Below are 70,742 nucleotides of genomic sequence, written 5' to 3'. Positions count from 1 at the left end.
ATCTTAGAGAATAAAAGATAAGCTGCAACAGATATGCTCTTAAATATGCTATTTTCATTGCAGTTTGATCTTTCTGTTAGACTGGGCCTTTAGACCTCATTGGAAGTCTGATTGCCTCCCTGCCCAAACAATCTGAAATAGTTCTCCTGCCCTGACTGGGTATATACCATTATTACTCTGGACCTGCTTTCCACCCCTGGTAAAATGATCTTGCTTTCACAAAGGAGCTTCTGCATTCAACCCCTAGCTTCTGCAAAAACCACCCAGTTCACAAAATGAAGGCTGGGTGGCACTCTCATAGAGTCCCTGTTTAGCAGGGAAAGCCCCTATCTGCCAGATGACAACCCTTGGTAAGTTAGGACAGCACTGCTCTTACAGCATTTATGCAACATGTGAAAACCTCCATGTTCACAATGGCTTTTCTTGATTTTTGTTACCACAGTTGTTTACTACTGCCATTTTCTCCCAAAATAGTCTTACTGTTTAAATCAGTGTTTCTCAAACTGTGAGTTGGGATCCACTAGTTGGGTCGCAAGCTAATTTCAGGTGGGTCCCCATTCATTTCAATATTTTATTTTTAATATATTAGTCTTGAGGCTTCCATGATCTGTGACTGTATTTGGGGAAATGTTACAGACCTGTACTTTCAACAAGTTACAAGTTACTATGTACATACTTTGAACAATGATAGTAAATGGAACTTACTCCTGGGTAAGTGTGGATAGGATTTCAGCCTAGGATTGTTAAAAATGTTCCTGCTTGATGATGTCACTTCCAGTTATGACATCACTTTCAGTGGGTTTCTCATTCTCTGACAGATTCTCATTCTAAAAAGAGGGTCCCTGTGCTTAAATGTGTGGGAACCACTGGTTTAAATTATTCTTCATCTCTGTTTTAAAGATCTTAGTTCTTTTTAAGCCTTGCCGTTTTTATTGCCGATACTGTTGTGATCTGGTTCAAACCACTTGGAAGATTATCTTCAAAGAGAGGTGGCCTATCAACAAGTAGACCTTGGTTCTGAACCTTCTGAGCCTTCATGTCCAGCAGCAGTAAATGCTGACTGAGCAACAGCAAGGAAGACCTGCTGCCTTTCCATCTTGGGAAACAGATGGAAAACAGAATGCTGTTTCTTTCCATCTGGGAAACAGAATGCTGGACTTGACTCTCCCAAAGGTCTTCTTAGGTTTTTTCCCTGTTCCTAATTGTATCTGTTTAAAAGATTTTTATTCTGCTTTTCCAGCACTCAAAGCAGCATACAATAATAAAACAGCCAGGACTGTGTAGTGGTTCGAGAGTTGGACTTAAATCTGGAAGATCCAGTTTCCAGTTCCAGCTGAGCCATGAAGCTTTCTAGGTGGCCTTGGGCCAGTCACTCTCTCTTTCTCAGTCTCACCTACCTCACAGGGTTGTTGTGAGGGCAAAAGGAGGCGAGGAACTGTAAACACCTTGAGTGCTGTACACCTTGAGCTATGTACAAGTATGAGCTCCTAGAAGGAAGGGTGGGATAAAAATGTGAAAATGAATAAAGAAATAAAATAAAAACCCAGTATGACATACAATTAATGTACTTAATTGTACAGAGGATGAGGTCTCTTGTTATCAGGTGTGCTCCCTGGGGCATTTGGTGGGTCGCTGTGAGATACAGGAAGCTGGACTAGATGGGCCTATGCCCTGATCCAGCAGGGTTGTTCTTATGTTCTTAACTACAATTCCCAGGAAGCCTTGCAGGTCTCTTGTTATCTGGTGCGCTCCCTGGGGCATTTGGTGGGCCGCTGTGAGATACAGGAAGCTGGACTAGATGGGCCTATGGCCTGATCCAGTGGGGCTGTTCTTATGTTCTTACTTATCAATAAAACCAATTAAAACCATAACAAACCACTATCCCTATTTTTTTCCACTTTTTGCTTTTTTCCCCTAGGAATTCTTGGAAGTGTTGCAAGTAGTGTAGAGCTAAAAGTTAAGTTTGTCAGTAATGCTAACCTGAAAAATCATCCAGTGAGCAATTTGGGAACGGTTTGGGGTGGGATGGGGGCAACACTGGTTTGAGGAAAAGATTCACTGCCACAACTAGATCCATTCCCCACCCCACCCCCTGAGCCCTCCCAAATATTACATCATGCTACCCAGACTGGGGGTGCAGTGGGGGAATAGGAGAAAATGGCAGTCACAAGCTAGTGGCTGCACAAATCCATTCAAACAGCAGTGGTAGGTTCTTCCTGCAAATGTCACCCCTGCCCTGGCTACTCAGATAATAACCCAGAGGCAGTGTGGCATAGTGGCAAGAGTCCGGTGTCAGTGTGTGACTGGGGAAACTTGGGTTCAAATCATCCCCACTCTGGGATGCTTACTGGAGGAGTTTAGGCCAGTTGCCATCTCTCTTATGCCATTTGTCAGCATAGTCTATCTTACAAATGCTTGGAAAAAATGTGTATGGATGAGAAGACCAGAGAACACTTATGGATATGCAAGAAGGCACGCCACCGGGTAGATGGGACTCGTTAGCCTGGGAAGGCAGTTCATCTGAGAGAAGGAAAACTCTGATCCCAAACCTCCACTGCCTTGTGGCTACATCCAGTTATGGAAGAGGCTTCAGGAGTCAACCTCGAGGCAAAATCCGGAGCCGGAGTCCCTGAGGCAGTTCATGGCTGAACACAGTCATGTTCTGGCAACTCCTGCGACGCCGCTGGAACCAACCGTATTGGCTTCTGCCTTTCCATTGGACCATTTCAGCGACGTGGAGAGGGGGGATTTGCTGCATGGGTAACAGTCTATCCTCCATATCTACTTTACCCAGGCTTCGCGCACTGGAGAGGACACTGTTCCAGAACCACTATTCAGAGTGCGATACCATAGTCTTCCGAGACTGAAGGATGCCAACACACCCCACAAACAAGCGAAAAGAAAACCTTTTCACAAACCCACTAAGGTTTTCATGGTTGGATGAATTTAAATGTTGGGACTAGATCCTACAGTGTGTTTTAATCCATGGTTTAAAGACTCGAGCAACATTTTAAATTATGCTTTTAAAACCTTTTTAATCATTACCTCCTCCCCAAAAGGAATGGGCAATAAATGGGGTCCAGAACACAGACTCCATCTGCACCCATTTGTGGACGGACATGTTGGGAATGAATGGAACCCAAACCAAACCTATCAGTCCTGGTTGGGGTTCAGTCTTTTCCAAAAATGAACACATGGTGCTAGTCTTGAATGTGCTTGAACACAACCAGATTTAGCTCCATTTTGAGATGAAGCATTCTGCTGGCTATTGGCGCATTTAAAAACAAAACAAAATAAATCAGTACATTGTTCTGATTAGTTTAACAGCAAACAGGTGAAGACAAAGAGTCAGTAATGCTAGAGAAGGGGCCAAGCTGTGACCCCCCAACTTGAGGGACCCTAAAGTTTTTGTTTCCATCTTTGAAAATCTGGAGGGTATACTATTCATTCAACCCCAACCACATTCCCCTTGCTCACAAAATGGAGATCTCTAAACAACATAGCCAAGCAAACATACCCCCCAAGTGTGTGTGTGTGTGTGTGTGTGTGTGTGTGTGTGTGTGTGGTGATATGAATTGGTTCCTCGGCTCTTGTTTTTGGTTGTGAGTTGCGGTTTGCTGCAAGTTAATTTGCAAGGAACTGCTAAAAATTACCTTTTCGTGTCTCAGTCTCCGCTTTCCAGACCAGCAGATGTTGACAGCACACAGGAAACCAAAGTGAGTCACATGCATAGGGTTACATGTGGTCTCTGGTTCCTGTTGTCAGCTCTAGAGAGGACCATACCTGAGACAGGAAGGAACCATCATTAATCATAAAATTAATGGTCTCAAGAAAGACATGAAATAAATGAATAAAATGGGGGGGGGGCGATCCATTCATGTGGATTTACTAGAGCTGAAGCAAAAAAAAATGTGGGGGAGGAGAAGAGGGGGACAATTATCTCACTTTGTACTGTATCTGTTAAGACCAATATTATTTCAGATCTGTGTTAGGATTCCCAAGGTTAAGAACATAAGAACAGCCCCACTGGATCAGTCCATAGGCCCATCTAGTCCAGCTTCCTGTATCTCACAGCGGCCCACCAAATGCCCCAGGGAGCACACCAGATAACAAGGGACCTGCAAGGCCTCCTGGGAATTGTAGTTAAGAACATAAGAACAGCCTCACTGGATCAGGCCATAGACCCATCTAGTCCAGCTTCCTGTATCTCACAGCGGCCCACCAAATGCCCCAGGGAGCACACCAGATAACAAGAGACCTCATCCTGGTGCCCTCCCTTGCAGCTGGCATTCTGACATAGCCCATTTCTAAAATCAGGAGGTTGCGCATACACATCATGGCTTGTAGCCCGTAATGGATTTTTCCTCCAGACTATTGTTTTTAAGAGATCGTATAAAGTGATTGAATCTGGCAAGCTGGCATCTCTGATTGTCTGAACTCATTTAGAATGGCAAAATTGAATGGCACAGAATGGCAAAACTGTCACAATACAGTAGAACCTCCAAAGTTGACCACCTCTCTATAATGACCACCTCCTTAAGTTGACCTAATTTTCTAGTGCCTTGGATTTTTTCTAGACCTAATTTTCTCTAGCCTTTTTTTCCGTATGTTGACCACCTCCCTATATTGACCAATTCCTCCAGTCCCTTGGGTGGTCAACTTAAAGAGGTTCTATTGTAGTTGCAGTTTAATTTGTCGGAGGGAAGGAAAGCTGGTCCATTTGGCTGGGATTCACGCCGCATAAGTTTTCCTGTGGACAAGAATGGTTTTGTGGGGCTGGAGGAGGCCTCGGAAGAGGTGTTATAGGTAGGGTAGCTAGGGGCAGGGAGCTCACGTGACTAAGGATGCAGTATAGATGACATACAGAAAACTAAAGGAATGGTCATTAAGAGAGAAGAAAGCTTGAGGAATTGTGCTAAGTAGGGGATAATAAGACATGAGGAAAGCCTTGCAAGGTCAGGTCTAAGAGCTCTCCACTCCACCACCTTGTTTCCCATAGTGGCCAAGCAGATGCATCTTATGGAAGCCATAAGAACAGCCCTGCTGGATCAGGCCAAAGGCCCATCTAGTCCAGTTCCCTGTATCCCACAGTGGCTCACCAAATGCTTCCTGGAGCACACAAGATGCACACAAGATTCCTGGACACAACCTGCATCCTGGTGCCCTCTCCTGCATCTGGCAATTTGAGGTAGCATGCTTCTAAAATCAAGAGCTTCACACATCTACCATGACTTGTAAGCCATGATGGACTTTTCCTCCAGAAATTTGTGCAATCCCCTGTTCAAGGCATCTGGTGAGATGCCATCACTAAATGTGGCAAGGAGTTCCACAGACTAATTACACGCGGAGTAAAGCAACCATTGCACTCCCTTGCAACTGGCAATTTAAGGCAACTGCCACTGAACTGATGGGTAGCGCATAGCCGTTATGACTGGAAGCCGCTGATAGACCAGTTTGCCACAAATTTTGACAAAGGCCTTTCCAGGCCAACCAAGCTAATGGCCGTCACCACATCCTGTGGCAACGAATTCCACAGACTGATTATGTGTCGGATAAAGATGTGCCTCTTTTGGCCCTCCTGAAACTCCTGACACTGAGTTTCACCGAATGACTCAGACTGGTTCTGGCATCGTGAGAGGGAAGAGAAAAAGAGAATCATGTGAATTCTCTCCATCCATGTGAAGAAAGTCTGACAGCCCAATCCAACTTCCCAGCACCCATGTAGCCCCAAGGTATGGGAACAAACATTCCCGTACCTTGGGGTGGCCTCTGTGGTTTCATCACAGGATGAAGCACATGCCCTGTTGGCAAAGCTGTATCAGTACCGGAACACTGGTTAGGATTGAGACTCAGTCATGTCCCCTTCTAAACATCTTTTTTCCCCATGCTAAAATGCTCCATAGTAGTCTTTCCTAGTAAGGAAGGAGCTCCAGCCTTTGGTTGATTTTGGTTGTCCCCCTTTGCTCCTCTTCCAGCAGGGCCTCTTCATTTCAGCAACAATTTTGCTTTGTTTAAGGAAGAAGCCCTCGCAGTTCCAGTGCTAGTACACAAAACCTAGAGTAATGGAACCATCACAGGGGGTGCAGCCCCCCCATCCTTGGATACCTGAATCCGCAGATATTTGATCTGCACTTTTCCAGGGGGCTGGGGATAAGAATAGGCCCTCAGTTTGGGTGTACTTGTCGTAAGAGGAACTAAACAACCACTGGGTAGATGGGACTCGTCAGCCTGGGAAGGCAGCTCATCTGAGAGAAGGAAAACTCTGATCCCAAAACTCCACTGCCTTGTGGCTACATCCAGTTGTGGAAAAGGCTTCAGGAGTCAACCTCGAGGCAAAATCCGGAGCCGGAGTCGCTGAGGCAGTTCATGGCTGAACACAGTCACGTTCTGGCAACTCCTGCGACGCCGCTGGAACCAACCGTATTGGCCTCTGCCTTTCCACTGGACCATTTCAGTGACGTGGAGAGGGGGAATTTGCTGCATGGGAAACAGTCTATCCTCCATATCTACTTTACCCAGGCTTTGCGCAATGGAGAGGACACTCTGTTCCAGAACCACCATTCAGAGTGTGATACCCTAGTCTTCCGAGACTGAAGGATGCCAACCATATGATCTGCAGATACAGAGGCCCACCTGTATGTTTTGTGTGGGTATGTTATCCATTCAGTCATATCTGATTCTCGGCGACTTTAGAGGCGAGAGCTCTCCATGCTACTCTGTCAAGCATGGCTTCTTTCAACTGATGGACGTTTATCTTTGTACCTGTTTTGATGGTATCAAGCCAGCACATACTTTGCCTGCATTGTCCCACTGAGAATTCATAACATCATTGACTTCTCTAGTAAATTCGCACTAAAATTGAGTGTTGGGCGGGTTAGGACAGACAAAAGAAAATATTTCTTTACTCAGCGTGTGGTCGGTCTGTGGAACTCTTTGCCACAGGATGTGGTGATGGCGACTGGCCTGGACGCCTTTAAAAGGGGATTGGACAAGTTTCTGGAGGAAAAATCCATTACGGGTTACAAGCCATGATGTGTATGCGCAACCTCCTGATTTTAGAAATGGGTTATGTCAGAATGCCAGATGCAAGGGAGGGCACCAGGATGAGGTCTCTTGTTATCAGGTGTGCTCCCTGGGCCATTTGGTGTATCGCTGTGAGATACAGGAAGCTGGACTAGATGGGCCTATGGACTGATCCAGTGGGGCTGTTCTTATGTTCTCACGTTCACCCCTGCTAACTGGGTAAGAGGCACTTTTTCAAGTGGGTGCTCCTCTTTTTAGCAGGGGGAGAGTAACTGGCCCACCTCACCCCAGCACTGTCTGTTCTAGTGGCTGTCTGCTGGTATTCCTTGGCATCTTTTTAGATTGTGAGCCCTTTTGGGACAGGGAGCCATTTAGTTATTTGATTTTCTCTGTAAACCGCTTTGTGAACTTTTTGTTGAAAAGCGGTATATAAATACTGTTGTTGTTGTTGTTCTTATGTTCTTACATGATATGTTTTATGTATGTTGTGCTATTGATCTTAAAATAATTAAAAATTGCATTTCTGCAGTTGCATTTATTGCAGATGCATGTTTTTACATGTATTTTAAAAAACCTAATCTGTATAAAGGTCTTCAAAGGTCAGCACTGTGCCCCTCAAAGTCTGCGCCCTAGGCAGCTGCCTATTTGTCCTAAAGAGAGCACTGACCCTGGTCACACCTGCGCACATCTTTCCTCAGTTGTGGTGGGGACAGCACATTTTCAGCTAGGGAGCCACTGACAAGGGGAAAGAAAACAAACAAGAGAAGTACACTCTGCAAACCAGGACTTTTGTCATAGTGGAAGCCAAGCTAGTCCCTTTTCCTGCACTGCCAGTCAAACTCTGGCAGACTTCCTGACACTGCAGGAATCCCAGGGGGCCTTGTTCCCAGTGTGGGAGCTTTCCTCTGAGGGTTTGCCCCTCTGGGGGCAGGAAACTAACTGGTGTGCCCTTTTCATATGGTTCCCCACTCCAAATTTCACAGGGGGGGGGAGCTTACCCATGTTCTGCACCTCTGGTTTCCAACCAAGGAAATGGGGTTCCCCCTAACAGGGAACACTTTTTGATAGGGTGCATTTCCAAACCCTGACTTCTTGCAGGATGTTTCCCAAGAATTAAGTGACGCTGGGGTGTCTCTGCTGCAACCCACTGACCAAATCAATCTTGCTGGCATCCTTCAGTCTCAGAAGACTATGGTGTCACGCTCTGAATGGTGGTTCTGGAACAGAGTGTCCTCTCCAGTGCGCGAAGCCTGGGTAAAGTAGGTATGGAGGATAGGCTGTTACCCATGCAGCAAATCCCCCCTCTCCACGTCGCTGAAATGGTCCAATGGAAAGGCAGAGGCCAATACGGTTGGTTCCAGTGGCATCGCAGGAGTTGCCAGAACGTGACTGTGTTCAGCCATGAACTGCCTCAGGGACTCCGGCTCCGGATTTTGCCTCGAGGTTGACTCCTGAAGCCTTTTCCATAACTGGATGTAGCCAAGAGGCAGTGGAGGTTTGGGATCAGAGTTTTCCTTCTCTCAGATGAGCTGCCTTCCCAGGCTGACGAGTCCCATCTACCCGATGGCTGTTTAGTCGCCTCTTACGACAAGTACAGCCAAACTGAGGGCCTATTCTTAACCCCCAGCCCCCAGGGGAACTAAATCAATCACTGTGCACAATAAAGCAGTCATCACTCAAGGCATGCACTCAATACATTCCCTCCCCACTCCTGAACTTTAGAGTAGTGCAAGGGGGCTGGCTTCTCCAGAGGGACTGGGGGGGGGGATATGATGGAAAAAGCAGACATTCCACATGTTAAAATTTCACATGTCTGTTTTTGTTCACTGGAAAGACAAGTCCTGCAAACCCTGCCACAGCATGTTGCGTAAACATGTTTTATTAAAATAAAGTAGTAGTTTTGCAGCTGTGTCATCTGCCCATCAGCCTTTGTCTAGCCCTCTCAAACATGTGGAGGAGGCATGTTTGGTGAACCTTGAAAGACTTCCTCTAATAGCCACCTTTCCACCTCTTCACTGCTTTAATCTAGGACCAGTGGATTGGCACAGACTGCCACCTGAAGCATTCCACCATCACCACTGGCCACCTCACTCCTCCTTACGTCTGCTTCCTGCTGTTTCAACAGCCAGGCGATGTGACCAGCGGAGATGGTGGGCCAGAGGAGAAATGCTAGAGGAGATCATTAGGGCTGGAGGGACAGGCGAGACGATTAGCAGGTTGAGGGATGCAGTGATGGGATGGTATTGGTGACAGGCGATTGGCTCATTCTGCATCAGGGCATTATCTAGCGAGGGTATGAGGAAATTGAGTGCCACAGACAAGTTTCATAATATCCCCATTGGCACTGCTGCACTGGTGCTGGAAAGTTGGATAGGTTACTGTCCTGTGTTACAGTCATCAAATTTTAGATCCCACCACCCTAAAGGTAAAACTTGAGATTTTTTGGCCCACTGTACATCAGTGGCTTCACGAGGGTTTGTTACCTGGTGCAGGAGGCCAACACACAACCCCTATGATGGACTTTCTCCCATGCAGTGTGCAGGGCAATGCCCTGGGTAGTGTGTGTGGTGAGGTATCATTGCGCCACCTCGCTGGATTTTTGGCTATAACTTTTGAGATATTTCAGCATGGTTTGTTTCATTGCATTCTGCATAAAATTACACATCAATCGATATATAACATGACGGTATTATTCAAAAATACCAGGCTTTAAAAATTTTTGGCCAGTAGTGGTGTCACCCTCCCTGTGCACGTCACCCAGTGTGGCCCTCACCCCCCACACCCTTCTAGCGACACCACTGCTGTTCATCAATTTATACTTCTTGACATGGAACCACATTTTTCATTTGGGTGGCCATTTACCCAATTTGGAAAGGTTCTTTAGAAACCCTTCACAATCTGCTGGAGTTTTTACCATCCACAATAGTTTGTTGCCATCTGCAAGCTGGATCACCTCACTTTTTACTAACTCCAGATCATTTTGGAACAAAAAAGTATTAATCCCAAGAGAGGTGGGGGGGGAAGACCCTCTGTTATACCTCTGGGTTTGCTCTCAGTGGTTACCTCGAGACTGAGGCTAATTTCTAGAGACTCATGGCCAATCCTGGAGAACTGCTTAGGGCACACCTAAGCAGGTCCACTCAGAAGTAAGTCCTATTGTGTTCAGTGGGACTTACTCCCAGGAAAGTGAGGTTAGGATTGCAGCCTTACTTCCATTGATTCCCATGGGGGTCATTTCAATTCAATTTTGAAGTTCATTGACAAAATACTCTAGATTTCTTAAATCTACATGTGACTTGCACATAGGCAATCCGGAGGCACCACAATCCTAGATTTCCTTAAGTAAACCTGAGGCTGCTGTGATTCTTGGGACATTAAATGGGATTCTCTAATGAGCCCCTTTGTCTACTAGGGCAGGGCTTTTCAAACCCCAGCCTGAGGGTTGGACTGGGGGTTTAGTGAACGCCCTTCATTCCATGAGTGGAGCTTCCACCGCTGTGCCACGTATGTTCTCAGTAGATCTGGGATAACCAAGACACTCTGGTCAGTCATGTCTGTCCTGACATACTATTGCACAGCCTTCTAGGACACCGGGCCACAGACGTGATTGCCCAGAGCATCCCGTTACCCAGATCTACTGAGAATACATGTGGCACCGAGGCAGGATGATAAGCTGCGAACAGGGACCACTTTTTTGACAGTTGTGAGATTGGCAACTACTGCTCTAGGGCAATTCCTATTAACTTCTGAGGCAATGGGCAAGGCCCAGCAGTACACTTTCTCCTGTACATCCATCCCCAAGATCGCTGAAACTGGGCATTTTTTTCTTCTTCCCCCAGATGCCAATGTAGCTGGGATACTCCCAGTAGCAACATGTCCTCCACCACCATGTGGGGCATGCAAGAGTGGAAAAGGTGGGAGGAATAGATGAAAAAATGGGTTGTGGAAGGAGAGGGATGTCTGTAGTGTTGGAGGAGGGATGCTTGCACAAGCCCTGCTAACTGGGCAAAGAGGCACCTTTCAAAGCGGTGTCCTCTTATATTTAGCTGGGGGAGAGCAAATGTCCCTCTTCACCCCAGCATGCCATCTTTTCCAGTGGCTGGAATATCCACAGACACTGAACCCACAGCTGGAGGGCCTCGGAGGGTTCCTCCACATTTCAGAAGGCCTTTCAAATGCTTCTGAAAAGCACTTCCCGTTTGCTGGCACACAGCGCCCCAATTTCATTTTCCACAGAATTCATTAGAATTTTCCACAGAATTCATTAGGAGAGGAAACTGAACGCTTTCCACATGCGCTGCCTCCAGCGCATTCTCGGCATCACCTGGCAGGACAAAGTTCCAAACAACACAGTCCTGGAACGTGCTGAAATCCCTAGCATGTATGCACTACTGAAACAGAGACGCCTGCGTTGGCTCGGTCATGTCGTGAGAATGGATGATGGCCGGATCCCAAAGGATCTCCTCTATGGAGAACTCGTGCAAGGAAAGCGTTCTATAGGTAGACCACAGCTGCGATACAAGGACATCTGCAAGAGGGATCTGAAGGCCTTAGGAGTGGACCTCAACAAGTGGGAAACCCTGGCCTCTGAGCGACCTGCTTGGAGGCAGGCTGTGCAGCATGGCCTCTTTGAAGAGACACTTGGCCAACAGACTAAGGCAAAGAGGCAAAGAAGGAAGGCCCATAGCCAGGGAGACAGACCAGGGACAGACTACGTTTGCTCCCAGCGTGGAAGGGATTGTCACTCCCCAATCGGCTTTTCCAGCCACACTAGATGCTGTTCCAGAACCACCATTCAGAGCGCGATACCAGAGTCTTTCGAGCCTGAAGGTTGCCAACTATTTACTATAGAATTCATTAACTGTGGAGGGTCCTGGAATGGATCCCCTGTGGATAGTGAGGGTCCAGCATAGTTACTTATAATAATAACTTGAGGAAAGGAAAGGAAAGGTTTATGACTGGATTATTAATCATAATGGATAAAAGGATATGTGTGTGAATGTAATGAAAGCATAGAATTAAAATAATTTAAATTAAAAGATGGAGTTTAAGGATGCCTGTATCTAGTGTAAGAATAAAAGATCATTTCAGGGCAAGATGAAATTGCCCTGAAATGGCAGTCATAAATGGAGGGGGGGAGGAATCAGGCCAGACGCTAGGTTATCTCCCAACTGCCTTCATCTATGAGCCCTTCATCTGACAAAAAGAAACTTGAACAGTCAGGTTCTCAGGAAACGCTTTCGAAGTTTAAGGATCATCTTTACTCACAACAATTGTATCGATTGCTAAAAAAAGCCCCTCGGTTGACCGTTGACTCGAGAAACCAAGTCTGAGTCATTTTTGCTGGGGATTTCTCAAAATTCAGACACCTGGATGTTTCTCTAGCGGCTACCAGATGTCTTTGGAGAGACCAAAGGCCTCCAACCTGCTGTACTGGTGTTATGCGAAAGCAGAAATGTGACTATTTTGGTGGAATGAAGATTGGGTTTGCAGCTGTAACAGAAGTTGGGGTGTGGGCAAACACTGACTTATTCAAAAGTAGGTGCAGTTTCTGGTGAGAAAATGTTTGCAGCAGTAATAATTTTTTTTTTTTAATTTGAACAACAGTCATAACAAGTACAACATTCTATACTGATAAAAAGGGTTATATGATTTTGATAAATTGCCAGTATTGTATTGTATTGCCAGTGTGTATAGGATTGCAGTCTTCTTTTCCCTTCCTAGCTTTCTTCCATGGTGGAATTCAATCCAACCAAGATGGGAATTCCTGTTCACAACTTGACCAGGCCCAGTATAACCTTCAGACCTTCATTCTGGTTTTCCAGACTCTGTTCTGCCTTTCTATTGCAAAGCCCAAAATCAAACCACTTGCAAACAAATTCACTAAAACAGAAAATAAAATTAACAGAGTTAGAATCAGTAGCAAAATTTGAGAATAGATATTATGGTTTTCCATCAAAAGCTCAGAAGAAGCCAATGGGTTTGGACAAAAAAACTGGGGAGATCCAGGTTGCACACTTAGCCTAACCTACTTTATGGAATTACAGGTGGGATATAGGTATCCACTGATTTGACATCCACTGATTTGACTCACCGCTAATATTGGGGTCCACCTTTAAATGACTTGAAACAAGGGGAAAAGCACCAAAATCCCACTTCCTAACTTCATGCTGTTAAACTGCACCGGTTGCAAGCTTCTCAGTGTTAAAGATAAGTTTAAAGACCCACTTCCGAGTTTCTTGCTCCACCATTGTCACTCCAGAATGCACTGGTATAAATGCCATACTGCTGTGGTTCCCACACATTTAGCACCAGGACCCACTTTTAAGAATGAGAATCTGTCAGGCCCCACTGGAAGTGATGTCATGACTGGAAGTGACATCATCAAGCAGGAAAATTTTAACAATCCTAGGCTGCAATCCTACCCACACTTACCCAGGAGTAGTCCCATTTACTATCATTGTTAAAAGATTATACATAGTAGCTTGTTAAAAGTATAGATCTGTAACATTTCCCCAGATGCAGTCACATACCATGGGAGCATTAAGTCTAATATATTAAAAATAAAATATTGACAATAACGGGGACCCACCTGAAATTGGCTCACAACCCACCTAGTGGGTCCCGACGCACAGTTTGAGAAACACTGCCATACTGCATTCAGCCACTAGATGGGGTGAATTCTGGAACCTAATGGAATTCCTATCTCGTGGCTGAATGTGGTATAGCATCTATACCAATGCATTCTTGTTGTGAGAATGGATGATGGCCGGATCCCAAAGGATCTCCTCTATGGTGAACTTGTGCAAGGAAAGCGCCCTACAGGTAGACCACAGCTGCGATACAAGGACATCTGCAAGAGGGATCTGAAGGCCTTAGGGATGGACCTCAACAAGTGGGAAACCCTGGCCTCTGAGCGGCCTGCTTGGAGGCAGGCTGTGCAGCATGGCCTTTCCCAGTTTGAAGAGACACTTTGCCAACAGTCTGAGGCTTAGAGGCAAAGAAGGAAGGCCATAGCCAGGGAGACAGACCAGCGACAGACTGCACTTGCTCCCAGTGTGGAAGGGATTGTCACTCCCGAATTGGCCTTTTCAGCCACTCTAGACGCTGTTCCAGAACCACCTTTCAGAGCGCGATATCATAGTCTTTCGAGACTGAAGGTTGCCAACAACAGAGTGACAATGGAGGAGCAAGAAACCTGGAAGTGGGTTTTTAACCTATTTCTGCCCAGCCCACTTGTGTACACATTTTATCCCTGTTGCATATATGCAACATTGGGCAGAAATGGCTTAAAGTCATTTTCTCACTTATTTGATATCCACTGATTTTTTTTGATCTACTTAGGGTTCTGGAACAGAAGCCCAGTGGATGAGGCACAACCTGTAGATATCAATCAAATATTTCTCAATGAGATATTTCACAATAAGGACAATAAGCATCAACATTAAATATTACAAGGGGTAACATTCAATCCTGATTTGCCACCTGTCTGATCTCCATAAGAAAGGGGACAGGACACCCAGAGAGAATTCACAGATTAGCCCAATGAATGAATAGGTTTATGTGGGAAAAGGCAGTCCTTCAAACACCCATGTATAGAATGCTTGCGTGCAGAGCTTTCAGAAATCCAGCAATCTCATTTCCATTCCGGCATATAGTTTTCTGGGTCTGTGAAGAGTTCCAAAAATATGTCTCAAAACAGGGATTATTGGCAACAAAATGGCAAATGGAGTTTGATGTGGCTAAATATGAAATATGATGCACCAAAAAAAAAATAAAAATGCTAACATCTCCTATACACTGGTAGGGTCTAGACCAGTGATGCATAAACGGGGGGGGGGGAGAGATTGGAATCCAGCTCAGTGGCAACACCAACTCAAAGTGGAATGCCTATGGAGGAAAAAAAATGCCCATGAAAGTGTTGGAAAACAGAAATTCTGTTTGTGGTCTTCTGGGACGCAGCTGGTTGGTCACTGTGAAAGGCAGATGCTGGACTATGTAAACCCTTGGTCTTAATGACCAAGGTTTCTCCTTATGAATTTATGCCCTCAGGTCTATGATCTAGATTAGGGGTCTCCAAACCCCGGCCCGGGGGCTAGATGCAACCCACAGCAAGCCTCTTTCCGGCCCGCGGCCAACCTCTTGTCCCCTGAAAGCCTCTGGCCCACTCAATTGAACATGACCAGAACTGTGCTCTGATTGTGTCCGGAGGGTGTTCTGAGAGCCAGAGAGATTGAATGAATGAGCCCATTCATTAATTTATTCACACATCTAAGTTCAGTCTCTAATTTATTTATTTAAATTTTATATTTCAATTCTTTTTCCGGCCCTCCACACCACGCCAGATATTTGATGCGGCCCTCTGGCCAAAAAGTTTGACCAGAGACCCCTGATCTAGATGTATAGCAGTCATCTCCTTCCCCACAGTGAGAACAACAGAGAAATACCAGGCATGTGTGCATCATGCCCTTAGATGAATCTAAAGCTTGGACATCTGTGGAATATTGTATACAGTTCTAGCTGCTCCATCTCAGACAGGATATCATAGAGCTGGAAAAGATGCAGAAGAACACAGTCGAAATGATCATGGAGCACCTTCTCTATGAGGAATGACGAAAGCAGCAGGGTCTGTTTAACTTAGAACAGGGCTCTCCAAACCCCAGACCACCGCTGGATCCAGGGTTTGGAAAAAGCCCTCCCCCCATGAGTGGCGATGGGTCATCGCTTATTTTCCCATCTAATCGAGAAAAAGAGACTCTCTAGGCAGTTGCATCTGCCCAAACATCCTGTTGGGATGCTGGGCAATAGATTTAACTACCCAGAGTGTCCCTGTGCAACAATTGGCTGAGAAAATAAACAGCAATGCGGCAGAACAGTCAGCGCTGGGTGGGATGGGGACAGCTTTTTCCAGATACAGAGGTCTCCAATTTGGAGACCACTTATTCAGAATAAGGTGACTGATGGCCCAATCCTATTGAGTGCTACTGCTACTGGAATTAGCATCCCAGTGGCATTATGTGCTTTACTTCATCCAAAGTCATCCACTGATCCAGTTAAGATGGCAGGGGAGGTGGGAGGGGTGGATGGATTGGGGCAGGGAAGGTGAAACCAGGAGGCGATAGGGTTTGGGAGAGCGGAATAGAGTGGGAATGGCTGGATCGGGTCCACATGCACCTGTGCCAGCTATTTAGCAAGCGCAGGTCCAAGTAGATGCTCCTGTACCATAGAGGTTTACCCCTGGGTAAAGTAACAGTTGTTTCCTTACCCAGAGGAGAACTTCTGACCTGCCCCTCTCCCCACTGCAGGATACACAGCAATAGCTATTTTGGCACCACTGCATCTGGTGGTGGTTGTGAAAGAATAGGATTGGACTCAAAATACTATCTTTTCTAAAACAGAGGAACAGGTGATGGTTTCAGAGACAGTGCTAAGAACCAGGAGTTTGAGCTCTGGGTTTCGGTCCAAATGCAGATGTATGAAACTGAGAACCAGAAGGGATGAGGACGTAGGAGACAGCTTTAGTCACATCAAGCGATTAAACAATTTATATATTGCTTTTCAGATGCTCAGGGTGTTGCTCTTTTTTTCATTTCTTAATTATTTGCCCATTATATTTATTTTATCCACATGGTTTTTTATGACTCAGGTATAAGGAAATTCATAAAAGGGTTCTCCTCCTGAAAAGCCAACCGTAGTAGATGTGCTTTTAGACACAGAGAGATATTGTATATGGAGTGAGTGTGCTGGAGATCAAGAGAGGCATACTGCATAAGCAGCCCAAGCTTATCTGTCCTCCCACCCACGCACCCTCCGCCCAACCACTAATGCAGCAATTCGCAAAAGGTGTGCACTGGTGGTGGGGGAGATTGGGAGGCTCACCAAAATCAGGTGAGTAATTCATATACTCAATCTCGGCCCTGTAACAACCCAACCCAAGCTCAAGAGCACTAAATAAGTATATAAGCTCTCCCATCTGATATTCCTTTCTGCTGATCTAGATGAAAAATAGCTGATCTTGAGAAAAATAGCTGGCCTTTGCCAGTGGCCTAGTGAAAGGTGGCGCAAAACACTAAGTTTTGCAGGGAGCCTCAGTACGGCATGCAAGTAGTCCCTCCCACTCCCCTTCAGAGCCATTCTGGGTGGGGGGAGCAAAACGCAAGCAAACGGCTCCGTTGTGCTTCCCCCCACCCAGAATGGCTCCGAAGGAGAGGGACTGCGTGCGTGCCATGGGGAGGCACCCCCTCTAGCTATGCCACTGTCCTTTTCCCATCCCTCCCTATCACATACACAAACACACAAGACAAACAATTTCAGCCTCTGGTGTAGTACAGTAAAGAAGCGGCAGCTACTTGTAAGAATTCAGATGTTTCCCTGAATCACAGGTTATTATAAATGTCGTTATAAATGACCAGTTTCCTCCTGTTCTTTCTCTGCCCCTTCCTTCCTTCATTCTGTCCAGTCCATTCATCCCACCAAAACCCCTTTTCCATGAGCTCCACTCCTCAAGAACCACACTGGAAGAGGAGAAGAAAAGTTTGGCTGTCCAAGACTGTTCTTCTCCTTGTAATCCAGGCTGGTGCCATGTTGCTGAGGGCACAGAGGTAAAGCCCTGCATTGCACCCCCAAAGTGCCCCCACAATCGCTAATGATACATGAGCATTACCACTACTCCTGGTAATTCAGGTGTCAGTGTGGGGACTCTGATGGGTGTGGCCACCTATGTTTAATGTGGGCCCTACTCATTGTTCCCAATGGCTTGAATATGGCCCAAAAGTCCCCCCCCCCAAATAAACAGATACTCTCACACCAGCATTCCTCAACTTAATGAGAAGAGCAACATGGAATAATTCAGGAGATTTTTTAGAAAGAAAGAAAGAAAGAAAGAAAGAAAGAAAGAAGAAAGAAAGAAAGAAGAAGAAAGAAAGAAAGAAAGATGCCCCTTCCATGAGAAGGAAGTGGATTGGCACAAATTCCAATTAGGATGTATCCTGGATTGACTCCTGGGGGGGGGGAATAGACAGTGGATTTTATGGCTGTGTCATCACTGGATTGATCAAAAGTGCTGTTCAGCAAGTACAGCACTCAGTCTTTCAGAGAAGTCAACCTCTTCCACCCTAGGACTTTCCGTAAAGCTTCTTTGACTTCACTGTTCCTGATGGTGTAAATGAAAGGGTTCAGCGTTGGAGAGACCATCATATTCAGTACGGCGACAACTTTGCTGACACTGAGAGAAGAGGGTGTGACTGTGGGTCTTAAGTAGATGAAAATGACAGCCCCATACAAGATTGTGACCACAGTGAGATGAGAGGCACAGGTGGAGAAGGCCTTCTGCCGCCCACTGCTGGAAGGGAAGTGGAGAATGGTGGAGAGGATGAGTACGTAAGAGACCACGGTCAGCAGCAGAGAGCTCAGGACCAAAAACAAACACAGAAGGAAGAAAAGATTTTCGTTAAGACGCGTATCCCCGCCCGCTATCTTCAGCATGGCTCCTACGTCACAAAAGAAATGGTTGATAGTGTTGGAGCCGCAGAAAGGGAGATTCTGCATCATGGCGAACTGGAAAATGATGGAGACAAATCCTCCAAACCAAGCCAAAACGGCAAGTTGAAGGCAAACACGGGGGGTCATGATGGCGGCGTACCTCAGTGGCTGGCAGATGGCCAAGTACCTATCAATGGACATGATAGTCAAGACAAAAAACTTGGTGACCCCAAAGAGGAAGTAGAAGAAAAACTGCACCATGCAACAGCTGAAACAGATGGTGGACTTTGAGGAAAGGAGGTTGACCAACATCTTGGGCATGAAGGCGGTGGTGTGCCCAATCTCAATGACCGAGAAGTTGCTCAGGAAGAAGTACATGGGCTTCTGGAGTTGACGGTCCACCAGCACTATCACAATAATCACACTATTCCCTGTGATGCACGACAGATAGAGAAATAGGATGACTACAAACAGAGCGATATTAGTTGCTCCAGTCTGTTGGAATCCAAGGACAATGAACTTGGTCACCCTTGAACAATTGGTTGCATCCATGACTGGGGTCCCAGAGCTCTGCAATGACACAACAGACACAGAAAATGTTTCCATTCTGTAAGTTTCCATTAGCCTCTCCCTGATTTCATCAGGCATGGTCAAAAATGAGTGAAATTGACTCTCCCCCCCCCCCCCCAATAATATGCCATCCACATGTTGGGTGTTTATGAATGACAACCCCAGAGCCCATTTCTTCAACTATTCTGCTCAAATGCTCAAACAAAACAGACAGACAGACAGACATCCTGCTGGAACTTCAGATCCTCTGATTCATCCTATAAAATACAAGAGAGATTTCCAAAAGGCCACTGATCTTATTTCATAGTTCAGACACATAAGTAATTGATGATGGCAGGAATTTCCATACAATCAACAAAGAATATCAAGATAATTTACAGCATTTACCTTCAAAGCATCAGGCTGCAATTCAATACACATTTCTCAGGAAGTAAATCCCATAGAACATAAAGGATTTATAGCCCAATCCTGAGCTGTCTGGAGTGTGGGGCTGCCACGGTGGCAAAACAACTGCTGTGGCATCCTTCACACCCTGGACAGCTGCTGCGGCCTCTACAGGAGAAGGGGATTTTCATCCCTTTCCCCCAAGTAAAGGACGTAGCCCTGCAATGGGGGTACTTGATTCTATGGCAGAATAGAGCTGCCATAGAATCGTGGAGCTCCGTGTTGGGCCACACGGCCTGACACAGGGCTCCGGATCTGATGGAGCAGAGCTGCACTTGTCCTGCCCTCTCCCTCCCTGCTCCCCCATCACACCTCCTCCCTGTCCTCCGCCCACCTTCCCCCACCTCCCCTGCCCCAGAACACTTCCTCCCAGCCTCCTCCAATATCCCCACTCACCTCTCCTCCTCTTGGTGGTCTGGGCGAGCACAGGGCAGTTGAATGCGGGCCCACCACTGGAGCTGGACCAGTGAGAGCTTGCACTGGGCTACCTCTGGCGGTGGGCCAGTGGTAAGGTTCGCAAACATGCCTTACGGCACATTTGCAACAGTGCACCCCATGGTAAGCTGGCGTGCATGGGCTCAGGATCGGGCCCTTCGTTCTGAGCAGACATTCATAGAATTGCACAATCATACCAATGATTGTTCATTTTTAAGTAATTCTATTTCAGATTTCTTGCTATACCATTTCCAACATTATCACCATATTGATCAGGCATCATCATAACATCTAGATACTTACCCTATTTTTTTTCCTCAAAAGAAACAATTTATGTCAGCTGTCAAAGACAAAAATTGGATATATTTTCCCTAGCAGTCCCTTGTCGTGGGTCCCCAGACAATGGGTTGTATCCAAAGACAGAATGCTAAATTTGAAGAAAAAAATTACAGGGAGGTCATTTTGTCTTTAACATTGACAGAAGTTTTGACTGAACACCTGACTGGTCCTTAATAGAAAACAGCAAAGATGACCTCATATTTGCAATGTATTTGATGAACAGAGTACATATTTGTGACTGTTTGGGTGTGGAGATGATCCTGAGAGCCCAATCCTATGCATGTCTACTCAGAAGTAAGCCCCATTGTAGTCAATGGGGCTTACTCTCTGGTAAGTGTGGATAGGATTGCAGCCTCATTTTGTAGCAGGTAGTTGCTCCACTTTCGAATAGCAAGCAGTTTACAAATATTGTTGTATTTATTATTGCTTACAAATTTCATTATTTTATGTGCATCGATAACTATTGCACTCTATGAATCCAGAACATTTTGAAAAGTGACAAACATATTTGGTTGGAGTATGAAACCCCAGATCCAAGCTGATCTTGGTGACGGAACGTCTAGGTTAGGAAACCCCTTTTGGTCCTCAATCCTAGAATGGGTATGTGCCATGATAAAGTACGAAAATTAATTTATAGGGAAGAGGATGAGTGGGAAAGACAGAATCATCTTTACAAATAATAATAGTAGTTAGAAAAGTTACAAGCCCAAATCCTAACCCACTTTCCAGCACTGGCATAGCTGTGCCAATGGGACGTGTGGTGCATCCTGCAGTTGGGGGGCACTCCTGGAGATCTCCTCATAGTAAGGGAATATTTGTTTCCTTAACTAGGAGCTGCATTGCCCTTATGTTGGTGCTGGAAAGTGGGTTAGGGTTGCGCCCACATTTATCCATCAAGGACCTGAAAAAGATAATGAACCTTTAAAGATCGATACAATTTGATTGACGGGGTCCAGGAAAATATGTATCAAATATATATTATTAAGCCAAAAACAGACTATCAAATATTTAAAATTGAATTTTCAACAAATAAATTATAAAAAAAACAAGTAAATTATCCTATGGCACTAAATTTCTACATGTTCCTTACATGTGTTCTAAGCATCCACACACTGTTCCTTGTAGCTTATCATTTCCTTCAGGCACCTTGAGAGTCTCCCTGAATACTAAACGTAGGAAGCTACTTATGATACTCTTCTGGGCTGGCTAGCCCACTGTTACCGGATGGTGGTTCTCTATCAGATGGGCACTTTTCCGAATCCCATCTAAAGGAGCTTGCTTTTGAACTTGGGAGACTTGGAATGCAAGGCAAGTCCTCTACCATTGACATACAGCATTACCAGTTCTCCCCCTCATAGCTATCCACCCACCCACCCACCCACCCAAACAGACAGACAGACAGACAGACAGACAGACAGACAGGGAAAGATTACCTAGAAATTGGTCTCAAGAAAATAAGCATGTGCAATATATTCATGGAATGTTTTGTCATTTTTTAAATTGCCTTTGCTATTTAAAGCCCTTCAACAAATTGTTCAGGGAACACGAGAAATTATCCACCATCATCTCCAGAAGCTCTGGGATACTATCTCCAGGTGCTCCGGGATACTCTCTCCAGAAGGAAGAGGACTGTAAATTCCCATGAGCAAAGTCAATGCATTATGCTAGGAAAATGTTGTCTTGCATCAGCTTAGCGTTAAAGATTAATTGGGCAAGACTAACAGTACAATTCTAGGCGTGCCTACTCAGAACATAAAAAGAGCCCTGCTGGATCAGGCCCAGAACCATCTAGTCCATCTTCCTGTATCTCACAGCGGCCCACGAGATGCCTTGGGGAGCCCACACAAGACCACAAGATAGTTGCCTCTCGCTGCCACCTCCCTGCATCTAGCATTCTATTTACACTCACACACCCCAGTGAAGACACCAGATTGCAACTGAGTTTAACTTGTGCTACTTTATTAAATACAGTGACCAGTTTTTAATGCATGAAATCTGCTGAATAGCCCTTCTCTCCCTCCCCAGTCTGGGGTAGGCAAAAAAACTGCCACCCACAGCCAATTCAGATGACAGAAAAAAAATATTCCTATCGGGCTCTCATACTACGCAACCGGCTAATCTCAGACTGTATATACTCATCATGACTTGAAACCTGTGAAGGAATTTGCCTTGGAGCTGGTGAGGCACAGCTCTTTTGAATCAGGATCATGCTCAGATGGTCCAATCCCTGACAGTATCTCCCAGTAAGGCTGGGAACAGCCCCAATCTGCAACACTGGAGAGTTGTTGGGAGTTCGAATAGACAGCCGTGAGCTGGAGGGAGAGTGATCTGACTCAGACTAATAGCCCAATCTTAACTAAATGCATCCCACAGGGCTCAGTGATGCCGACACAGGCTCCACTGCATCCTACAAGCAGCTGGAGATCAGCCAGGGGCAGGGTGGGAAGTAAAAAAAGGTTTTACTTCTCCTCCCCCCCTCCTGCATGTTCCGTAATGCGTCTACTCAGAATCAGCACCAGCTATTTAGTTGTTGCAAGTTTGAGTAGAGCAAAGGAGGGGTGCCAGGGACAAAATCAGGGTTAAGATATCGGAGGAGCTCTTTCCGCTGCCGTAAATGGCTCCACACACTGGCCTTATTATTATTATTATTAGTAGTAGTATTAGTATTATTAGTATTATTAGTATTAATAGTATTTATATACCGCTTTTCAACTAAAAGTTCACAAAGCAGTTTACAGAGAAAAATCAAATAACTGAATGGCTCCCTGTCCCAAAAGGGCTCACAATCTAAAAAGATGCAAAAGAATACCAGCAGACAGCCACTAGAACAGACAGTGCTGGGGTGAGGTGGGCCAGTTACTCTCCCCCTGCTAAAAAAAGGAGCACCCACTTGAAAAAGTGCCTCTTACCCAATTCTAGTTAGGATTGGCCATAAGGTCACTTTGTATATGTCCATATACATCAGAGACTATCAGTGTCCACTCTTGTTTGTCCCTGATGAGATCTGTCAATTTAATTATCAATTATTATCACACACCCCTCGCAATCAACCTTCTGTAGTGGACTGTAATTCACAGAAGAGGATTGCGCAGTGTATTTGCTAAACTTGTTCAGGTGCCACAAGGCTGTCTTTTGTCTTTGCTGAGGGGTAGGGAGCTATTTTTTGTCGCTTGAAGAGTTTAGTCTCCTGCTCTAAAAATCCCCTTAATCTTAATTAGTTTTCTTAATTGGTCTGTGGAGGCCTGGGAGGCCTTCAGATACCTTTTTCTCCTGGGAAGTCCATGAAAAGTTATGAAAGAGATGAATCACAAGGTGATGAAAACTTCAAGGTTGCATCACCTTAAGGAATATAACCCATAGCTAGGTTCTTTGATAGTCAATTATTACCCCCTCAGAATATGTACATACACTTCTAAGAAGGTAAGGGGAAACTTGCCTTTGTCAACTCTGGACTGTGATGTTTCCAACTCCATTCTCAGATGGTAAACCTGAGTTTGGCTGAACCACTATAGTCTCTAGTTGGGATCTTCCTTTAAAGAATTATCCTTTAAAAAAAAGTATCCCTTTATATCGATAATTCTATCTCTTAGATATTTAACTGGCCATTCTTCCAAGAAGTGTCGCAGGGTTGTCTCCACTGGGGTGGGTATCTATCTATCTATCTATCTATCTATCTATCTATCTATCTATCTATCTATCTATCTATCTATCTATCTATCTATCTATCTATCTATCGTTGTCATCGTCTATTTTTTCACAGTCATGCTGTTTTTGACTGGATTTTGTATATATCCACCTATCAAGTTCTTCCCAAGGAAGGCAGCTATTTTTTGTTGTTATGTCGTTGCATTACATATATCACTGTAGTATGTACAATAGAATCCAAGGCCCCTATGGCAGCTGGTGTGGCTCTTGCTTTCCTGTGCCAGTCTTTCAATTTCGATTTGCAGATCTTTATACCTGGTGATTTCCTCCAGTCCTTTATCTTCTATTCTGCTGTCACCGGGTACTGCAATGTCTACCATCCAGACTTTCTGATCCTTCTTGTCACTCATGGTTATTTCTGGTTTGTGGTATAGCAGATGTTTGTCGGTTTGTATTCTAAAGTCCCAGAGCACTGTGACCTCTTTGTTCCCTACCACTTTTTCAATTTTGTGGCTCCTCCAGTTGCTACTTGCAGGCAGTTTATACCTTTTACACAAGTTCCAATGAATTATTGTCACAACCCTGTCACGCCTTCGTAGTCGGTCTGCATGATCTTCTTGCAGCAGCTGACCAGGTGGTCCACCGTTCCGCCAGCATCTTTGCACAGGCAACATTTGCTGTCTGTAGATGTTTCCTCAATTTTGACTCTCTATACATTCATCTTTATTTCCTTGGGCAGCCAGAACTAATCCCTCTGTCTCCTTCAGTCTACCTGTTCTTAGCCAGTGCCAGGTTTTGTTGTCAGCTTTTCCTGCAGTTTCTTTTATGAACTGGCCACGGAGAGCTTTGCTTTGCCATTTTTCTTTCCTGATCTTCATTTGATCTTTCTGATAAGCCAGCTGTGTGGTTATTGTATCGCCGTCCCCAGTATTTAGCGTGTTTTCTTGATAAACCAGCTTCAACGCATCTTCTTCCCAATCTCTTATATATTCTTGCAATGCCCTTTTCTTGTACAATTTGGGGCACTTGCAACATCCCAAGCCCACCTATGCTTCTGGGTAAATAGAAACTATCAACATCACTGCACAGATATAGGGCATGATTCCTTGTTATTATCTTCCTGGTCTTCCATCTTGCTCCTCCTCCTTCTTCTTCCAAACTACATGAAACACAGTTATTAACTGGTGTTGAGCAATTGATACAAGTCTCAGCCTGAGACCTAAGTGGCAACTAGATATTGGCGCAGTATGTATGATGTTCCTAAAAGTGTCGTTTTTTGCAGATTTGATGGTGTTATTTCAGTAAGCTGAAGTTGTTTTAAAGAAATTCGCAAAACTTTTCAAGATTGTTCCAAGTAGTCTGATGACAATGGGGACCACTTTGGTGTGTTTTGCCCATAGTCATGTGATTTCAATGGCCTGGTCTCAATGTTTTGTCATTTTTCCTAGTTCTTTTTCACCGAGTCTGGCATCTCCAGGAACTGCGATGTCGATTAGCCAGACATTTTGATTTTCTATTATTCTTATATCCAGTGTGTTATTGAATCGCCATCCCCTCTACTATTCCATCTTCTTAAAATGATTTTGTTTGGACTTAAAAAAAAAAGTTCTATTTTGACCCTTGGTCTGCCTGGTCTGTGTTCACAGATAATTCAGTGCATTTGCATGTCTCTTCACCTTGCAGATGCTACGATAGCATTGATTTTTCATATGAACATCAGTAGTTCAGTGTCTCTAGGGTAGTGTTTCCCAACCGGTGGTACTCATCCCACCAGTGATCCTTGAGGTGGTGTCCAGTGGAATTTGCGGAACCCCCAGGCCCCTACCACCTGGCAGCAAGACCAGCAGTGCAACTCAACAAGTAGCAGTCAGAGGCTTGGCTCAGCGGGAAGAACTCCAGCATGCGCTTTTCACACGCTCAAAAAAACCCTTCCCATCTGCCTTGAGCCTCTTAGGGTGCAGTCCTAACCAACTTTCCAGCACCAAGTTCAGGGCAATGCCTCAGACAAACATCCCCTTACCTTGTGGGGGCCTCCGTCACTGCCACCCAACTGCAGGATGCAGCACACGCCCCATTGGCACAACTATGTCAGTACTGGAAAGTTGGTTAGTATTTGGACCTTACTGGTGTGTGTCATGTTGCTCCTGGCCTCCCAGTAAGGAAGTAACTGGCAATGACGTCATCACTGGTTATGTCCAGTTATATTTCCTACAGGTGGATCATGCAAAGTGGTACGGGGTGGGGATGAGGGGGTCAAACACTGAGAAATGCTGCTCTAGGGATTTTGTTTTCTCAGATGTCCCTTTACTGCCTGGTCGCTATTGCCTGGAACGGTGGAAGTGGATACAAACCACCAAAGTGTTTATCCATTCTGCTGCTTGTCCAATAAGGGAAAAGTAGGAGAAGGACTATGTGTGGTCATGCTAAACACTAGGCCTACTCCTTTTGGGTTAGGCTGTCTTCCATTTGGAGTCCCCTTCCCTGAAACCCAACAAAGGACTTTTCTGCTTAAATGTATATTTTATATTTGTTTCAGGAAGGAAGGATATGGCTAATTCCACATTTGTCACTGAATTTGTTCTCCTGGGATTTCCTGAACTACACGAACAGAAGATGGCATTTTATACCATCCTTCTCTTGATGTATCTTGTATCAGTGACAGGGCACATCTTAATAATCATAGTTATCATTAAAGAGCCCAAGCTTCATACACCAATGTACTTCTTCCTTGTCAATTTCTCCATAGCTGAGATCTCCTGCACAACCACCGAGGTACCAAAGATGCTGACCAACGGCTTCTTGGGCAAAACCACCATCTGCTTTGCCTGTTGCATGGGACAAGGTTTCATGGTCTTTACAATGGGATCTGTTTTGTTCATCATCCTTACACTCATGTCATTTGATCGCTATGTGGCCATTTGCAAACCTTTGCTGTATAGGACCATCATGACCAACGAACTCTGCCTCCGTTTGACCTTACTGGCTTGGATTGGAGGGTTTGTGATAATCTTTTCTCAGTCAGTCGTAGTGTGGACTTTCCCCTACTGTGGAGACAATGTCATTGACCACTTCTTCTGTGATGTTGGACCAGTTTTGAAATTAGCATGCACTGACACAAGCTTGATGGAGGTGATAGGTCTCATCTATGGTGCTACTTTCATGTGGGGTTCATTTGGTTTTTCATTAATTTCCTATATATGCATTATAGGCACCATAATTCGCATCCCCTCTGCTACTGGGAGATCAAAAGCATTTTTCACTTGTGCCTCCCATCTCACAGTTGTTATCATCTTCTACCTGGCAGATATGTTTATGTACCTGAGGCCTTCAACTCAAGCTGACACCCAAGTCAACAAAGCGGTATCTCTTGTGTGCACAAGTTTCATCCCCATGTTAAACCCCTTCATCTACACAATCCGAAACAAAGACTTTAAAGTAGCTGCGTGGAAAGCAATGAGGAGAAAGACCGTCTTCTAGCATTCACTAAGTGACAATGTTCTTGTAGGATTTCACTGTCTGGAAAACAATGGACTGTTACAGAAGTCCGTCCCCCCCATGGCTCTGAAACTGTCAATACTTCACTAGAATTCCCCAAACAAATCACAGATATAGTTAAACCCTTTTCTGTATGTTGGCTTATCATTGCCCTGAGTATCTAGAGACTTATGGTTGAATCTTGGGAGCAGCACTAAGCCTTTGACTATACACAGCCATTTAAAACAGTGTGCATTTCACAGTATACAGGGATAGTCATTTGTTACAACTGGTCATTGGTGAAGAGAGTCTTGGTGCACATTCACACAGTAGATCAGGAACATGATAGGCAAAATATTTATTAGCGTGTTGTGTGAGGCCCCAAAGAGCTGCTTGGCCCAAAGAGCTGCTAGGCCTGAAGTCAGGGGGGGATGGAATGGCAAAAGAAAAAGATGAACTGCCCCTGCAGTTAGGCAGCTCAAGGCTCCACAAGGGGCACATCTTGCAATGTAGACACAAGGGGCACATCCTGTAATGTGCACACATTCCAAGAAAAGTTACAAAACTGATTGGCCAATAACACAGCTAAGAAAAAGGTCACGCACCTCCTACATGACCAGCTCATGCAGAGGGCATGATGGAAGAGTACTAAGCAAAGGATGATGCTTTCGAGTAAAGGGGTGTTGTGTTTTTGGTGTTACGTAGTGCTGCTTTGTATAAAATGCTTGTTTCCCCAGAACCCAAGGACATTATATATCTGGACTTTCAGAAGGCGTTTGACACGGTCCCTCACCAAAGGCTACTGAAAAAACTCCACAGTCAGGAAATTAGAGGACAGGTCCTCTCGTGGATTGAGAACTGGTTGGAGGCCAGGAAGCAGAGAGTGGGTGTCAATGGGCAATTTTCACAATGGAGAGAGGTGAAAAGCGGTGTGCCCCAAGGATCTGTCCTGGGACCGGTGCTTTTCAACCTCTTCGTAAATGACCTGGCGACAGGGTTGAGCAGTGAGGTGGCAAACTTTGCAGACGACACCAAACTTTTCCGAGTGGTGAAGACCAGAAGTGATTGTGAGGAGCTCCAGAAGGCTCTCTCCAGACTGGCAGAATGGGCAGCAAAATGGCAGATGCGCTTCAATGTCAGTAAGTGTAAAGTCATGCACATTGGGGCAAAAAAATCAAAACTTTAGATATAGGCTGATGGGTTCTGAGCTGTGTGTGACAGATCAGGAGAGAGATCTTGGGGTGGTGGTGGACAGATCGATGAAAGTGTCGACCCAATGTGCGGTGGCAGTGAAGAAGGCCAGTTCTATCCTTGGGATCATTAGAAAAGGTGTTGAGAACAAAACAGCTAATATTATAATGCCGTTTTTAGGGTACCTGCCCTGGAGGGGCCTGGGGCAGGCTTGTTCCACCCCCAGGGAGGCCTCAGATTGGCTGAAGGGGGAGGGGGTTCCAGCACCCTTGTCCTCCTCCCTAGCAGAGCTGCCAGTCCTGGCCTAGGAGCAGGAGCTGTTCACCTCCCAGCTCCCTGCTTCACACTGCCTGCCTCTCATCCCTGGCCTCCCTGTTTTATGGAGCAAGCCCGCCCCCCCTTTGGCCCCTCCCCTTCCTCCAGGTGGGGCAGAACAGGCCTTTCTTGGTCCAGGCTTGTTTCCTGCACTGTTTCTTGTTTGCCCTGCCAGCCCCCTCTGGCTGGTTGGGGTGAGCCAACCTGCTTTGCCCCCTTCAAGGGCAGGGAAATCTCCCCACCCTGGGTATGGGGTGCCTGCTCCAGGATAAGTCAGGGGTCAGGGCATCTGGGAGGGGCCCCGACACTGTTGTACAAATCGATGGTAAGGCCACACCTGGAGTATTTTGTCCAGTTCTGGTCGCCACATCTCAGAAAGGACATAGTGGAAATGGAAAAGGTGCAAAAGAGAGCGACTAAGATGATTGCTGGGCTGGGGCACCTTCCTTATGAGGAAAGGCTACAGCGTTTGGGTCTCTTCAGCCTAGAAAAGAGGCACCTGAGGGGGGACATGATTGAGACATACAAAATTATGCAGGGGATGGACAGAGTGGATAGAGAGATGCTCTTTACACTCTCACATAACACCAGAACCAGGGAACATCCACGAAAATTGAGTGTTGGGAGAGTTAGGACAGACAAAAGAAAATATTTCTTTACTCAGCGTGTGGTTGGTCTGTGGAACTCCTTGCCACAGGATGTGGTGATGGCGTCTGGCCTGGATGCCTTTAAAAGGGGATTGGTCAAGTTCCTGGAGGAAAAATCAATTATGGGTTACAAGCCATGATGTGTAAGTGCAACCTCCTGATTTTAGAAATGGGCTATGTCAGAATGCCAGATGCAAGGGAGGCACCAGTAGGCAGGTCTCTTGTTATCTGGTGTGCTCCCTGGGGCATTTGGTGGGCCGCTATGAGATCCAGGAAGCTGGACTAGATGGGCCTGTGGCCTGATCCAGTGGGGCTGTTCTTATGTTCTTATATCGGGGCTCGTGTCTGATCTGAGACTTCTTTCTCCAGGGAGTCGAGGCCTCAATAAAACTTGTGCTTTGCTTTCCACTCAGTGTTGTCATTTGGCTCCGCACCACGCTGGGCAAACGAACCACAGCTAGGCCTGATCTAGGCCTACCTTTACGGTAGCAGGCAACAAGTGTGTGCTGCAGGCAGGGACCTGCTTTCTTTGACAGTGTACACCAGGGGTGTCCAAAGTTTTTGGCAGGAGGGCCACACCATCTCTCTGACACTGTGTCGGGGGCCGGGGGAAAAAAGAATTAATTTACATGTAAAATTTGAATAAATTTACATGAGTTTACATAAATGAATACATTAAAAATGAACTTATATGAATGAATGCAGGTCTTGCAATAGCTCAAGTCCTATAAAAGGCCTTGCACAAAGCAAGGCCAGCCTTTCCTTTGCTGCCGCCACTGCATCACAGACATGAAACAACAAGCAGTGGAGGGAGCTCTCATCCCACAGCTCACACGAGAGGTCAAACAGTCACCCTCACGCTGAGAGCAGTTGTATCGGGCCAGTGTGGGCTCCAGCAAATCTCTGGAGGGCCAGAGGCTCATTGGAGACTGAAGGCTCCCTGAGGGCCGCATTGAGAGGCCTTGAGGGCCGCAGATGGCCCCAGGGCCGGGGTTTGGGCACCCCTGGTGTACACCCACTATGTCAAATTGCAACTTCTTCATTGGTTGCATGTATCACACGGGGACCTGCACTTTGCAAGGGGGGCATTAGCTGCTATGTGCCCCTATGTCTTCCGGCTCTGACTGTTGGATGCTCTCATTAGTCTAGGTGGGCCCCTTGGCTCATATTGTGGCCTCAGAGTTTGACTGGGAAGGAGGTTCAGATGCACACTCTAGACCTATCTAGGCAGGACAATTGGCCACACTCTTGCCCTCAGGGACCATTTGCTTCCTAAGTCAAACTGATAGCCTCTCATCCCAGCTCCGGGCATTTTTAGCCTCACAAGAGCACCACCAGAACTGGAATTTCTCCATCCATTTGCTACACATCTCACAAATTGTGATTATGTGTGGCATGTCTTTCAGTCGTGACAGTGATGGTGCTCTCGTGCCATCATACTTCCCTAGGAACATAAGAACATAAGAAGAGCCCCTCTGGATCAGGCCACAGTCCCATTTTAGTCTAGCTTCCTGTATCTCACAGTAGTCCAACAAATGCTTCATAGAACACATTAGACAACGTTTTGTGTGTCACCACCACACACACACACACACACACAGAGAGAGAGAGAGAGAGAGAGAGAGAGAGAGAGAGAGAGCATTCCTGGCAGTATCAGCATTCAAGGGAACATGGCTCATTTATTGTCACTGAGCATGGGGTTTGGAGGATGCGGGGCTCACCATGAGGGTAATATTTGCACATCTACATTCCATTTTTCAGAAATCCATTAGACTGCAGACCTCTCCACATGCAACTGGGAGTTGGTCCCATTAAGTTCAAAGAGACTAACTTCTGAGTAGACATGCCAAGGATTGTCATTAGTCTTCTCCAAAGTTTGATACCATGAGCCATAGGCTGATGTAAGACAAACTGTTGGTGGCCTAATGTGTGGACTGTACTCCTGGGAAATTAAAGTGGGATTCTCTGGAGGGAGAATCCCAGAGCTTCTGCAGAAGATCGTGGATGTTTCCTCATTTGCCGTGAACATTTGCCGTGTACTTTAAAGAGTACAAAGAAAACAAAAAGGGAGAAATATCTCTCTAACATGCTGAGCGTGTGAATCAGATTTTGTAACACATTTCTTTTCGAGATAGATGTCTCCAGAATATTCGGTGGGGGGCTAAAAAGACTGATTGGGATCTGAAGCTCAGCAGAGGACATACATGGCTTTTGAACTCAGGGTTCCATCCTTGGCACCCCTTGGCAGACTGAGAAAGTCTTTGGTCTGAAACTGTGGTTTAATCTCAGCCAGGGAGGGCAGATAATACGAAGCAGGATAGATTGATTTTATGACTCAGTCTAAGGCAGAGTTCTCTAAAAGGAGTGGAGACAGAGAGAATCTCAGGAGAAAGACTAAAGAGATCCTGAAGAAAATTATAAGCTAGGAGGAAAGCTGGCTGGTCTTTGGAAGGAATATGCAGAATCAATGGCCCCGTCCTCTGTGACAGGAAGAGAAGTGGCTTGCTGTTGCAGAACATCCAGCAAAGGTGCAAGGAGCAGAGGGCTGCCAGGTGAGTCCAAATAACCTCTGCAAAGTGGCAGTGGCTTCGGAGTCCCGTTGCCGTAGACCCAGGGGGGCATCCGTCTCTGTAAGGCAGCAGGGGTGTGTGTCATGGGTGGGGAGGGGAAGGACAAGTGGAGATCAGGAGACAGCAGAGAGAGTTTCTGGGGAGGAAGGGGGCGGGTTCCATTGGCAGGGACTTGTGCTAGCACCCTATCCCTGCAATCCTACCTCGGAATGCCCCCTGTCTCTCCTTGGATTTATCCCAGTGAATTTATAATCAGTACAAGGGTCTGAGGAGACCCAGAGACAGCCTGTATAAAGGTATGTAAAAAAGGTTTCTTTCTTACTTTACCTTCAGGAATATGTGCCTTCACTTAGCTAATTCAATACATCTTTTGATGGCTCCATTTCTTTGGGAATCACTATCTGCTTTGAGCCATTGAAGGACGCAAGTATTTTCAGTCTTGGACTTACCTGCAACACAAGTTAGGTGTTCTCTAAGGCCAGGTGGGTTGCCCAACTAGCAGCGCAATCCTATGCATGGAATCTCCTGAAGTCCCAATCCTATCCATGTTCAGTGCTGGTGCAGACATGACAGTGGTGCATGCACTGCATCCTGTGGTGGGGAGTCAATCCCAGAGGCCTCCTCAAGGTAAGGGCATGTTTTTTCCCTTACCTCGGGACTGCACTGTGGCTGCACCAATGCTGTAAAGTTGGACAGGATTAGGCCCTCATTCTCAGAGGAACATGCAGGCCAGTCCTAACTAGCATTTCAGAAGTGTCAGGTCCTTCTCTGGACTTTGCAAAGCGTGACACTCCACTCCGTGGGCCCAGTTGCTGCTGCTGCAAGTAGTGAACAGCCCGTGCATTCCCAGGTGTCACCCAGTCAAGGCACCTCTGGGCATTTTGGGGTGCTCCCCATTCTTGACTGCCTGCAGAATGCCTTCGGAAGGGTGTGAATGCCCTGAGAATAGCCATGGAAAGCTCCAAGCGGCTGCTGCACTTAGGTTCACATGGCCATCGTGGGTAGCTTCAAATGGCCAATATGGATAGGTTTTAATGGCCACCACAGAGAGATTTCAGGAGTTGTGGATAGCCAAGTACAGACAGCTGGGACTTGAAAAGGCTGTGGATAGCAGAGACTTCGGGCGTGGATAGCAGAGCCTTACGAATGGCCATAGATAGCCAAGAATAGACAATGAATGGGGAGAGGTAAGTTTAACGGTTCCCACTCAGATAAGCAGTGGTGTAGTTAGTGGGGGTGTGAAGCACTACGTTTTGCAGGAAGCCTCCCTGTGGTGTGCAAGCGGCCCGACCCCTCCCCTTTCGAGAAATTCCAGGCGGGGGGAGCAAACAGAGGCATTCATCCAGCACAATATTGCTTAAACATTTGGTTAGAAACAGACTTGGGAAAGCTGGTTGATTTGTTCATAGCAAGTAATGTGTCCACAGCAAGTTCTTGTAAGGAAGTAACTGCACTTCCTCGTTCTGAGATGTTTCACAAAACCTCTGATGTCACTGATAGGGCAGAACTAATACAATAAACAGGTTTTCTGTATCTATTATGTTGTTGCAGATTTCAGAGAACCCAAGCCATGGATCTGAGCAATTGTACCAGGGTTACAGAGTTCATCCTCCTGGCTTATCCACGCAGCAGAACAGTGACCATCGCTTTGTTCATGGTTATTCTCTTGCTCTACCTCTTGTGCATCACAGGAAATAGTCTCATCATTGTGCTGGTGTGTACTGACCACCTCCTCCAGAAGCCCATGTACTTCTTCCTTAGCAACTTCTCCGTCATTGAGATGGGACACACCTCCGCCTTCATGCCCAAGATGTTGAACATCTTTCTCTCAGCAAAAGCCACCATCTGCTTCAATTGCTGCATGGCACAGTCCTACTTCTACTACCTCTTTGGGGTCACAGAGTTTTTCATCCTCACTCTCATATCTGTCGATAGGTACTTGGCTATCTGTCAGCCGCTGAGGTACAACACCATCATGACTCCCCACGTGTGCCTTCAGGTTGCACTGGTTGCTTGGGTAGCTGGATTCTTCTCCAACCTTCCTGGGACCCTTTTCACACTGAGGTTTCCCTTTTGTGGCTCCAATAGTATTGACCATTTTTTTTGTGACATAGGAGCCACATTGAAGATTTCGGGAGGAGACACACGTTTCATTGAAGTCCTGGGCTTCCTTATTACTATGGCTGTGGTGCTGACGTCCCTGCTTCTGACCGTGGTATCTTACTCTTTCATCATCACTACGATTCTCCGTGTCCCTTCGTCAAGTGGGCACCAGAAGGCCTTCTCCACCTGTGTCTCTCATTTGATTGTAGTCAGCATCTTGTACGGGGCAGTCCTTTTCATCTACTTAAGACCTTCGATAACTGACTCTTCCACAAGTGTCGTCAAAGCTGTCTCCATTCTGAACACGATGGTTGCCCCAGTGCTAAATCCTTTCATATACACTTTAAGAAATAATGAGTTTAAAGATGCTTTGCGGAGAGCCATTGGAAAGAAGGCACTGACTTTTCCTAAGCTCTGAGTGCTGCCTGTGATGGGAAGAGCCCCAATTCAAAACTTACACAGGCCACAGTTCCAACCTATAAGACAACCATATACCACCACCCTCCCCCCCACACACAACAACAACAACAAAAGCCTGCATTCAAGTCTGGGATGATTCCCCTTAAAATAATTTCATTGTAGTTGCCAACCATTGTTTTTCCTTGATATGGGGATGAGGAAGACATTCCAATGCACTCTGAATTGCCCTTTTTCATTGAGAAGAGGCTGCTGTTGTGAAAGGGTCAATGATGTAGGAGACATTGTGTTGTTCTTTTGTTGTGCCATTTTCAGGGTAGCTTTTGACTGAATGTGGAGCAGATTGGCAATGGTTTTGAGTGTGTGCCCGTGGACAGGCTGGATCTTGGACAATGAAGTGCAACTTGACTGAGGGCCCAATCCTATCCAATTTTCCAGCACTAGCTCAGCTGCAATGCAGCCCCAAAATAAGGGAACAAATGTTCCCATACCTTGAGGAGGCTCCTGTGACTCCCCACTATGGGATGCAGTGTATACCCCATTGGCACGGCTGTACTAACACTGGAAAATTGGATAGGATTGGGCCCTTAGACATGGGAGAATGTCAGGGTTGCCTTCAGGTGGAACCTATCACAAAAGCTTTCCCCTAAGGAACTGGAGATCCGAAGACTCCATGGGGGTACTGAGGCTGCTACAACAGCTTGTTCTTGTACCTGAGGAGAGTTTCAGGCAGAATGTGGTCTCTTTCACGCTCCTAAGTTCTTGGCAGGTGTGAGAGCACTGGGGTTAAGCTCCATACTGGAACCCCAGATTCCCACATTCACCTTCTGATGGCATCTTGGGTGCTTCCACTGTCACTGTTACTGAGGGTTTCTAGTCACCCTAGTCAGGGTGATGGACCCTTTGATGGAGATAGGCAGGGCTTCTCAAACTGGGGTGTCACGCCACCTCTGCCAGAGGTCCCTGGACTCTGCCCCCTTAAGTGGCAAGGGCAGAGGGGAGGCAGTGACTAGATCCCCATGGTTGTGTCACTAAAGGGGGGGCGCAGGGACTGGTATTTACAAACCAGTACCTGCAATAGCCTCCCAGGGGTGCAGGTAGGCCTGCATGACCTGCGGGTAGGCCTCCACAGGGCTCCCCAGCCGTCTAAAAGTGAAAGTGCAGTGATCATGCTCCACTTCCAGTTTTGCGGAGGCAAAGCATGATTACCGCAATTTCACTATTAGAAGGCTGGGAAGCCCTGCAGACGCTCACGCAGGGTTCCCCGCACCCCCGGAAGGCTGCTGCAGGGACTGGTATATAAATACGAGTCCCTGCACCCCCTTAGCGACATGATTCTGGAGTTCGCGTTGCCGCATCCGCCCCCACAAAAATGCAGATAAGAAATAAGACAGAGTTCTCTATAAGGAGTGGAGACAGAGAGAATCTCAGGAGAAAGACGAAAGAGATCCTGAAGGAAATTATAAGCTAGGAGGAAAGTTGGCTGGTCCTTGGAAGGAATATGCAGAATCAATGGCCCCGTCCTCTGAGACAGGAAGAGAAGTGGCTCGCTGTTGCAGAACACCCAGCAAAGGTGCAAGGAGCACAGGGCTGCCAGGTGAGTCCAAATAACCTCTGCAAAGTGGCAGTGGCTTCGGAGTCCCGTTGCCGTAGACCCAGGGGGGCATCAGTCTCTGTAAGGCAGCAGGGGTGTGTGTCATGGGTGGGGAGGGGAAGGACAAGTGGAGTTTAGGGGAGATCAGGAGACAGCAGAGAGAGTTTCTGGGGAGGAAGGGGGTGGGTTCCATTGGCAGGGACTTGTGCTAACACCCTATCCCTGCAATCCTGCCTCGGAATGCCCCCTGTCTCTCCTTGGATTCATCCCAGCGAATTTATAATCAGTGCAAGGGTCTGAGGAGCCCCAAAGGCAGCCTGTGTAAATGTATGTCAAAAAAGTTTCTTCCTTACTTTACCTTCAGGAATATGTGCCTTCTCTTAGCTAATTCAGTACATCTTTTGATGGCTCCATTTCTTTGGGGATCACTATCTGCTTTGAGCCATTGAAGGTCGCAAGTACAGCAAACTACTGTAAGGAAGCAATGCACTTCCTCCTCCTGAGATTTTTCAGGAAACCTCTGATGTCACTCATAGGGCAGAACTAATACAATAAACAGGTTTTTGTTTCTGAGGTTTTCAGCTGCTGAGGTAGAACACCATCATGACTTCCCGCGCATGCCTTCAGCTTGCACTGGCTGCTTGTGTGGCTGGATTCTTTTCCAACCTTTCTCCGACCCTCATCTCACTGAAGCTTCCCTTCTGTGGCTCCAATATTGTTGACCATTTTTTTTTTGTGACTCAGGAGCCTCATTGAAGATTTCAGGAGGAGACACACATATCATAGAAGTTCTGAGTTTCCTCACTAGGAAGTAGGAACCATCTGGATTGTGCAGAAGCCCCTTTTGTGAGATGTAATAATCAATGGATCTTAATAAACTCTGTTTCTAATTCCTTTTTGCTTGTATCTCATTGGGGTATCTGGGAATGATTACTCTGTTTCCTTATAGGGAGTAAAAGAGGGGAAATAAAAACAGCCCATTAATTAGTGTATGTAGTAAGGAAGAGGGATTTAGTCCAGGGAATCCCTCTAGCAATTGGGTTCTTTGGTTGATGGCAGTGGGGCAGTGGGGTAGTGTGACCAACCAAGAAAGAAACATCTGAATGTTGTGGTTTCTTGAAAGATAGAAACCTTCTTTCAAATTGTAAAAATCCCTACGGGGATTTAAATTTGCCTGCCTATGTAAACCGCCTTGAATAAAGTCTAAGGATAAATCTGAGGATCAAGAAAGGTGGTATAGAAATACCTGTATTATTATTATTATTATTATTATTATTATTATTATTATTATTATTATTATGGGAGCTTGTCCCCCCCCCCCAGGACCCAGACACCCCCTCTCCAGGGGTAAAGACCTGCACTACAGGTCAGGCAGTAAAAATAAAGGAAATATATTAAATGTGTGAAGAATCAAAACATTGCATGAGAGAGATCAAGACAGTGAGCCAAGATGGACAAAGGAAGAAAGGTGTGGGTAGAAAAGATCGGCATGGAGCTTCAGAAACAAGGTCTTGGCAGGTGTGAGAGCACTGGGGTTAAGCTCCATACTGAAACCCCAGATTCCCACATTCACCTTCTGATGGCATCTTGGGTGCTTCCATTGTCACTGTTACTGAGGGTTTCTAGTCACCCTGGTCAGGGTGATGGACCCTTTGATGGAGATAGGCAGGGCTTCTCAAACTGGTGCATCACAACATTTTATTATTATTTTTAAGTGTAATTTTTAAAATGTAGAGAATGAGCATTTTTTTTTTCCTTCCATGATCTCTTTTTTGAGATCTCAGTAACATCAAATATCTCAAACTCTGTTTAGGCTGAAAATGTATCTGCATATCTTGACAGCAAGTCCCACTGAACTCACTGGGACCTACTTCTGAATAGTATTATTATTATTATTATTATTAACAGCATTTATATACCGCTTTTCAACTAAAAGTTCACAAAGCGGTTTACAGAGAAAAATCAAATAACTAATGGCTCCCTGTCCCAAAAGGGCTCACAATCTAAAAAGATGCAAAGGAATACCAGCAGTCAGCCACTAGAACAGACAGTGCTGGGGTGAGGTGGGCCAGTTACTCTCCCCCTGCTAAAAAAGAGGAGCACCCACTTGAAAAAGTGCCTCTTACCCAATTAGACATGTATACATAGAGCTGTTCAGCTTGTCCAACATTTAAAGCAGGCTGAGGCAAGATAACACACAATGTGTGGACTGTACTCTTGGGAAATTAAAGTGCATGTCTCTCAGGAGAGAATCCCAGAGCTTCTGCGAAAGATGGTGGATAATTTCTCATCCGCCCAGAAAATCTGTAGCAAGGCTTTTAAACAGTAAAGACAACACAAAAGGAAGGGATATTCCTCTAATATGCTGGGCTTACTTGTTAGATTTTGCAATACATTCCTTTCTGAGATAGAATGGTTGGCAACCTTCAGTCTCGAAAGACTATGGTATAAGCCTACAGCACCAGGTATTCCCAGGCAGTCTCCCATCCAAGTACTAACCAGGCCTGACCCTGCTTAGTTTCCAAGATCAGATGAGATCAGGCATGTGCAGGGTAACAGTTGCTGAGATAAATTTATAGGGAAATGTTGCCTGCCTGGTTGGCTGGATAGCTCAGTTACGGGGGAGCAGGGAATGAAGACCTAGCTTAGTAGCAGAGGGCATGCCTTGCATGCCCCAAAGGTCCAACTTCAATTACCAGCTTCTGCAGGTAGGATTATCAAAGATCCCTGTCTGATATTGCAGGGAAACACCAATAATTTCACTGTATTTTGTGATAAGTTGCTTTTTGAGATACGTTGCTAGGGACTCTGGCTGGATGGGTGGAAGGATTGATGGGGAAAAAGAAAAATCTGAAGGTCGACCTGTAGAGAGCATGCTTTTTGAATTAAGTGTCCTTTGTTTGGTCCTTACTGTCTCTAGGCAGAGTGGGGAAAATTTCTGCCAGAAACCATGAAGAGCCCTTGTAATCAATACAGGGAATCGTAATACTAAGCAAGATGGACAGTGATATGACCAATTATAAGGCAGCTTCCTATATTCAGGTCTGGAGACAGAGAGAATCTCAGGAAGAAAGACGGAGGAGACCACAAAGTAAATTATAAACTAGAAGAACTGCTGAACAGTCCTTGAATATGTATACTCAGAGGTGAGTCCCATTATGTTCAATTGGCCTTACTCCCAGGAAAATGTGTAAAGGATTGCAGCCTAAGAATATGTTGATCATAAGTAAGCTGCTGCAGTGGCGTAGCTAGTGGGGGTGCAAAGCACTAAGTTTTGCAGAGAGCCTCACTGCAGTGTGGAAACGGTCCCTCCTCTTCGGAGCCAGGTGTTCGCCTCCATTTTGCACCCACTGCCCAGAATGGCTCTGAAGAGGAGGGGGCCGTTTGCACACTGGGATGAGGCTTCCTGCAAAACATAGTGCTTTGCACCCCCTCTAGCTACACCCCTGAGCTCCTGTACTGTCTTTTAGTTTCATTGCTCTGGTATTGTTCCTCAGTAGTACACATTGTTCATTTGATATACAAATTTTATATTTATTGCATTTTGTTGTGTTAGCTTAGTATGCTGCACACCAGGGTTCTCCAAATTTTTTGGCCAGAGGGCCGCATAAAATATCTGGCACAGCATTGACAGCCAGAAAATATATATATATATATATATATATATATATATATATATATATATATATATATATATATATATATATATATATATATAATTTTTATATATATATATAATTTATATAAATAAATTAGAGATGGAACTTAGATGAGTGCATAAATGGGCTCATTCATTCAGCCCCTCTGGCCCTTAGAACACCTTCCAGATGCAACCACAGCATAGTTCCAGTCATGTTCGGCCAAGTGGGCCAGAGGCTTTCAGGGGACAAGAGGCTGGTCGCAGGCCGGATAGAGGCTTGCCACGGGCCAAATCTGGCCCCCAGGGTTGTAAACCTGCTGTAAACCGATTCAAGGGCATCCCTAGCAGGAGGGAAAAAGTGGGACATAATTTTCTAAATATTTCAATCATCTCATTTTGCTTCCCGCCTTCATACCAAACCAAGAATTGCCTATCTGTTCAGAAGAGAATTCTTGCTAGAGGAATCCATTTGTCTTTGTTATATGCCCATTTCTATAAAGTGCCATATTACCAAAAAAAATATGGTTGTGGATGTAAAAATCTATATATAAATAGTGTTTTAGTCTTTTTCTTTCCTGAAAGACAACTCTGCCTTTGCGCCGAACTAGCTATTTCACGGTATTGATTTGATATCAGCATGAACGTGATCCATATCATATTATTGGGAGAAGCCAATTTCCATTCCTGGTTCTGATCAGTTTCAGAAGTTCTGGAAAAGTACAAAAGCGTCAAGTTCACAAAATAAATAGATGTCCTCTCTCCATTATATCACTGCAGATTTCTGTGAACCCAAGTCATGAATCTGAGCAACTGTTCCAGGGCTACTGAGTTCATCATTCTTGGATTTCCACAGACTGGGGTGATGAAAATCATTTTGTTCATAGTTATTCTCTTGCTCTACCTCTTGTGCCTCACAGGGAATGGGCTCATCATTGTGCTGGTGTGGATCAACCACCCCCTCCAGAAACCCATGTACTTCTTCCTTACCAACTTCTCCATCATTGAGGTGGGACACACCACCGCTTTTATGCCCAAAATGTTGGTTAACTTTCTCTCACCGAAGGCCACCATCTCCTTTAACTTATGTATGGTGCAGATGTACTTCTACTTCCTCTTTGGAGTCACAGAGTTCTTTGTCCTCAGTCTCATTTCCATTGATAGATACTTGGCTATTTGCCAACCCTTGAGGTACAATATCATCATGACTCCCAGTGTTTGCCTTCAGCTTTCAGTGGCTACTTGGTTTGCGGGATTTTCCTCCATCACTTTTCAGTTCATGATAATGCTTAGGCTTCCCTTCTGTAGCTCCAACATTGTGAACCATTTCTTTTGTGACATCGGAGCAATGTTGAACATTTCGGGAGGGGACACCCACCTCATTGAAGCCTTGGGATTCTTGGTCACTCTGACTGTGATACTCACCTCTCTGCTTGTGACAATAGTATCATATATCTTCATCGTCAGCACAATTCTCCGTATACCTTCAACAGGTGGGCGCCAGAAGGCCTTCTCCACTTGTCTCTCTCACCTGATCGTAGTCAGCATCTTGTACGGGGCAGTTCTTTTCATCTACTTAAGACCAAACATCACACAATCTTCTTTCAGTGTGGTCAAAGCTGTCTCTATTCTGAATATGATGGTTGCCCCTGTGTTAAATCCTTTCATATATACCATCAGGAATAATGAAGTCAAAAATGCTTTGCAGAGAAACATAGGGACCAAGGCATTGACTTTTCCTTAACTCTGAGTGCTTGTCTGTGATGGACAGAGCTCCAGCCCAATCCAGTGCTTAGAGAGGCCAGAATGCCACACTGTATATAGCAATCTTGTATTTTTCTTTTCTTTTATCTGAAACCAATTCAAGACAGAACTTAATGCAGCTCACTAAACTCATGGTGATGCTGATGTGAAGGGTGTCCATTTACTTGCCCTCTGTATGGGAATGAAGAAGAAATTCTAATGAACTTGGAATTGTTCCTTCCATTGAGGTGACAGCTATTGTGAAAGTTTTGCTCATGTATGAAACATTTACATGTGTGCGTGTGCGCCATTTTCATGGTAGCCTCTGGATGAATGGGGCACACTACAGTGGAAAATAGTAATGTCTTTCATTGTCAGATGGAGGGTAGAGTGGACCTTGGACAATGGCTCTGTTAGGAACAATTGAAGTGCAATTCCACTTAGAAATGGGTAAAAGCAGGGGAACAAAGAAGTAAGGGGTTGCCTAAATGAAATGAGCACCCAAGCACCCTATGAATATTCAGTCTGTTACAACATGAGGTCCACAAGGATGGTGTGCCCCTTATTGGTTAGAGACACGGTGCTGGTGTGAAGAGGGATGGTTATTCTCCCCCTGCTAAATATAAGAGGAGGATCACTTGAAAAAGTGCCTCTTTACCCAGGTAGCAAGGAAATGAGAGCTGACACATATTAACACCTTATTGGTTCCATGCTGTATCATAATAGCATCTCATTGGCTCTCAGAACAACCAGTGTCATAGATCAGTTTTGAGTTAAAGAAATCCGCTTTCTGTTCCATAAGGCAGGTGTGTTTTCATTTTCTGGTTAATTGGCCATAAGTTTTGACAGAATACTGTGAAGTCCATCCCCAGAGCGGGGCCCGGGGCAGAGCCTCTGAAGTAGCAGTATCAGAGACGCAAGCCTGATGGGAGCAGCAAGGAAGACGAGGAGCTGCGAAAAGTGGTCTACGCGCCCAATTTCATCTTGTCAAGGTCTTAACATTCATTGGGATCTGTTGCAGCACAGAGTCCCACTTGTGCATGTCTTTAATAAAGTCTATCAAAACCAAAACAGACTCCTTGTTTTCTTCACAAGTCTCTTGGGGGGGGGGGATTAGCATGAATTATGCTGGTGCCGTAGAGATCTGGTCCTTACTCCTTTGAGTTTGAGAGTATTCAGCTGCTGGGTCAGCGTAGATAGGCTGCTGCTCCTTTGGTTATCTCCCGTTGTCACGGTTGGGGTCCGGGTCCCGATCTCTACATTTCTGGTAGGGTTGGGTGACCCCTTGCTTGTCCACCCCCTCGAGGGAGTCAGTTGGGATGCCCTCCTGTTGTCCCAGGTGGCTGGGAAGGGATAGGCTGTCCTGCCTATCCCTCTGTTCACACTCTGCCCAGGAGAGGTTGGAGCACGCTTCTCCCCAGCCTCCTAAGCAGGTTGGCCGGTACGGGATGTTCCCAGCCAGACAGCACTCCCCGCTGGTCACCAGGAGGCAGACGTCAGTGGCTGCTCTCCCCGCTCTCCCCCCTCCCTTGCCCACGAGCCTCGGGAGGAGCGACCTCCCTCTTCGGTGGTTGAGGCCTGCCGCACTCCCACCAGGCTCCTCCCCCTCTGGGGTTCGGCCGGTCCCGAGATCTCGGGCCATCCGTCTATCCGGCTGCTTGTTCCTGCTGCTTTGTGCAGGAGTGACGCGGCTGGGTGGCTGCTTCCACGGCCGGCTCCCCTTCCTCTGGGTGACCATGCTGCCTCTGCCTGCTGCTCTGGGGCTACCTGGGGTTAGGGTACCCACCCCACGGGTCGCCCCACTGGTCGCCCCACACCTCCACCTGCCCAGGGGTGCGGGGCGCCTTCGCTGCCTGCCGCGTCCTCCCAGCCCCTTCCCGCTGCAGGATAAGTCCCCGGGCGACAAATACAGATATTCCAAAGTGGTTTGTTTCATTGCATTCTGCATTAAATTACCTTTCCAAGTATATATAACATAATGGTATTATTTGTACTTACCAAGGTTTTCACAGTTTTTGGCCACTAGTGTCAAGCTCAGCTTGTTGCCCCCAAAAGCTTGTTGCCTGGTGCAACTGCTACCCTCTGCAGTCCATTAGCTATGCCACTGGTCCCCCACAATGTCAGACAGGAATCTTTTCTAATGCTACCTGCAGAAGCTGGTGATTGAAGTTGGACCTTTGGGGCATGCAAGTCATACCCTCTGCTACTAAGCTAGGTCTTCATTCCCTGTTCCACATAACTTAGCCATTCACCCAGGCAGGCAGGCAGAGTTTCCCTATAAATTTATTTCAGAAAGGAATATATTGCAAAATCTAAAAATTATGCCCAAAATATTAGAGGAGTGTCCCTTCCTTTTGTTTTGTCTGTACTATTTAAAGGCCCAAGTGTGGGACTCTAAATATAAATTAGGCTGGAGCAAGTCCCTTCTCTGACCCAGGAGGGTCAGAAACGTGCCATAAAGCATGTTTGTGCCTCCTCGCGTGTCGGCTGCATCCAGCCTCCACATTGAGGCAGAGAGGTAAGGCTGCATTGGCCAAGCTTGGCCAACACAGGGAAGAGCGAGGAGGAGGTGGGAGGGAGACATTCCGGGGCGGTTGGAGGGCGTTCCAGAGGGCATTCCTCCTGGCCTACCTGTTTCAGTGCAAGATAGGATTGAGCTGCATGTTTTGTCTGTGCTGTTTAAAGTCCTAAATTACTGCAGATTTTCTGGGCAAATGAGAAATTATCCACCACCTTCTGCAGAAGCTCTGGGCTTCTCTCCTGAGAGACGTGCACTTCAATTTCCCAAGAGTCCAGTCCACACATTGTGTGCTATCTTGCCTCAGCCTGCTTTAAATGCTGGACAAGCCAAACAGCACTATTGTATACATGTCTACTCAGAAGCAGGTCCCAGTGAGTTCAATGGGACTTGCTATCAGATGTGTGGATATGTTTTCAGCTTAAACAGAGTTTGAGATATTTGATGTCTTGTTACTGAGATCTCAAAAAAAGAGTCTCTAAAGAGACATGGAAGGGAAAAAAAAAAGCTCATTCTCTACATTTTATCATTTTTTTTAGTCGATGAGTTTTTTATTGGCTTTTAAAAAATATATTTACTATATTTATACTGCCTTTCTCCTATCAAAGTAATTTACCAGATTAAATTATAATTATTATTATTATTTTATTAATTTATACCCTGCCTTTTTGCCCAACGGGCACACAATGCGGCTTACAAACACTTTAAAAATACAACATGAAAAACAATCATTAAAAACAATTTACCATAATTAAAAAATCTAAAAACAAACAAACCCCGTGGATTTTCATATAAAAAGCAAGAACTCCAGCCAGCCTGTCAACAATTAAAAGCTTTTTGAAATAAAAAGGTCTTCAGTCCACTCCGAAACGTTAGCAACGAGGGAGCCGTTCTCAGTTCTAAGGGAAGGGAATTCCACAGTTCGGGGGCCACCACCGAGAAGGCCCTCTTCCTGGCCGCCGCCCCTCTCACCCCTCTTGGGTGGCAGCACAGTCAAAAGGGCCCCCCCAGATGATCTAAGAGCACGGGCAGGATTGTAGGGAAGGAGGCGGTCCCTCAAATACCCCGGACCCGAGCCGTAAAGACAGAACTACAAACACTAGTCCAAGAAATTCGAACTAAGTGAAAACCCCATTGAAGGAGGAGGGCTTGAAGTCCCTACATGTGTGTGGCCCCTGCTTGGGTCCAGAAGATTCTAGATTCAGAGTTCAGGCAGGATTGGCAAAAGCGCCCGTGTTTCATCCTGAAGAGCCCTGCCAGTTGAGGAGGCTGAGAGTCAGAGGGCCAGTTAACTGGCTCATCGGAAAGCATCTTGCTGGTACGTTAAGTCAGGAATCTCCGAAAGCTCAGTCCAAACTGGGCTGCCCATTCCACAATCCAGTAGCACCAAAATGGCTACCGATGTATCCTGAGCGGGAAAAGAGGCAGTTGGACATTTCCTTGAAGTCTTGTTAGTCAGAGTCATGGCAGCTAAATCACTGGAGTGGAACCAAGTGTAGGGATTTCAAGTCCAGTATGGGGGTTGGGATGTGGCAGAGACCTCCACTGCTATCCCTGGCCCCTCCTAGGCCTGAACTGCCCTCCTCCCCTTAGGGGCAGATTTATGACAGCGTGTCCTATCCCCCCAGCGGGAGCCAGCCAATTTGACCCCCAAATTAGTTTTTCTTTCCTTGTTCCATTTTAATCACAGTCCATCTTTCCCGTTGATTTTTGCCAGTGTTGTGATCTGTACAACAGTCACAGCATTGCATGATATGCCAAGGAGGTTTGAGTGGGCACGGCCGTATGGGGGTGTGCGGATGAGCAAGGGAGAGAAGTGAAGCAAAGAAGACAGGCAAGCTGACTGCTATTGATTGGCAGGCAGACTCCCAGCTGGACGTCAAGGTGGAAACGAGACCCTTTTCTCTTGAGCTTTTAGTGGCAGTGGAACCCTGCCTCATGTGTGCAGCCTGGGCAAGACTATGCATGGGATTTCCAGAGGGGAACATGGTCCTTCTAAGTGCTACCATAAAGATGGCCACAGCTTCCTCAACGGCTACAGACCCATCCTCATGCAGTCGCCATTATCCTAGGAGGTGGCCCTTATTGGAGCACCTTCCCCCTCTCCTTGACTGGTAAACCAAGAAGCCCAAGTTTGAATCAACTTATTGGACTGTGAAGACATTGGATGCAGCTACTGCATTGCAGAAGGCATGTCCACTGATTTCATTCATGCATGGGTGCAGGGGCTAGAACCTAGAACACCGTGAAGAATTAGGGTAGGGATCACCAGGGATTTGTCTGGTTTCCACCTTGTTCCTGAAGCTCCATGCCAATCTTTTCTACCCACACCTTTCTTCCTTTGTCCATCTTGGCTCACTGTCTTGATCCTCTCCCATGCAACGTTTTGATTCCTCACACATTTAATATATTTCCTTTATTTTTACTGCCTGACCTGTTTCCAGGAGAGGGGGTGTCTGGGTCCTGGGGGGTGGGGACAAGCTTCCTTAGTAACTCAGGCAGTTGGCAACCTTCAGTCTCGAAAGACTATGGTATTGCGCTCTGAAAGGTGGTTCTGGAACAGCGTCTAGTGTGGCTGAAAAGGCCGATTCGGGAGTGACAATCCCTTCCACACTGGGAGCAAGTGCAGTCTGTCCCTGGTCTGTCTCCCTGGCTATGGGCCTTCCTTCTTTGCCTCTTAGCCTCAGACTGTTGGCCAAGTGTCTCTTCAAACTGGGAAAGGCCATGCTGCACAGCCTGCCTCCAAGCGGGCCGCTCAGAGGCCAGGGTTTCCCACTTGTTGAGGTCCACTCCTAAGGCCTTCAGATCCCTCTTGCAGATGTCCTTGTATTGCAGCTGTGGTCTGCCTGTAGGGCGCTTTCCCTGCACAAGTTCTCCATAGAGGAGATCCTTTGGGATCCGGCCATCATCCATTCTCACGACATGACCGAGCCAACGCAGGCGTCTCTGTTTCAGCAGTGAATACATGCTAGGGATTCCAGCATGTTCCAGGACTGTGTTGTTTGGAACTTTGTCCTGCCAGGTGATGCCGAGGATGCGTCGGAGGCAGCGCATGTGGATAGCGCTCAGTTTCCTCTCCTTTTGTGAGCGAAGAGTCCATGACTTGCTGCAGTACAGAAGTGTACTCAGGACGCAAGCTCTGTAGACCTGGATCTTGGTGTGTTCCGTCAGCTTCTTGTTGGACCAGACTCTCTTTGTGACTCTCTTCCTTAGTAACTTACCCCACTGCCATCAACCAAAGAACCAGGATTACTAGAGGGATTCCTTGGACTAAATCCCTCTTCCTTAATACATACACTAATTAATGGGCTCTTTTTATTTCCCCTCTTTTACTCCCTATAAGGAAACAGAGTAATGGTTCCCAGATACCTCAATGAGACCCAAACAAAAAGGAATTAGAAACAGAGTTTATTAAGATCCATTAATTATTACATCTCGCAAAAGGGGCTTCTGCGCAGTCCACATGCAGTTGGCTAAAATTACAACAGTTATAGGAGGCACCCAGCCTGCAGGACTCTCCACAGACAGAACCCTTTTGCAAACCAGCTGAGAACAATTACAAAGAAAAGATAAAAACCTATTACAATCTAACACTTTTACTGACTAGTCAGAGTTAATTTACCTTCTCCCATTTACTCACACCACCAGAGTGAGGCTAACTCTCCCTTAGATCTCATCCACCAGGAAGTCAACAAAGGTCCCTCCTCTAAAGATTTGTATCCTCTTCTCTAATCAACCCAGCCATTCTCACCTGAATCTTTTACAGCCAAGGAGTCCCAGCTACTCTAATACCTATGTAAGAAAATAAGAAGCCACATGAAGCAGCTTCATGACAAGGGGTCTGCTACTACCCTACCACTTCCCTTGACTCCTGCTACTAGCTAGTTTTAAATGCACCCCCCCCCCCGATGCTGAGAATCTACATTAGCCTGAGAAGGTTATCCTCCAATCTGATCTTCCTAGCCTTATCTTGGGAAAGTTATTAGTGTTCCCATTTATCCCCAGTAGAGCCAGCAAAAGAGTACAGTGAAGAGCAGAGAGGAAGGAGCCTTCACTAACCACCAGACAATGCTCCTGTTTGCCCCTCCAATATCTTATTAACAAACTCCAAATCTGAGACCACTGGTGTAGCTGGGGGGGGCGCACTAAGTTTTGCAGGGAGCCTTCCTGCAGCATGCAAGTGGTTCCTCCCCCTCCCCTTGGGAGCCATTCGCCTCAGCCCCCTCCCCCGCCCCCGCCCACATGGCTCCCAAGGGGAGGGGAGGAGAGGAGCAGCTTGCATGCTGCAGGGAGGGTCCCTGCAAAACTTAGTGCACCACCCCCTCTAGCTACGCCAGTGTCTGAGACTGTATACTTTCCAACCTTGGTCTCTGGACATGTGAAAGTCTGGAAGAGGTTCCCCAGTTAATCACCCCACCTCAAGGAAAATACAGGGTCTCCGACCTACTGCAAACCATAGGGACATCTGCAGTGCTAAGAAGAGGCAGTGGGAACCATTCAGAAAGTGTATCACCACACCTGAGGAGTATCACAACTTGTGTGTGTTGTGTGACACAACTTGTGTGTTGTGTGTGTGATACACCTGAGGAGTATCACAACTTGTGTGTTGTGTGTGACAACAACAACAACATGGAGTATCAACAACTTGTGATCACAACAAGTTGTGTATCACAACTGCCTGAAGGAGTTGCCGCACCCACTGCATGGGAGGAGGTCCATCATGGGGGTTAAGCCTTGGTCTTGTGCACCAGGTGATGCAGACTCTGAAGCTAAGCCATACATAGGCTGAAGGCTCAAATCCATCAAAGGGTCCACCTGACCAGGGTGACTAGAAACCCTCAGTAACAGTGGCAGTGGTAGCAACCAAGATGTCATCAGAAGGTGAATGTGGGAATCTGGGGTTCCAGTATGGAGCTTTGCCCCAGGGCTCTCACACCTGCCAAGAACTTAGGAGCATGAAATAGACCACATTCTGCATGATACTCTCCTCTGGTACAAGTACAAGCTGTTGTAGTAGCCTCGGTATCCATGGCGCCTTTGGATCTCCAGTTCCTTAGGGGAAAGCTTCTGCGATAGGTTCCACCTGATGGCAACTCCGATATTCTCCCTTGTCTAAGACAACTTGCACTCCATTGCCCAAACTTCCAGCCCATGTATGGGCACACATAGAAAACCATTGTCAATCTCCTCCACATTCAGCTCGAACCTACGCGGAAAATGGCACCACAAAACAACCACACAACATCGCTTACATCATTGACCTTTTCACAACAGCAGCCTCTTCTCAATGGAAAAGGAATGACTTCCTCATTCCCATATCAAGGAAAAATAATAGCTGGCATGCACAATGAAATTTTAAAGGGAAGCATTCCAGTCTTGAATGCAGTGGGGTGAGGGGGTGGGGCTATATGGTTTGCTTTACAGTGTGGAAGTGTGGCTTGTGAAAGTTTTGAATTGGGGCCCTTCCCATCACAGAAAGCACTCAGAGCTTAGGAAAAGTCAGTGCCTTCTTTTCAATGGCTCTCCACAAAGCATCTTTAAACTCATTATTTCTTATTGTGTATATGAAAGGATTTAGCACCGGGGCAACCATCGTGTTCAGAATGGAGACAGCTTTGACGACGCCTGAGGAAGAGTCAGTGACTGTAGGTCTTAAGTAAATGAAGAGAACTGCCCCGTACAAGATGCTGACTACAATCAAATGAGAGACACAAGTGGAGAAGGCCTTCTGGCGCCCACTTGATGAAGAGATACGGAGAGTTGTGGAGATGATGAAGGTGTAAGATACCATTGTCAGAAGCAGGGACGTCAGGACCACGGCCACAGTAGTGAGGAAGCCCAGAACTTCTATGATATGTGTGTCTCCTCCTGAAATCTTCAATGAGGCTCCTGAATCACAAAAAAAATGGTCGACAATATTGGAGCCACAGAAGGGAAGCTTCAGTGACATGAGGGTCGGAGAAAGGTTGGAAAAGAATCCAGCCACCCAAGCAGCCAGTGCAAGCTGAAGGCATGCATGGGAAGTCATGATGGTGTTGTACCTCAGCGGCTGACAGATAGCCAAGTACCTATCGACGGATATGAGAGTGAGGATGAAAAACTCTGTGATCCCAAAAAGGTAATAGAAAAAGGACTGTATCCAGCAGCAAGCAAAGCAGATGGTGGCTTTTGCTGAGAGAAAGTTGACCAACATCTTGGGCATGAAGGCAGAGGTGTGTCCCATCTCAATGACGGAGAAGTTGCTAAGGAAGAAGTACATGGGCTTCTGGAGGAGGTGGTCGGTACACACCAGCACAATGATGAGACTGTTTCCTGTGACGCACAAGAAGTAGAGCAAGAGAATAACCACAAACAAAGTGATGTTCAGTGCTCTGCTGCGTGGATAAGCCAGGAGGATGAACTCTGTAACCCTGGTACAATTGCTCAGATCCATGGCTTGGGTTCTCTGAAATCTGCAACAACACAACAGAGACAGAAAACCTGTGTTTAGTATTAGTTCTGTCCTATGAGTGACATCAGAGGTTTTCTGAAACATCTCAGAATGAGGAAGTGCAATTGCTTCCTTACAATAGTTTGCTGTAGACACGTTACTTACTATGAACAAATCAACCAGCAATTCCAAGTCTGTTTCTAACCAAACGTTCAAGTAATATTGTGCTGGGACTTTCTAACATGCAAGCTCAGACATCAAACATACGTGTATTTGACCCCTTCATAACCAAAGCTTAAAAAACCAATCCTTATTCATGCACTCCATTCTGATGGAGTGCTTCCCCCAGTGGCATAGCTAGAGGGGGTGCAACCTGTTAAGTTTGCAGGGAGTCTCACAGTGGCATGCAGGCGGTTCCTCCCCTGCAGAGCCAGGTGAATGCCTCAGATTTGCTCCCCCACCTGGAACGTCTCCCAAGGGGAGGGGTGGGGCCACTTTCACGCCACAGGGAGGCTGCTGGCAAAACTTGGCACCCCCACTAACTATGCCACTGCTTATCTCATTTGTTTAGCTCACTCCATTTGCTGTCTATTCTTGGCTATCTATGGCCATTAGTAAGTCTCTGCTATCCACGCCTGAAGTCTCTGCTATCCACAGCCTTTTCAAGTCCCAGCTGTCTGTACTTGGCTAGCCACAGCTCCTGAAAGCTCTCTGTGGTGGCCATTAAAACCTATCCATATTGGCCATTTGAAGCTACCCACGGTGGCCATGTGAACCTAAGTGCAGCAGCCGCTTGAAGCTATCTATGGCCATTCTCAGGCATTCACACCCTTCCAAAGGCATTCTGCAGGCAGTCAAGAATGGGGAGCACCCCAAAATGCCCAGAGGTGCCTTGACTGGGTGACACCTGGGAATGCACAGGCTGTTCACTACTTGCAGCAGCAGCAGCTGGGCCCACGGAGTGGAGTGTCTCACTTTGCAAAATCCAGAAAAGGACCTGACACTTCTGGAATGCTAGTTAGGATTGGCCTGCATGTTCCTCTGAATGCAATGAGAAGGAGGGCCTAATCCTATCCGGCTTTACAGTATTGGTGCAGCCACAGTGCAGTCCCGAGGTAAGGGAATAAACATGCCCTTACTTAGAGGAAGCCTCTGGGATTGACTCCCACCACAGGATGCAGTGCATGCACCACTGTCATGTCTGCACCAGCACTGAACATGGATAGGATTGGGACTTCAGCAGTTTCCATGCATAGGATTGCGCTGCTAGTTGGGCAACCAACCTGGCCTTAGACAACACCTAACTTGAGTTGCATGTAAGTCCATGACTGGAAATACTTGCGACCTTCAATGGCTCAAAGCAGATAGTGATTCCCAAAGAAATGGAGCCATCAAAAGATGTACTGAATTAGCTAACAGAAGGCACATATTCCTGAAGGTAAAGTAAGGAAGAAACTTTTTTGACATACATTTACACAGGCTGCCTCTGGGTCTCCTCAGACCCTTGTACTGATTATAAATTCGGTGGGATAAATCCAAGGAGAGACAGGGGGCATTCCAAGGTAGGATTGCAGGGATAGGTGCCAGCACAAGTCCCTGCCAATGGAACCCACCCCCTTCCTCCCCAGAAACTCTCTCTGCTGTCTCCTGATCTCCACTTGTCCTTCCCCTCCCCACCCATGACACACACCCCTGCTGCCTTACAGAGACTGATGCACCCCTGGGTCTACGGCAACGGGACTCCGAAGCCACTGCCACTTTGCAGAGGTTATTTGGACTCACCTGGCAGCCGTGTGCTCCTTGCACCTTTGCTGGATGTTCTGCGACAGCGAGGCACTTCTCTTCCTGTCACAGAGGACGGGGCCATTGATTCTGCATATTCCTTCCAAGGACCAGCCAGCTTTCCTCCTAGCTTATAATTTTCTTCAGGATCTCTTTAGTCTTTCTCCTGAGATTGTCTCCACTCCTTATAGAGAACTCTGCCTTAGACTGAGTCATAAAATCAATCTATCCTGCTTCATATTATCTGCCCTGCCTGGCTGAGATTAAACCACAGTTTCAGACCAAAGACTTTCTCAGTCTGCCAAGGGGTGCCAAGGATGGAACCCTGAGTTCAAAAGCCATGTATGCTGAGCTTCAGATCCCAATCAGTCTTTTTAGCCCCCCACTGAATATTCTGGAGACATCTATCTTGAAAAGAAATGTGTTACAAAATCTGATTCACATGCTCAGCATGTTAGAGAGATATTTCTCCCTTTTTGTTTTCTTTGTACTCTTTAAAGTGTTCAGGGCAAATGAGGAAACATCCACGATCTTCTGCAGAAGCTCTGGGATTCTCCCTCCAGAGAATCCCACTTTAATTTCCCAGGAGTACAGTCCACACATTAGGCCACCAACAGTTTGTCTTACATGAGCCTATGGCTCATGGTATCAAACTTTGGAGAAGACTAATGACAATCCTTGGCATGTCTACTCAGAAGTTAGTCTCTTTGAACTTAATGGGACCAACTCCCAGTTGCATGTGGAGAGATCTGCAGTCTAATGGACTTCTGAAAAATGGAGTGGAATTTAAGATCTTATGTAAGTTGTTCTTGACATCTGAGAACAGTCTGCTTGAAACCTCACAAAAGAGGCTGCATTTCCCGTATGCATTTTAAGTCGATTCAAATATTTCAAGGTTTAAAAAGTTCAAATCAACATGTCAAGCTGTGTGTGTGTGTGTGTGTGTGTGTGTGTGTGTGTGTGTGTGTGTGTGTGTGTGTGTGTGTGTGTGTGTGGCAACAATGTAGTTGAGGGGCAAAGAGAGAATGTAGATGTGCAAATATTACCCTCATGGTGAGCCCCGCATCCTCCAAACCCCATGCTCAGTGACAATAAATGAGCCATGTTCCCTTGAATGCTGATACTGCCAGGAATGCTCTCTCTCTCTCTCTCTCTCTCTCTCTCTCTCTCTCTCTCTCTGTGGTGGTGACACAAAAAACGCTGTCTAGTGTGTTCCATGAAGCATTTGTTGGACTACTGTGAGATACAGGAAGCTAGACTAAAATGGGACTGTGGCCTGATCCAGAGGGGCTCTTCTTATGTTCTTCTGTTCTTCTGTTCCTAGGGAAGTATGATGGCACGAGAGTACCATCACTGTCACAACTGAAAGGACATGCCACAAATAATCACAATTTGTGAGATGTGTAGCAAATGGATGGAGAAATTTCAGTTCTGGCTCCTTATGTTATTTAGTTGGACTTGGTGCTCTTGTGAGGCTAAAAATGCCCGGAGCTGGGATGAGAGGCTATCAGTTAGACTTTAGGAAGTAAATGGTCCCCAAGGACAAGAGTGTGGCCAATTGTCCTGCCTAGATAGGTCTAGAGTGTGCATTTGAACCTCCTTCCCAGTCAAACTTTGAGGCCACAATATGAGCCAAGGGGCCCACCTGGACGGACGAGAGCATACAACAGTCAGAGCCAGAAGACAAAGGGGTACATAGCAGGTGATCCCCCCCCCTTGCAAAGTGCAAGCCCCTCGTGTGATACATGCAACCAATGAAGAAGTTGCAATTTGACATAGTGGGTGTACACTGTCAAAGAAAGCAGGGCCCTGCCTGCAGCACACACTTGTTGCCTGCTACCGTAAAGGTAGGCCTAGATCAGGCCTAGCTGTGGTTTGTTTGCCCAGCGTGGTGCGGAGCCAAATGACAACACTGAGTGGAAAGCAAAGCACAAGTTTTATTGAGGCCTCGACTCCCTGGAGAAAGAAGTCTCAGATCAGACACGAGCCCCGATATAAGAACATAAGAACAGCCCCACTGGATCAGGCCACAGGCCCATCTAGTCCAGCTTCCTGTATCTCACAGCGGCCCACCAAATGCCCCAGGGAGTACACCAGATAACAAGGGACCTGCAAGGCTTCCTGGGAATTGTAGTTAAGAACATAAGAACAGCCCCACTGGATCAGGCCAGAGGCCCATCTAGTCCAGCTTCCTGTATCTCACATGTTAGTTAGTTGGCAACCTTCAGTCTCAAAAGACTATGGTATCGCGCTCTGAAAGGTGGTTCTGGAACAGCGTCTAGTGTGGCTGAAAAGGCCGATTTGGGAGTGACAATCCCTTCCACACTGGGAGCAAGTACAGTCTGTCCCTGGCCTGTCTCCCTGGCTATGGGCCTTCCTTCTTTGCCTCAGACTGTTGGCCAAGTGTCTCTTCAAACTGGGAAAGGCCATGTTGCACAGCCTGCCTCCAAGCGGGCCGCTCAGAGGCCAGGGTTTCCCACTTGTTGAGGTCCACTCCTAAGGCCTTCAGATCCCTCTTGCAGATGTCCTTGTATCGCAGCTGTGGTCTACCTGTAGGGCGCTTTCCTTGCACGAGTTCTCCATAGAGGAGATCCTTTGGGATCCGGCCATCATCCATTCTCACGACATGACCGAGCCAATGCAGGCGTCTCTGTTTCAGTAGTGCATACATGCTAGGGATTCCAGCACGTTCCAGGACTGTGTTGTTTGGAACTTTGCGGCCCCACCAAATGCCCCAGGGAGCACACCAGATAACAAGAGACCTGCATCCTGGTGCCCTCCCTTGCATCTGGCATAGCCCATTTCTAAAATCAGGAGGTTGCACATACACATCATGGCTTGTAACCCGTAATGGATTTTTCCTCCAGAAACCTGTCCAATCCCCTTTTAAAGGCATCCAGGCCAGATGCTGTCACCACATTCTGTGGCAAGGAGTTCAACAGACCAACTACATGCTGAGTAAAGAAATATTTTCTTTTGTTTGTTCTAACTCTCCCAACACTCTATTTTATTGGATGTCCCCTGGTTCTGGTGTTATGTGAGAGTGTAAAGAGCATCTCTCTATTCACTTTATCCTTCGCATGCATAATTTTGTATGTCTCAATCATGTTCCCCCTCAGGCGCCTCTTTTCTATGCCGAAGAGGCCCAAATGCCGTAGCCTTTCCTCATAAGGAAGGTGCCCCAGCCCAGCAATCATCTTAGGTAGAGCAAGAGAATAACTATGAACAAAGTGATGGTCACTGCTCTGCTGCGTGGATAAGCCAGGAGGATGAACTCTGTTACCCTGGAACAATTGCTCAGATCCATGGCTTGGGTTCTCTGAAATCTGCAACAACACGAGACAGAAAACCTGTTTATTGTATTAGTTCTGCCCTATGAGAGGTTTATTAACCTCTGGTCTATCAGAGGTTTTCTGAAACATCTCAGAATGAGGAAGTGCAATTGCTTCCTTACAATGGTTACTTGCTCTGAACAAATCAACCAGCATTCCCAAGTCTGTTTCTAATCAAATGTTCAAGAAATGTTGTGCCGGGAATTTATAACCTGCAATCTCAGACTTCAAACATACATGTATTTGATCCCTTCATCAGCCAAGCTTAGTTTTTGGCTATCTATGGCCATTAGTAATTCTCTGCTATCCACAGCCCTTTCAAGTCCCAGCTGCCTGTACTTGGCTATCCACAGCTACTTAAAGCTATCTATGGTGGCCATTTGAAACTATCCATGGCCATTTTAAAGGTATTCACACCATTACGAAGGTTTTCTGCAGCCAGTCTAGAATGGGGAGCACCCCAGAATGCTTTGAGGTGCCTTAACTAGGTGACACTTCGGAATGCATGGGCTGCTCAATAATTGAAGCAGCAGCTGGGCCCACTGAATGGAGTGTCATGCTTTGCAAAATCCAGAAAAGGACCTGACACTTCTGGAATGTTAGTTAGAACTGGGCTGCATTTTCCTTTGAAGGCAGTGATACTTAGGAGTATACAGAGGATTGCGCTGGTCTCTGGACAACCCACCTGGCCTTAAACACCTAACTTGTGTAGCAAATAAGTTCCCGACTGGAAACAGTTGCATCCTTCAATGGTTTAAAGCAGATAGTAATGAAATGTGCCCATGAACTGCCAAAAAAGGAGATATCAAAAGGTGTACTGAATTAGCCTATGGATGCCACATATTCCTGAAGGTAAAGTAAGAAAGCAACTTTTTTTCCATACATTTGAACAGGCTGCCTTTAGGTCTCTTCAGACCCATGTACTGATTTTAAATTTGCTGGGATAAAACCAAAGAGAGCCAGTGGGTATTCCGAGGTAGGATTTCAGGGTTAGGATGCTGTCACAAGTCCCTGCCAATGGGATCCACAGAAACACTCCTTCCTCCACAGAAACACTCACTGCCCTCTCCTGATCCACCAAAACTCCACCTGCTCTTCATCTCCTTGCCCATCACAAACACCCCTGTGGACTGAGGGCCCAGTTCTATCCAACTTTCCAGCATCGGTACAGTCACAATGCAGCCACAAGGTAATGGAACAGATGTTCCCATACCTTGAGGAGGTCTGTTTGACTGCTTCCCCACCACAGGATGCAATGCATGCCCTGTTGGCACAGCTGCACTGTCTCTGGAAAATTGGATATGATCAGGCCCTCACTGAGGCCGACGCGCCCCTGGGTCTGTGGCAATTGAGTTTTGCAGCTACTGCCACTTTGCAGCAGTGGTTTGGACTCACCTGGCAACAGTGCGCTCCTTGCACCTTTACTGGGTGTTCTGCGACAGCGAGCCACTTCTCTTCCTGTCACAGAAGACAGGGCCATTGATCCTGCATATTCCTTCCAAGGGCCAGTCAACTTTTCTTCTAGCTTAGAATTTTCTTCAGGATCTCCTTAGTCTTTTTTTTGCTGAGATTCTCTCTATCTCCACTCCTGAATAGAGGACTCTGCCTTATAATGAGTCATAAAATCAATCCATCCTGTTTGATATTATCTCCCTTGCCTGGCTGAGATTCGCCACAGTTTCAGACCAAAGTCGTTCCCAGTCTGGCAAGGGGTGGCAAGGATGGAAACCTTAGTTCAAAAGCCATGTATGCCCCCTGCTGAGCTTATGATTCCTCCTGTTTGTCCCCATGAGTCTCTTCAGTGCCCCACCAAAGATTCTGGAGAAATGTTGGAAAGAAATATCTCAGAAAGAAAAGTGCTACAAAATCTGATTCACACGTACAGCACATTAGAGCATCTTTTTGTTTTCTTCGTACTCTTTAAAGTGTTCAGGGCAAATGTGAAAACATCCACGATCTTCTGCAGGAGCTCCAGGATTCTCCCTCCAGAGACACGCACTTTAATTTGCCAGGAGTACAGTCCACACATTAGCCCAGGAACAGTTCATCTAAATTTTTAAAATCTTGGTATATCAATCAATGTGTAATTTCATGAAGAACAGTTCATCTAAATTTTTAAAATCTTGGTATTTTGGAATAACATCATAAAATTATATATCAATCAATGTGTAATTTCATAAAGAACGTAATGTGACAAACATAGTTGAAATATCTCTGTTCTATCAAAAGTTATAGCCAAAAAACCAGCGGGGAGTGAGGTAATGTTGCATCACCACACCCACTGCCTGGGGAGTTGCCCTGCCGAATGCATGGGAGGAGTTCCATCATGGGAGTTATGTGCTGGTCTCCTGCACAAGGTGACACAAACGCTGCAGCTAAGCAAGACATTGGCTGAAGGCCCATACCCATCAAAGTGTCCACTTGACCAGGGTGACTAGAAACCCTCAGTAGCAGTGGCACTTGTAACACCCAAGAGATCATCAGCAGGTGAATGTGGGAATCTGGGGTTCCAGTATGGAGCTTAGCCCCAGGGCTCTCACACCTGCCAAGAACTTAGGAACATGAAATAGACCACATTCTGCCTGAAACTCTCCTCAGGTACAAGAACAAGCTGTTGTGGCAGCCTCAGTACCCATGGAGTCTTCGGATCTCCAGTTCCTTGGGGGAAAGCTTTTCTGATAGGTTCCCCTCAAGGCAACCCTGACATTCTCCCATGTCTAAGGGCCCAATCCTGTCCAATTTTCCAGTGCCAGTGCAGCCGTGCCAATGGGGTGCGCACTGCATCCCATTGTGGGGAGGATTCACAGGGGCCTCCTCAAGGTATGGGAACATTTGTTCCCTTATGTTGGGACTGCATTGCAGCTGAGCTAGTACTGGAAAATTGGATAGGACTGGGCCCTCAGTCAAGTTGCACTCCTTTGTCCAAGATCCAGCCCGTCCATGGGCACACACTCAAAACCATTGCCAATCTGCTCCACATTTGGCCCAAAGCTACCCAGAAAATGACACAACAAAAGAACCACAAAGTGTCACGTACATCATTGACCCATTCACGACAGCAGACTCTTCTCAATGGAAAAGGACAATTCAGAGTGCATTGGAATGTCTTCCTCATCCCCATATCAAGGAAAAATAATGGCTGACAGTGAAATTATTTTAAAGGGATGCAATGCAGTTCTTTTTTGGGGGGGCGGAGGCTATATGGTTGCTTTACAAGTTGGAGCTGTGGTTTGTGTAAGTTTGGAATTGGGGCTCTTCCCATCACAGGCAGTACTCAGAGCTTAGGAAAAGTCAAGTGCCTTCTTTCCAATGGCTCTCCGCAAAGCATCTTTGAACTCATTATTTCTTAATGTGTATATGAAAGGATTTAGCACCGGGGCAACCATCGTGTTCAGAATGGAGACAGCTTTGACGACACTTGTGGAAGAGTCAGTGACTGTAGGTCTTAAGTAGATGAAAAGAACTGCCCCGTACAAGATGCTGACTACAATCAAATGAGAGACACAAGTGGAGAAGGCCTTCTGGCGCCCACTTGATGAAGAGATATGGAGAATTGTGGAGATGATGAAGACATAAGACACCACTGTCAAAAGTAGGGAGGTCAGGACAACAGCCACAGTAATGAGGAAACCCAGGGCTTCAATGAGACGTGTGTCTCCTCCTGAAATCTTCAATGTGGCTCCTACATCACAAAAATAATGGTCGACAATATTGGAGCCACAGAAGGGAAGCTTAAGAAACATCAGGAACTGATAACCGATGGAGAAGAATCCAGCCACCCAAGCGACCAGTGCAACCTGAAGGCACACGTGGGGAGTCATGATGGTGTTGTACCTCAGCGGCTGACAGATAGCCAAGTACCTATCGACGGATATGAGAGTGAGGATGAAAAACTCTGTGACCCCAAAGAGGTAGTAGAAGTAGGACTGTGCCATGCAGCAAAAAAAGCAGATTTTGGCTTTTGTTGAGAGAAAGTTGACCAACATCTTGGGCATGAAGGCGGAGGTGTGTCCCATCTCAATGACGGAGAAGTTGCTAAGGAAGAAGTACATGGGCTTCTGCAGGAGGTGGTCCGTACACACCATCACAATGATGAGACTATTTCCTGTGACACACAAAAGGTAGAGCAAGAGAATAACCACGAACAAAGTGATGTTCACTGTTCTGCTGCCTGGATAAGCCAGGAGGATGAACTCTGTAACCCTGGTACAATTGCTCAGATCCATGTCTTGGGTTCTCAGATCTACAACAACACAATAGAGACAGACAACCCGTGTTTTGTATTAGTTCTGGCCTATGAGTGACATCAGAGGTTTTGTGAAACATTTCAGAACGAGGAAGTGCAGTTACTTCCTTACAATAGTTTGCTGTAGACACGATACTTACTCTGAACAAATCAACCAGCAATCCCAAGTCTGTTTCTAACCAAATGGTTAAGGAATGTTGTGCTGGGACTTTCTAAGCTGCAATCTCACCTATTCTGTATGGAAAAGATATCAGAGGTTTTCTGAAACATCTCAGAATGAGGAATTGGCTGCCTTTGGATCTCTTCAGACCCTTGCACTGATTATAAATTTGCTGGGATAAGTCCCAGGAAAGCCAGGGAGCATTCCGAGGTAGGATTTCCGGGATAGGATGCTAGTACAAGTCACTGCCAATGGGTTCCACCTCCTTCCTTCCCAGAAACACTCTCTTCCCTCTCCTGATCCCCCCAAAACTCCACCCGCCCTTCACCTCCCCGCCCATCACAAACACCCCTGCTGCCTTAATCAGACCTATGCTCCCCAGTCTGTGGCAATGGGGTTCCAAAGCCACTGCCACTTCGTAGAGGTTATTTGGACTCACCTGGCAGTCGTGTGCTCCTTGCACTTTTGCTGGATGTTTTGCAACAGCAAGCCACTCCTCTTCCTGTCACAGAGGACGGGGCCATTGACCCTGCATATTCCTTCCAAGGGCCAGTCAACTTTTCTTCTAGCTTATAATTTTCTCCAGGATATCCTTAGTCTTTTTCCTGAGATTCTCTCTGTCTCCACTCCTGAATAGAGAACTCTGCCTTATAATGAGTCATAAAATCTATCTATCCTGTTTTATATTATCTCCCTTGCCTGGTTGAGATACGCCACAATTTTAGACCAAATTCCTTTCCAGTCTGCCAAGTGGTGCCAAGGATGGAATCCTGATTTCAAAAACCATGTATGACCTCTGCTGAGCTTCAGATTCCTCCTGTCATCCCCCTTAGTCTCTTCAGCCCCCCACCAAAGATTCCAGAGAAGTGTCGGAAAGAAAGATCTCGGAAAGAAAATGTACTACAAAATCTGATTCACATGCTCAGCACATTAGAGAATTATTTCTCCCTTTTTGCTTTCTTCGTACTCTTTAAAGTGTTCAGGGCAAATGAGGAAACATCCACGATCTTCTACAGGAGCTCTGGGATTCTCCCTCCAGAGATATGCACTTTAATTTCCCAGGAGTACAGTCCACACATTAGGCCAGGAACAGTGTGTCTTGCATCATTGTCTTTGGTTCATGGTATTAAATTTTGGAGAAGACTATTGACAACCATAGGCATGTCTACTCAGAAGTAAGTCTCATTGAACTTAATGGACCCTACTCCAGGTTGCATGTGGAGAAGATTGCTGTCTAATGGACCTCTGAAAAACTGAATGGAATTTAAGATGTTATGCAAGTTGTTCTTGACATCTCAGAGCAGCCTCCTTGAAACCTCACAGTACAAAATTTGTCCAATATGCATTTTATTAAGTTGTTTCAAATTTTTCAAGAATTTAAAAAGTTCAAATCCACATGTCAACCTGTGTGTTTGTGTTTGGCAACAATGTAGCTGTGGGGCAGAGAATGTAGATGTGCAAATATTAGTCAGTGTGAGCCCCACAACCTCCATACCCCGTGCTCACTTAGAATAGCCCTGTCCCCTTGAATGCTGATACTGAGAGGAATGCTCTCTCTCTCTCTCTCAAAATTATGCAGGGGATGGACAGAGTGGATAGGGAGATGCTCTTTACACTCTCACATAACACCAGAACCAGGGGACAACCACTAAAATTAAGTGTTGGGAGGGTTAGAACAGACAAAAGAAAATATTTCTTTACTCAGCATGTGGTTGGTCTGTGGAACTCCTTGCCACAGGATGTGGTGATGGCGTCTAGCCTGGACGCCTTTAAAAGGGGATTGGACAATTTTCTGGAGGAAAAATCCATTACGGGGTACAAGCCATGATGTGTATGTGCAACCTCCTGATTTTAGAAATGGGTTATGTCAGAATGCCAGATGCAAGGGAGGGCACCAGGATGAGGTCTCTTGTTATCTGGTGTGCTCCCTGGGGCATTTGGTGGGCTGCTGTGAGATACAGGAAGCTGGACTAGATGGGTCTATGGCCTGATCCAGTGGGGCTGTTCTTATGTTCTTAACTACAATTCCCAGGAAGCCTTGCAGGTCTCTTGTTATCAGGTGTGCTCCCTGGCGCGTTTGGTGGGCCGCTGTGAGATACAGGAAGCTGGACTAGATGGGCCTATGGCCTGATCCAGTGGGGCTGTTCTTATGTTCTCTCTCCCTTGAGGTGTCTACTCATTTTACTGATGCATGGGTGTACGTGCTAGAACCTTAGAACACTGTGAAGCATTGGGATATGGATCATCTGGGATTTGTGTGGTTTCCACCTTGTCTTTGAGGCTCCATTCCAAACTTTTCTACCCATCCTTTTGTCCTTCATTGCTCAGTGTCTTGTTTTTCTCCAGTGCAATGTTTTGATTCCTCACACATTTAATGTACGTATTTCCTTTATTTTTACCATCGGACCTATTTCCATAAGTGTGGGTATCAGGGTCCTGGGGGGTGGAGACAAGTTCCCTTAGTAACTACCCCACTGTCACCAACCCAAAAACCAGGATTACTAGAGGAATGCCCTGGGCTAAATCCCTCTTCCTTATTCCATACACCAGGGGTACTCAAACTTTCAACTTTAGGGATGCTGAACCTTTAACAAGTGTATAGAAGAGAGAATTTCAGCAGGTGCAGCTTGTCATCTGTGGGATGACAAGTTGCACCTGCTGCAATTCTCTCTTCTATACACTTGTTAAAGGTCCAGCATCTCTAAAGATGAAAGTTTGAGCGCCCCTGACATACACTAATGAATGGGTTGTCTTTATTTCCCCCCTTTTACTCACTGCAAAGGAAGAGAATAATGGTTCCCAGATTCCTCAATGAGACCCAAAGAAAAAGGAATTAGAAACACAGAGCTTACTGAGATCCATTAATTATTACAACTCACAAAAGGGCCTTCTGCACAGTTCAGAAGCAGTTGGCTAAAGCTACAACAGTTATATGAAGCTCCCAAACCTGCAGGACTCTCCCAGACAGAACCCTTTTGCAAACCTGCTGAGAACAACTGCAGAGAAAAGATAAAACCCTAATACAATCTAACTCTTTTACTGACTAGTCAGAGTTAATTTAACTTCACTCATTTACTCACATTCCCAGAGTGAGGCTAACTCTCCCTTAGGTCTCATCCACCAGGAAGATAGCAAAAGCCCCTTCTCTAAAGGTTTTTATCCTCTTTTCTAATCAACCCAAACATTCTCACCTGAATGTTTTACACCCAAGGAGTCCCAGCTACTCTAATACCATGTAAGAAAATAAAAAACCCCATGGAACAGTTTCATGACAGGAGATCTTTTGCTACACCTATCACTTCCCTTGACTCCTGCTACTAGCTAGTTTTAAAAGCACCTCCTCCCTGCAGATGTTGAGACTGCACATTAACCTGAGAAAGTTAATGTCCAATTTGATCTTCCTGGCCTTGTCTTGTGAAAGCGACAGTCCTTGGTTTTCCTGTTTATCCCCAGTTTATCCAGAAAAAAGTGTACGGTGGGAGAGTAAAGAGGAAGGAGCCATCACTAACCACTAGACAATTCTCCTGTTTGCCCTTCCAATTTCCATGTTAACAAACTGCAGGTCTGAGGCTGTATGTTTTCCAGTTTTAGTCTATAAACACATTCAAGTCTGGGAGAGGTTGCCCATTTGCAGCCCAATCCTATGCATGTCTGCTGAGAAGTAAGTCCCATTAGTGTCAATGGGGCTTACTCCTGGGAAAGTGTGGATAGGATTGGGCTGTTTATCACCCCGACTCAGTGAAAATGTAGGGTCTCCTAACTACCACAAACAGTGGGGGCTGCTGCAGTGCTAAGAAGGGGAGGTAGGCACCATTTAGAAAGCACCAAAGATAAATTATAGGGGGAAACAAGGGGATTTTTGTCTATGCTTAGGAGCCAAAAATATTTAAAATCTTGGTATTTTGGAACAATATCATCATATTTTATATCAATCAATGTGTAATGTTATGCAGAATGCAATGAGACTAACAGTGTTGAAATATCTCTATTCTATCAGATGTTATAGCCAAAAATCCAGTGGGGTTTGAGGCAATGTTGCACCCCCACAACCACTGCCTGGGAGTTGCTCCACCCACTGCATGGGAGGAGGTCCATCTTGGGGGTTACACGCTGGACTCGTGACCGGGCGATGCAAACCCTAGTGAATCCACTGCAGCTAAGTCAGACGCTGGCTGAAGGCCCATACCCATGAAAGGGTCCACCTGACCAGTGTGACTAGAAACTCTCAGTAACAGTGGCAGCGGCAGCACCCAAGAGACCATCAGCAGGTGAATGTTGGGGTTCCAAAATGAAGTTTTGCCAAAGGGCTTTCACACCTGTCAGGAACTTAGGAGCATGGAATAGATCACATTGTGCCTGATACTCTCCTCTTGTGCAAGCAGAAGCTGTTGCAGCATCCTCAGTTTCCATGGAGCCTTTGGATCTCCAGTTCCTTAGGGGAAAGCTTTTGTGATAGGTTCCACCTCAAGGCAACTGACATTCTCACATGTCTAGGTCAAGTTGCACTCCATTGCCCAAGATTCAACCTGTGCATGAAAACTGAAAACATTGCAATATGCTCCACATTCAATCAGAAGCTACCCTGAAAATGGCACAACAAAAGAACCACAAAATGTCTCGTACATCATTGACCTATTCACAACAGCAGCCTCTTCTCAATGGAAAAGGACAATTCAGAGTGCATTGGAATGTCTTCCTCATCCCCATATCAAGGAAAAATAATGGCTGGTATCCAAAATGAAATTATTTTAAAGGGAAGCATTCCAGACTTGAATGTGTTTTTCTTTTTCTTTTTTTCTTTTTTTTTTGGGGGGGGGGGGAGTATATGGTTCTTACAGGTTGGTACTGTGGCCTTTGAAAGTTTGGAATTGGGGCTCTTCCCATCGCAGGCAGCACTCAGAGCTTAAGAAAAGTCAAGTGCCTTCTTTCCAATGGCTCTCCGCAAAGCATCTTTGAACTCATTATTTCTTAATGTGTATATGAAAGGATTTAGCACCGGGGCAACCATCGTGTTCAGAATGGAGACAGCTTTGACGACACTTGTGGAAGAGTCAGTGACTGTAGGTCTTAAGTAGATGAAAAGAACTGCCCCGTACAAGATGCTGACTACAATCAAATGAGAGACACAAGTGGAGAAGGCCTTCTGGCGCCCACTTGATGAAGAAATACGGAGAATTGTGGAGATGATGAAGACGTAAGACACCACAGTTAGAAGCAGGGAGGTCAGGACAACAGCCACAGTAGTGAGGAAACCCAGGGCTTCAATGAGACGAGTGTCTCCTCCTGAAATCTTCAATATGGCTCCTATATCACAAAAATAATGGTCGACAATATTGGAGCCACAGAAGGGAAGCTTCAGTACCATCAGGGCGGGAGAAAGGTTCGAAATGAATCCAGCCACCCAAGCGACCAGTGCAAGCCGAATGCACATGTGGGAAGTCATGATGGTGTTGTACCTCAGCGGCTGACAGATAGCCAAGTACCTATCGACGGATATGAGAGTGAGGATGAAAAACTCCGTGACCCCAAAAAGGTAATAGAAGAAGGACTGAACCCAGCAGCAAACAAAGGAGATGGTGGCTTTTGCTGAGAGAAAGTTGGCCAACATCTTGGGCATGAAGGCGGAGGTGTGTCCCATCTCAATGACGGAGAAGTTGCTAAGGAAGAAGTACATGGGCTTCTGCAGGAGGTGGTCGGTACACACCAGCACAATGATGAGACTATTTCCTGTGACACACAAAAGGTAGAGCAAGAGAATAACCACAAACAAAATGATGTTCAATGCTCTGCTGCGTGGATAAGCCAGGAGGATGAACTCTGTAACCCTGGAACAATTGCTCAGATCCATGGCTTGGGTTCTCAGAGATCTGCAACAACACAGCAGAGACAGAAAATCCGTGTGTTGCATTAGTTCAGGCCTATGAGTGACATCAGAGGTTTTCTGAAACATCTCAGAACAAGGAAGGGCAGTTACTTTCTTACAGTAGTTTGCTGTAGACACGTTACTTGCTCTCAACAAATCAACCAGCAATCCCAAGTCTGTTTCTAACCAAATGGTTAAGCAATGTTGTGCTGGGACTTTCTAAGCTGCAATCTCACCTATTCTGTATGGAAAAGTTTCTTCAAAATGTTTCTTGTTTGTTTTGGTTCATTATTTTTTATAGTTCAGACTTCACACATACTTGTATTTGACCCCTTCGTCAGCAAAACATATACAATCAATTCCCGTTATTCACGCACACCATTCTGATGGAGTGCTTATCCCCAGTGGCGTAGCTAGAAGGGGTGCAAAGTGCTGAGTTTTGCAGGGAGCCTCACAGTGGCATGCAGGTGGCTCCTCCCCTTCAGAGCCTGGTGAATGCCTCCATTTTGCTCCCCCCGCCTGAAATGTCTCCGACGGGGAGGGGTGGAGTCGCTTGCATGCTATGGGGAGGCTCTCTGCCTTCGCACCCCCACTAATTACACCACTGATCACCCCATTTACTTATCCGAGGGGGAACTGTTAACTTACCTTGCTCCATTCGGAGTCTATTCTTGGCTATCTATGGCCATTAGTAATGGCCATTCATAGCCATTTCAAGTCCCAACTGTCCGTACTTGGCTATCCACAGCTACTTAAAGCTATCTGTGGTGCCCATTTAAATCTACATGCCCAATCTCGTCTGATCTCTGAAGCTAATTCTTCAAAAAGGTTTCTGTTGAGTTCTCCCTAAGCAAAATTGTTAATTTATCCCTCTCCGCATAATCCATAAGTCTTATCCACCATTCCTCCACTGAAGGTATATGGCCATTCTAAAGATATTCACACCATTCTGAAGGTAATCTGCAGCCAGTCAGGAGTGGGGAGTACCTCAGAATGCCTTGAGGTGCCTTGACTGGGTGACAACTCGGAATGCATGGGCTGCTCAATACTTGCAGCGGCATCTGGGACCACTGAATAGAGTGTCATGTTCTGCAAAATCTATAAAAGGACCTGACACTCCTGAAATGCTAGTTAGGATTGTCCTGCAGGTTCCTTTGAACGCAGTGAGACTTAGGAGCTCACATACAGAGGATTGCGCTGGCAGCTGGTCAACCCACCTGGCCTTAGACAACACCTAACTTGTGTTGCAGGTAAGTCCATGACTGAAAATACTTGCGACCTTCAATGGCTCAAAGCAGATAGTGATTCCCAAAGAAATGGAGCCATCAAAAGATGTAGCTAACAGAAGCCACGTATTCCTGAAGGTAAAGTAAGGAAGAAACCCTTTTACATACATTTATACAGGCTGCCTCTGGGTCTCCTCAGACCCTTGTACTGATTGTAAATTCGCTGGGATGAATCCAAGGAGAGACAGGGGGCATTCCGAGATAGGAATGCAGGGATAGGGTGCTAGCATAAGTCCCTGCCAATGGAACCCACCCCCTTCCTCCCCAGAAACTCTCTCTGCTGTCTCCTGATCTCCCCTAAACTCCACTTGTCCTCCCCTCCCCACCCATGACACACACCCCTGCTGCCTTACAGAGACTGATGCCCTCCTGGATCTGTGGCAGTGGGACTCCAAAGACACTGCCACTTTGCAGAGGTTATTTGGACTCACCTGGCAGCCCTGTGCTCCTTGCACCTTTGCTGGATGTTCTGCAACAGCGAGCCACTTCTCTTTCTGTTACAGAGGACGGGACCATTGATTCTGCATATTCCTTCCAAGGATCAGCCAGCTTTCCTCCTAGCTTATAATTTTCTTCAGGATCTCTTTAGTCTTTCTCCTGAGATTCTCTCTGTCTCCACTCCTTAAAGAGAACTCTTCCTTATACTGAGTCATAAAATCAATCTATCCTGCTTCATATTATCTGCCCTGCCTGGCTGAGATTCGTCACAGTTTCAGACGAAAGCCTTTCTCAGTATGAGAAGGGGTGCCAAGGATGGAACCCTTAGTTTAAAAGCCATGTATGTGCTGCACTTCTGTTCAGCTTTTTCTCCCCATTAGCTTTTTCTCCCCATCAGTCTCCCTGAGCTTTTTCTCCCCATCCGTCTCTTTAGCCCCCCACCAAAGATTCCAGAGACATCTATCTCGAAAAGAAATGTGTTACAAAATCTGATTCACACGCTCAGCATGTTAGAGAGATATTTCTCCCTTTTTGTTTTCTTTGTACTCTTTAAAAGGTTCACGCCAAATGAGAAAACATCCACGATCTTCTGCAGAAGCTCCGGGATTCTCCCTCCAGAGAATCCCACTTTAATTTCCCAGGAGTACAGTTCATACAGGCCAGGAACAGTTTGTCTTACATCAGCTCATGATATCAAACTTTGGAGAAATTTAACAGCACAATCATAGGCATATCTACTCAGAAGTAAGTCTCATTGTACTTAATGGGACATACTCTCAGTTGCATGTGGAGAGGTCTGCAGTCTAATGGACTTCTGAAAAATAGAGTGGAATTTAAGATCTTATGTGAGTTGTTCTTGACATCTGAGAACATTCTCCTTGAAAACTCACAATAGAGGCTGCATTTCCCATATGCATTTTATTAAAGTCGTTTCAAATATTTCACGGTTTAAAAAAGTTCAAATCCACATGTCAACTTGTGTGCGTGTGTTCAGGAACAATGTAGTTGAGGGGCAGAAAATGTAGATGTGCAAATATTACACTCCTGGTGAGCCCCACATCCTCCCAACCCCATGCTCAGTGACAATAAATGAGCCATGTTCTCTTGAATGCTGATACTGCCAGGAATGTAATGCTCTCTCTCTCTCTCTCTCTCTCTCTCTCTCTCTCTCTCTCTCTCTCTCTGGTGTTGTCACAGTTCAGGGTCTCCCTAACTGATCTGACATGCTCTTGACTCACTGCCTTGACACTCCCAGTGAGTCACAATTGCATCTTCTCCATTTAGGTGTGTCCTGTGCCTACCTGGCCCTCTCCACCCTTTCCCACCCTCTGCATCTCCAAAAGTGGTAGGGCAGGAAGCAGGAAAATGCCTCTTCCCCATTTAGTTCTTCTGTATGGTACCCTCTCAAGACCACCCACACTCCAAGAGAGAGCAGGCACAGTTCCCAGGCAAAGAAAGCCAAACATTGACAAGTTCTTGCACACAGTCACCTGACTGGCCCAAAAGGTGGGTGTCTGAGTTTTTGGGGAAAACTGCCCTCCAGTAGCCATGACCACCCCTTCTTCTAAATAGTCAGTCCTTCAGCCCAGGGGAAGGTGGTCCTACAGGCTAACTCCCCAGCTCTGGCAAGCTCTGAGCACTCCCAAACTTCTGGGTCTCAACTCTCAAACCTGGTTCATTCCAGTAGCAGACAAAACAAGTTTCTCTGTACTCATGCAGGCTCAAGTCTGTGATACCAGAATGGTTTATTTAAAAGCAGAATTCAGGCTACAAGTCACTTTGAGAAAGGCATTTCGGCATTTCAGAGAATAAATACAGGGCACACACATTACAAGAACAATAAAGCTAAGCTCCTAAGCTTACTTATCCTTTAGGCTCACCTGGATCTACCCAACTTCTGAGTACAAGTAATGGATAGGTCTTCTACATGTTGTACTATGACTGACACAAGTAGACAGCCATGGTGGAAGGGAAATGAGAAAAATATACCCTCCCAACTGCAGAGTTTTTATCCCTTACTACTACTACTACTACTACTACTACTACTACTACTACTACTACTACTACTAATAATAATAATAATAATAATACTGATATTTACATAGTGCCTTTCTGGTCATTGGATTACTCCTCTGACTTTATTCAAGGCGCTTCACATAGGCAAGCTGTCTCTAAACCCCCGAGGGGATTTGTACAATCACAGAAAGGTTCTGTCTTTCAAGAACCGCACAACATTTCAGGTGGATCTTTCACGGCCTGGTCTCACTTCTGGCCCCCAGTTACCTACCACGCTGGCTGACAAGCAGCTCCTTCATCTCTCACTTGAAGGGCAGCCAAGACGCTTAGTTGCTAACGCCAGAGCAAGTGGTATAACTCGGCTCAGCTTGTCAGCTGCTTCAAGGACTCGCCATTCACGGAGCTGCCTTAAACCAGTAGTTCCCAAACTTTTTTGACTAGTGGTCCCTTGACCTACTGGACCATTGGCTGTGGCTCCCCATTAGGCTACAATCCTATTTATTGTAGGGCAGTGGGTTTTTAGTGACAGTTCTGCAGCTCCCCTGACTGGTTTCTGTGACTTCGCAGGAAGCCATGGCTGACAGTTTGGGAACCACTGCCTTCAATTTAGCTGATAGCCAACCAGCAGTTTGGATAACCCAAAGCTTCTGGAAATGATCTCTTCAATCACTCACTCTGACCCCTCCCAACTGGTGACACTCAGCTGCTACCAATTCCCAATTAGCAAGACCTTGACGATCCATCCTGTTTTCAGTCAGTAGCACTCTGTCCATAGGCAAGTTCCATCTTTCCCATGGCTCTTCAGAAAGCCTCTTTCATGTGGTTGTGCATGTGAAAGGGTTTTGTGCTGGAGCAACTGCTACGTGAAAATCCCCTTTTTCCTTTTAGTTGTAATTTTCTCTATATATCTGGTTATGTTACTAAAACATCATGTAGGCTAAACTTCTCCCAGCACACTTTTCCAAAACTCTGGTCAAGTCACAAGCTCATGGTTACACAACAACTACCTCCCCATGGTCACACATTATGGGAAGAAGTCTGGC

At 46.1% G+C, this 70,742-nt stretch overlaps 6 protein-coding genes and 1 pseudogene across 6 annotated transcripts; 2 read left to right on the top strand and 5 right to left on the bottom strand.

Annotated features, from left to right (window-relative positions):
* Positions 1–18,105: 18,105 nt before the first annotated feature.
* Positions 18,106–26,819, bottom strand: LOC136653605 (olfactory receptor 6X1-like). The gene is made up of 2 exons (XM_066630495.1): positions 26,649–26,819; positions 18,106–19,074 (listed from the first exon to the last, which is right to left on the bottom strand). Exons 1-2 carry the CDS (start codon positions 26,817–26,819, stop codon positions 18,106–18,108), a joined length of 1,140 nt encoding a protein of 379 aa, XP_066486592.1.
* A 6,488-nt stretch (positions 26,820–33,307) lies between these two features.
* On the top strand, positions 33,308–34,655 carry LOC136653604 (olfactory receptor 6X1-like). Its single transcript, XM_066630494.1, has 2 exons — positions 33,308–33,321; positions 33,686–34,655. Exons 1-2 carry the CDS (start codon positions 33,308–33,310, stop codon positions 34,653–34,655), a joined length of 984 nt encoding a protein of 327 aa, XP_066486591.1.
* Positions 34,656–38,698: 4,043 nt separating this feature from the next.
* Positions 38,699–38,815, bottom strand: LOC136655163 (5S ribosomal RNA; annotated as a pseudogene).
* A 1,869-nt stretch (positions 38,816–40,684) lies between these two features.
* On the top strand, positions 40,685–41,629 carry LOC136653602 (olfactory receptor 6X1-like). Its single transcript, XM_066630493.1, has one exon. The coding sequence runs from the start codon at positions 40,685–40,687 to the stop codon at positions 41,627–41,629; it is 945 nt and encodes a 314-aa protein (XP_066486590.1).
* A 7,696-nt stretch (positions 41,630–49,325) lies between these two features.
* On the bottom strand, positions 49,326–58,405 carry LOC136653601 (olfactory receptor 6X1-like). The gene is made up of 4 exons (XM_066630492.1): positions 58,323–58,405; positions 52,359–52,421; positions 49,737–50,598; positions 49,326–49,352 (listed from the first exon to the last, which is right to left on the bottom strand). Exons 1-4 carry the CDS (start codon positions 58,403–58,405, stop codon positions 49,326–49,328), a joined length of 1,035 nt encoding a protein of 344 aa, XP_066486589.1.
* Positions 58,406–58,971: 566 nt separating this feature from the next.
* LOC136653600 (olfactory receptor 6X1-like) lies at positions 58,972–59,916 on the bottom strand. Its single transcript, XM_066630491.1, has one exon. It carries the CDS (start codon positions 59,914–59,916, stop codon positions 58,972–58,974), a length of 945 nt encoding a protein of 314 aa, XP_066486588.1.
* Positions 59,917–64,999: 5,083 nt separating this feature from the next.
* LOC136653599 (olfactory receptor 6X1-like) lies at positions 65,000–65,944 on the bottom strand. Its single transcript, XM_066630490.1, has one exon. It carries the CDS (start codon positions 65,942–65,944, stop codon positions 65,000–65,002), a length of 945 nt encoding a protein of 314 aa, XP_066486587.1.
* Between the last annotated feature and the right edge of the window lie 4,798 nt (positions 65,945–70,742).

Source organism: Tiliqua scincoides, chromosome 5 (assembly GCF_035046505.1).
Source record: "Tiliqua scincoides isolate rTilSci1 chromosome 5, rTilSci1.hap2, whole genome shotgun sequence".
NCBI lineage: Eukaryota > Metazoa > Chordata > Lepidosauria > Squamata > Scincidae > Tiliqua > Tiliqua scincoides.
Note: the sequence above shows the minus strand (reverse complement) of the source record. Positions and strands in the feature narration are given on the sequence as shown.

Bases quoted from the DNA above. Each gene is read 5' to 3' on its own strand.
- LOC136653605 (XM_066630495.1), bottom strand. From the start codon at position 26,819: ATGATGAACAAAACAGATCCCATTGTAAAGACCATGAAACCTTGTCCC. The intron at 19,075-26,648 runs GTATGAAGCTTG...GTGTCATTGCAG, and splicing joins CAAGGAAGAAGTACATTGGT to AGCTCTGGGACCCCAGTCAT.
- LOC136653602 (XM_066630493.1), top strand. From the start codon at position 40,685: ATGAATCTGAGCAACTGTTCCAGGGCTACTGAGTTCATCATTCTTGGA.
- LOC136653601 (XM_066630492.1), bottom strand. From the start codon at position 58,405: ATGGGAGAATGTCAGGGTTGCCTTGAGGGGAACCTATCAGAAAAGCTT. The intron at 52,422-58,322 runs GTACTGAGGCTG...CCTCTGTGACAG, and splicing joins GAGATCCGAAGACTCCATGG to GAAGAGAAGTGCCTCGCTGT. The intron at 49,353-49,736 runs GTTGCCCCGGTG...TTTTCCGCGTAG, and splicing joins TCTCCATTCTGAACACGATG to GTTCGAGCTGAATGTGGAGG.
- LOC136653600 (XM_066630491.1), bottom strand. From the start codon at position 59,916: ATGGATCTGAGCAATTGTACCAGGGTTACAGAGTTCATCCTCCTGGCT.
- LOC136653599 (XM_066630490.1), bottom strand. From the start codon at position 65,944: ATGGATCTGAGCAATTGTTCCAGGGTTACAGAGTTCATCCTCCTGGCT.